The 71,812-nt window shown below is 45.2% G+C and overlaps 3 protein-coding genes across 5 annotated transcripts; all 3 read right to left on the bottom strand.

The window, feature by feature from the left end:
* Positions 1 to 21,139: 21,139 nt before the first annotated feature.
* Positions 21,140 to 23,217, bottom strand: LOC136504359 (protein WEAK CHLOROPLAST MOVEMENT UNDER BLUE LIGHT-like 1). Of its 2 annotated transcripts, none has more exons than XM_066499272.1 (2): positions 23,100 to 23,217; positions 21,140 to 22,993 (listed from the first exon to the last, which is right to left on the bottom strand). In XM_066499272.1, exons 1-2 carry the CDS (start codon positions 23,196 to 23,198, stop codon positions 21,170 to 21,172), a joined length of 1,923 nt encoding a protein of 640 aa, XP_066355369.1. In that variant the 5' UTR covers positions 23,199 to 23,217; the 3' UTR covers positions 21,140 to 21,169. The 2 variants fall into 2 exon arrangements, with proteins under 2 accessions (XP_066355369.1, XP_066355377.1); XM_066499280.1 differs by having other exon boundaries at positions 23,086 to 23,170.
* Positions 23,218 to 24,490: 1,273 nt separating this feature from the next.
* LOC136550352 (pre-mRNA-processing factor 39-1-like) lies at positions 24,491 to 32,985 on the bottom strand. Of its 2 annotated transcripts, none has more exons than XM_066541904.1 (14): positions 32,824 to 32,985; positions 32,403 to 32,729; positions 32,217 to 32,308; positions 31,543 to 31,772; positions 30,749 to 30,916; positions 30,141 to 30,501; positions 29,490 to 29,633; positions 28,567 to 28,719; positions 28,368 to 28,484; positions 27,974 to 28,054; positions 27,737 to 27,886; positions 26,811 to 27,071; positions 26,282 to 26,386; positions 24,491 to 25,021 (listed from the first exon to the last, which is right to left on the bottom strand). In XM_066541904.1, the coding sequence occupies exons 2-14, from the start codon at positions 32,683 to 32,685 to the stop codon at positions 24,875 to 24,877; spliced, it is 2,292 nt and encodes a 763-aa protein (XP_066398001.1). In that variant the 5' UTR covers positions 32,686 to 32,729; positions 32,824 to 32,985; the 3' UTR covers positions 24,491 to 24,874. The 2 variants fall into 2 exon arrangements, with proteins under 2 accessions (XP_066398001.1, XP_066397996.1); XM_066541899.1 differs by having other exon boundaries at positions 32,217 to 32,323; positions 32,824 to 32,979.
* A 2,222-nt stretch (positions 32,986 to 35,207) lies between these two features.
* Positions 35,208 to 38,210, bottom strand: LOC136504355 (pentatricopeptide repeat-containing protein At1g10270-like). The gene has a single exon (XM_066499262.1). The coding sequence runs from the start codon at positions 38,055 to 38,057 to the stop codon at positions 35,514 to 35,516; it is 2,544 nt and encodes an 847-aa protein (XP_066355359.1). The 5' UTR covers positions 38,058 to 38,210; the 3' UTR covers positions 35,208 to 35,513.
* Between the last annotated feature and the right edge of the window lie 33,602 nt (positions 38,211 to 71,812).

Raw genomic sequence — 71,812 nt, 5'->3', positions numbered from 1 at the left:
GTTCTTATACTGATTCTGTTGATTGTGATGTGGTACCTATGCAAGCTTGTTCACTCTTATTGGGTCATCCTTGGGAACATGATAATGATGCTATACACCATGGTAGAAGTAATAAATACACTTTTGTGCATAAAGGAAAGAAAATTACTTTGGTACCTTTGACCCCTGCTCAAATTGTACAAGCTGATAGAGAATGTGCTGCTAGTTTCAATGATGTTCAATCTAAAAATCAGCAAGTTGCTAATTCCATTTTCGCACCTAAAAAGGATAAGTCTACATCTATTTCTAAGGCTGAGGGGATTAAATTGAAGGGTGGTGTTATGCTTGCAACAAAATGTGACTTTGCTGAAATTTCTGATGATGATATTTGCTATGCTTTGGTATGCAAATGAGCTATGTTTTCGCTTGATGATATTGTTAGCTCGGTACCTCCTGCTGTCACTAACCTTTTGCAGGAGTATGAGGACATTTTTCCAGCTGAGATACCCCTAGGGCTGCCACCTATGAGAGGGATAGAGCATCAAATCGATTTGATTCCAGGAGCGACCTTGCCCAACCGAGCTACCTATCGAACCAATCCTGAGGAGACTAAGGAAATTTAGCGGCAAGTCCAAGATCTTTTGGACCGTGGGTATGTACGTGAAAGCCTTAGTCCTTGTGCCATTCCTGTACTTTTGGTTCCTAAGAAAGATGGAACTTGGCGTATGTGTGTTGATTGTAGAGCCATCAATAATATTACTATTCGGTATCGTCATCCTATTCCTAGGCTAGACGACATGCTAGATGAGTTGTGTGGTTCTATAATTTTCACTAAGATTGACTTGCGAAGTGGCTACCACCAAATTAGAATGAAACTTGGAGATGAATGGAAAACTGCGTTTAAAACCAAATTCGGGTTGTATGAGTGGTTAGTAATGCCTTTTGGTTTGACAAATGCACCTAGCACTTTTATGCGCTTAATGAATGAGGTTTTAAGAGCTTTTATTGGACATTTTGTGGTAGTTTACTTTGATGATATATTGATTTATAGCAAGTCTTTTGATGAACATATGGATCACTTACGTGCTGTTTTTAATGCTTTACGTGATGCACGTCTATTTGGTAACCTTGAGAAGTGCATCTTTTGCACGAATCGAGTTTCTTTTCTTGGCTATGTTGTAACTCCTACAGGGAATTGAGGTGGACGAGATGAAAATTGAAGCCATAAAGAGCTAGCCTGGTTCCCCAAACCATCACACAGGTGAGGAGTTTTCTTGGTCTTGTAAGATTCTACCGCCATGTCGTTAAAGATTTTAGCACCATTGCTGCCCCATTGCATGAGTTGATGAAGAAAGGAGTGGTGTTTCATTGGGGAGAGGCACAAGAGGAGTCCTTTGACACTTTGAAGGATAAGCTTACACATGCACCATTGCTGCAACTTCTAAATTTTAGGTAAGACTTTTGAGCTAGAATGTGATGCTAGTGAAGTTGGCATTAGGTGATATTTTGATGCAAGATGGTAAACCAGTTGCTTACTTTAGTGAAAAATTGCATGGTCCTGTTCTTAATTATTCCACGTATGATAAAGAATTATAGCACTTGTTCGTTCTTTAGAGACGTGGCATCATTATTTGTGGCCTAAAGAATTTATTATTCATTCTGATCATGAATTGCTTAAGTATCTTCGCTCTCAAAATAATCTGAATCGTAGGCATGCTAAATGGGTTGAATTTATTGAATCTTTTCCTTATATTATCAAACACAAGAAAGGGAAGGATAATGTGATTGCTGATGCTTTGTCTAGAAGATATACATTGCTGTCCCAACTTGATTGTCGAATTTTTGGTCTTCAATCCATTAAAGAACAATATGCGCTTGATCCTGATTTTAAGGATGTGTTGCTTAATTGTAGAGAGGGACGCACAATGGAATAAGTTTATGATCAGCGATGGGTTTTTGTTTAGAGCTAACCGCCTATGCATTCCAGTTGGTTCTGTTCGTCTTTTGTTGTTGCAGGAGGCACATGGAGGCGGATTGATGGGACATTTTGGTGCCAAGAAGACGGAGGAGGTGCTGTCCACACACTTCTTTTGGCCAAGGATAAGGCGAGATGTAGAGCCGTACGTGGCTCGGTGTGCCACATGTCAAAAGCTAAGTCCGCGGTTGAACCCACATGGTTTGTATATGCCTCTTCCTATTCCTTCTACTCCTTGGGTAGATATATCTATGGATTTTGTGTTGGGATTACCAAGGACTAAGAGGGGGAGGGATAGTATTTTTGTGGTGGTTGATCGTTTTTCTAAGATGGCACATTTTATTCCTTATCATAAGAGCGACGATGCTGTTCATATTGCTGACCTTTTCTTTCAAGAAATCCGTTCGCTTGCATGGTATGCCTTCTACTATTATTTCAGATCGCGATGCAAAATTCTTGAGTCATTTTTTGCGCACTGTTGTGGAATAAATTGGGGACCAAGCTGCTATTTTCTACAACATGTCATCCCCAAACTGATGGGCAAACTGAGGTTGTGAATCGAACATTGTCCACCATGTTGAGAGCCATTTTGAAGCGCAATTTGAAGATGTGGGAAGAGTGTTTGCCGCATGTAGAGTTTGCATATAACAGGGCGGAACATTCCACCACCAAGGTAAGTCCTTTTCAGGTAGTGTATGGTTTTAACCCCCGTGCTCCTATTGATCTTTTGCCTTTACCTACTACTAAGAGAATACATAGTGATGCTAGAGAGCGTGCTGATTTTATTTGTAAGTTGCACGAAACAACTAAAGCAAATATTGAAAGAATGAATGAAAAGTATAGAATTGCTGGTAGTAAAGGTAGAAAAGAGATTAAACTTGAATCGGGTGATTTGGTTTGGTTACATTTGAGAAAAGATAGATTTCCTAAGCTGCATAAGTCTAAATTAATGCCAAGAGCAGCTGGTCCTTATAAGATCATTGAGAAAATAAATAATAATGCATACAAACTTGAATTGCCACCCGAGTTCGGGGTTAGTCCCACCTTTAACATTGCAGATTTGAAACCTTATTTGCGAGAAGATGATGAGCTTGAGTCAAGGATGACTCCAATTCAAGAGGGGGATGATGATGAGGACATCACTTCTTTAGAGGTACCCGCTGATTCTCCAACCATCATGCAAGGTCCAATGACCCGGGCTCGAAAGCGACAACTCAATTTAGAGGTGAGCTCGTTCTTAAGCGATACTTTTCATACTTTTGAGAATAGACTACTACCTAATGATGTTATCTTGCTTAGGAACATTGGAGAGGGCCATGAAGGACTTAGAGGGAGTGGCAGAGGTGATGATGACCAGCAAGGACGTCCAACACAAGCCAGAGGCCTAGTCAAACAAGAATTCGAGTCTGCCTCGGCCTTCAAGACTAGTCTACCTTAAACTGGTCACCCAAGACGCATCCGGACTCCGTTTTCAATGATCCACATATGGATGGGAAGATAATTTGATAAGGAAGCCAATCCAAGTGGTTTCACATCAAAATCTATTCGGAATCAACGGGAATCGTAGAAACAAGTCAGCATCCAAAATCTGCCAGGGTGCTATGACACCGTCTTTTGGTCCGTTGGACCATGTATCGAGTTTGGGCCCATTAGGGGCGCGTCTAGGGGTCTTGCACGACCCTAGAGTCTTCATAAACAGCCACCGCCCGTCCATTAGGGTTCAGGTTTTGCTTAGATTATTCTGTCAAGAACAGTTTTGCCGTTCATCGGTTTGTGAGACCCCAACTCGTGAGATTAATCATTCATCTGCAATTTGGTTGTGTTTTTTCTTGTTCTTGCTTGTGTTCTTCATTGCGTGGGTAGGGATTAGCCTTTTTGGCGAGGTCAACCTAGTCCGAGACTCGGTTGATAACCAGAGGAGCTGTGGTGCTAAGATTGTAGGGTTTGATCTTTTGATCTGAAGTCATATCGGTGTGTCATTCTCCGCCACAACGATAGTTACCATCACCTGATGGAAGATCGGGATCCCCATCTCCATTAAAGACCCACTTGGTTCCAATCACATTATGATCCTTAGGCCTCCCAACTAATTCCCATACTTGGTTTCTTGTAAAGTTGTTTAGCTCTTCATGCATAGCATTGACCCAATCAACATCCTTCAAAGCTTCATCTATCTTCTTAGGTTCAATGGATGACACAAATGAGAAATGCTCATAAAATGAAGCCAATCTTGATCTAGTTTGCACACCTCTTGAAATATCACCAATGATAGTGTCTAAGGGATGATCTCTTGCAACATTAGTTGGTTGAAGCACTTGCACTTGATTGCTTATATTTGAAAGATCACTTGGTTGAGATGATGAACTATCCACTTGTTGTTGATCTTGCACTTTGTCATCACTAGTTCTTGCTTGAACTTGATCATGAGAACCACTAGCTTGCACATTTGAGTTAGAGAGCACTTGATTCTTATCATCTTCAACATCAATCACCTCTCTAGGCCTTATACCACCAATGTCCATGTTCTTCATTGCATTGACCAATTGAGGGCCTCTTACATCATCTAGATTCTCATCTTCCTCTTGGAAACCATTTGTTTCATCAAACTCCACATCATAAACCTCCTCAAGAGTACCACTAGCCAAATTCCAAACTCTATAAGCCTTGCTAGTAGTGGAGTAACTAAGCAAGAAACCTTCATTACATTTCCTTTCAAACTTGCTCAATCTAGTGCCTTTCTTCAATATGTAGCATTTACAACCAAAAACCTAAAAGTATACTATGTTGGGCTTTCTTCTATTCAAAAGCTCATAAGGTGTCTTCTCCATCATGGGGTGACAATAGAGTCGGTTGCTATAATAGCAAGCCATGTTGATTGCTTTGGCCCAAAATGAATGACTCATATTGTACTCACTCAACATTGATCTTGCCATGTCAATCAAAGTTCTATTCTTTCTTTCAACTAGGTCATTTGATTGTGGAGTGTACTTGGCTGAGAATTGATGTCTAATTCCAAATTCATCACACAACTCATCAATTCTAGTGTTCTTGAATTCACTACCATTGTCACTTCTAACTTTCTTGATGGTTGTTTTAAACTCATTGTGAATGCCCTTGACAAATGATTTGAATGTTGCAAACACATCACTCTTGTCAACAAGAAAGAATACCCATATGTATCTAGTGAAATTATCCACAATCACAAATCCATATTTATTTTCACCAATGCTTGTGTATGTGGTTGGTCCAAATAAGTTCATGTGCATCAACTCAAATGCCTTAGATGTGCTCATCATACTCTTCTTAGGATGTGTGTTACCAACTTGTTTTCTAGCTTGACATGCACTACATAGCTTATCCTTCTCAAATGTGACATCTTTCAAGCCTCTAACTAAGTCATGCTTCATCAACTTGTTCAATTGTTTCATTCCAACATGACCAAGCCTTCTATGCCATAACCAACCCATGCTAGACTTAGTGATCAAACATGTTGTCAATTGAGCTTCTCTAGCATTGAAATCAACCAAGTATAGATTTTCATATCTAAATCCTTTGAATATCAAGTTAGAGCCATCTACACTTATAATCTCTACATCATCCACACCAAATATACACTTGAAACCAAGATCACACAATTGAGCTACCGACAAAAGGTTGAAGTTCAAGCTCTCTACTAGTAGCACATTGGAAATGTTCAAGTCATTGGATATTGCAATCTTACCAAGCCCTTTGACCTTTCCTTTGCCATTGTCACCAAATATGATACTATCAATCCCATTGCTCTTGTTTTCATTAATTGAATTAAACATTTTTGGATCACCGGTCATGTGTTGTGTGCACCCACTATCAAGCACCACATGTCTTCCTCTGGCTTTATAATTGACCTACAAAAGAAGATCAATTATTTTTAGGTACCCAAACTTGCTTGGGTCCTTGAAGGTTAGTTACCAAAGTCTTTGGTACCCAAATAGCCTTCTTCTTTGGTCCCACAATTGGTGTACCAATGAATTTAGCCTTCACACCATTGGCACCCTTAACAAGCATGTAACAAGAATCAAATTTAATTGAGGATACATTAGGTAGCTTGTTCTTGTTAGTCTTGCAATATTGCTCTATATGCCTAACTTGCTTGCATCTATTACAAAACCGACCATTGCCCTTCACAAAGTTAACTTTGGGAGTGACAAAGGCTGCCTTGCCTTTCTTGGGGGTATAGCCTAATCCCTCTTTATTGAGAGAAAACCTTTGGCTACCCAAGCACTTTAGCAAGTGGGCATCTTCACCATAGGCATTGCCTAGGGCACGAGTGAGCTCATTCACCTCCTTCTTGAGGGTCTCATTTTCCACCATTAATGAGGCATCACAAGTGAGACCATCACTCAAAGGTGAAGTAGAAGTAGTAGTGCTACAAGAAGTGTTAGTGGGAGCAACTATAATGGGCTTATAAAAAAATTTATTAATAAGATCACATGTTAGTCCCACATCACATGATACAATCACTTGCTCCTTCTTGGCTTCCTCTTTGACTTGCTTGATGAGAGAGGAGTGAGGTTTCTCAAGCTTAGAGTGAGCTTTGCCAAGCTTCTCATTGGCTTCCATTAGCCTCTGATGAGTGGCATTGAGCTCATCAAGGAATTGCTCAAGAAATTTGACTTTCTTGTTTAATTCCTTGCACTCCTTTCTCTTTATCTAAAAGCAAGCATGCACTTGCTCACACATGTCCATGAGCTCCTCCTTGGAGTACTCCTCATTGTCATCATCACTCCTACAAGCATCACTTTCACATTCATCATCATCACTCACATCATATTTTACCTTGGTAGGTTTTGCCATAAGGCATGTCGAAGGAGTGTCGAAGATGGAGGTCTTGTTGTTGATGGCGATGCTTGCTAGTGCTTTCTTGATAGATTTCTTACCATCATCACTAAAGTCATCACTATCTGATGAGCCATCACTATCCCAAGTGACCACATAGCCTCCACCCTTCTTCTTCTTTTGGAAGGTCATTCTCTTCTCCTTCTTCTCCTTCTTTTCTTTCTTATCCTTCTTGTGCTTCTTCTCATCCTCATCATTGTCACTATTGTAGGGACAATTTGCTACAACATGATCGAGACTCTTGCAATTATAGCATCTTCTTACATATTCTTTGCTTTTGGTGTGATCTCTTCTCTTTCTTGCACCATAGCCCTTCTTCTTCATGAATTTTCCCATCTTACGTTCAAAGAGGGCCATAGTTTCATCATCAATATCAATAAGATCATCATCATCACTTGATTCTTTCTTGGACTTGCCCTTGTTCTTAGATGATGAGCTAACCTTGAACGCTATACTCTTCTTCTTCTTTTCTTCTTCTTCCTTCTTGTCATCCTTGTCATCCCCCTCCCTTTCCACATGGTATGTCTCTTGGGTCATGACATCACCTAGTACTTGGTTAGAGGTAATCTCCTTCAATCCTCCTCTTATGATAAGCAATCTCAACATCTCAAATCTTGAAGGTAAGCACATCAAGAACTAATGAGAGACATCATCATCCTTGATCTTCTCTCCCAAGGCCTTCAAGTCATTTACAATCACTTGCAACCGATGGAACATTTCCAGAATGCTCTCATCTTCCTTCATCTTGAAGCTTGTCAACTTATCCTTGAGAATGTACAACTTAGCACTCTTCACCGTCGGTGTGCCCTCATATGTTTCCTCCAATCTCCTCCACACCTCATTTGCTCTTTCACAATCCTTAATTTGCTCAAACACCTTGGAATCAATGGCATTGTATATGGTGGTGAGAGCCATTGTATTGCATTGCTTGTTGGTCTTGTCTTGGTTGGTGGGGTCATCGGGATCAATGATAGCATAGTCATTCTAGGTCACCTCCTATACTTGATCATTAATTGAACCAAGATACATCCTCATCTTTCTCTTCCAATAATCATAGCATATGCCATCAAAGAATGGTGGTTTGCCCCCCACATGGTTGAACATAACTTGAGCCATAATTTGACACCGAGGTTGTTAAGCTTTCAATCAAACGGTGACCATGGCTTCGATACCACTTGAAAGGTCCTAATATGGCTAGAGGGGGGTGAATAGCCTATTTAAAATCTACAAATCAACTAAAGCAATTTGATTAGTATGACAAATAGCGAAATACAAACTTGCTCTAGCTCTACAAGGGTTGCAAGCCACCTATTCAACAATTCTAGTTGCAATGATTACTACGCACTAACTTGCAATATTACTACTCACTAAGAGCTCTCAATCTTGCTACTCTAAAGAGCTCCACTAGATGAACTTAAAATAACAAAGCAAGCTCTCAATTCTAATTACACTAAAGAGCTTGTCACAACTAGTTTGCAAGAATATAAATGAGTGAGTAGGGTGATTATACCGCTGTGTAGAGGAGTGAACCAATCACAAGATGAATACTAAATCAATCACCGGGAGAATACCAAAGGGCAAGAGACAACCAATTTTTCTTCCGAGGTTCAGTGCTTGCTGGCGCGCTAGTCCCCATTGTGTCGACCAACACTTGGTGGTTCGATGGCTAAGAGGTGTTGCATGATCCTTGTCCACACAATTGGACACCACAAGAACCTACATCAAGTGAGGTAACTCAATGACATGAGCAATCCACTAGAGTTACCTTTTGGCTCTCTGCCGGGGAAGGCACAAGACCCCTCACAATCACCACGATCAGAGCCAGAGACAACCACCAACCTCCGCTCAACGATCCTCGCTACTCCAAGCCATCTAGATGGCGGCAACTACCAAGAGTAACAAGTGAATCCTATAGCGAAACACGAATGCCAAGTGCCACTAGATGCAATCACTCAAGCAATGCACTTGGATTCTCTCCCAATCTCACAATAATGATGAAATAATGATGGAGATGAGTGGGAGGGCTTTCGCTAAGCTCACAAGGTTGCTATGTCAATGCAAATGGCCAAGAGGGTGAGCTTGAACTGGCCATGGGGCTTAAATAGAAGCCCCCACGAAATAGAGCCGTTGTACCCCTTCACTAGGCACAACTCGGGGTGACCGGATGCTCCGGTCAGTTCGACTAGACGTAGGACCCCAGCATCCGGTCGCCTGATGCTTGCCATGTGTCATCGACTTCAAACGCCAATCATCCGATCTCAATGGTCAAGTGATGACTGGATGCGTTAGTTGGAAAGTGACCGGACGTAGGACCCTAGCATCCGATCGTTTCCAGTAAGGCTCCAAACATGAAATTTCATGACCGAATGCATCCAATCATGCTCGACCGGACTCACCTGATGTCTGGTCACTCAATGTTTCCTCTGTGTACCTCACATCAGCGTATGTCTCCTCAATGTCTTGATCACCGAAACAAAATGACTCCTACTATTTATACCTTTGCCTTGAGCCTTTTGTCTTTCTCTTTCTTTTTTTTAAGTTCAAGCATTTGATCATCACCATGCCATCACCATCATCATCATCTTTGCCATTGCTTCATCACTTGGAGTAGTGCTACCTATCTCATAACCACTTTGATAAACTAGGTTAGCACTTAGGGTTTCATCAATTAACCAAAACCGAACTAGAGCTTTCACACGTGCTACGGGCTCCGCGCTCTACGTTATGGGTGGTCGGCTATGGTTCCTTGGTCACGCTTGTTCCTCCTACATGTGCATGGGCTCCGCGCTTGATGTTATGGAATATGGGCTAGCCAAGGCCATGGGCCTAGTAAATAACCAACTGCTCGAACGCTACTTATACCACATATAATTGCGTTAGGGTTAACACTACAACAATTTTTCATCGAAATACTGGCAAACTGCATAAACATGCCCATGTCACTTTACAACATTTATACATATACATAAATGATTGTCTGCACCATCGCGCATTTTAACTATGCTCTCCAGCTGTTACAGATCACTCTTTGAGCTGGTCATTATGTTTGGCTCCCTCTGTCCACCTCACCAAACAGGTTGACGTCTCTGGCCAGCCTCTTTACCATGTCCTCCACCTCATCTTCTAGCTCCTACTACTTTGTTGCGCCAGTGCCTCTAGCAAATTCGGCCCCTATCGCTCATAGATCAATGGTAGGGTAATGAGACTGAACTACTGCTAGAGCATGGGTCACAGCAGAGACAGTGGCATTGGGGTTGAAGCTTTTGAAGTTCTCCCATGCCACCTTGCACTTGTCGATGATGGTGTCTGGACAAGGCGTCCTATCATTAGGCTGAGGAGCTGCCTCCATGTTGATGCAGTCAAGTACCAGCCTAACTCTGGCCACCACAGCGTCGAGCTTTTGCCTTTAGGTCTGTGATAACGACATGAGCTCCACACATACGACCATGCTTAGAGATAGAGGCTGAGCAGATCAGCGAGGTTGTCCTAACTGAGAAGGAGGCCCAAAGCTCATCTGGTTCGAGTCACCAAGGTGGTGGCCCAAATCAAGTTCGAGCCCATCTTGGGTTCTAGGATCAGTCTATCATAAAACTAGTCACACGGGCACATACAGGCTCTGTTTTCGATGATCTACATATGGATGGAAAGCTAATTAGATAAAGAAGCCAATGCAAGTGGTCTCACATCAAAAGCCCTTTGGAATCAATAGGAATCGTCGAAACAAGTTAGCATCTAGAATCTGCTAGGGTGCCGCGACACCATCTTTTGGTCCATTGGACCGTGTATCGTGTTTGGGCCCACTAGGGGCACGTCCAGGGGAGTGATGCCCAAGACTCTATAATTAGCAGCCATCACTCTTCTTAGGGTTTGGGTTTTGTTTAGTTCTTGATTTCCTCGTGAAACAGACGTCATTTTGCTACAACTGTGCCGCCAAGGCTGCTTGCTGTGATGATCTACATATTTTGCTGAAACAGACATCAGTGGGTGCATGCGAGCGCACCCGCGGTTGTAACCCCCAAGCCCCCAGGTGATTCGAGTAGAATCATCTGGGTGGTGTTTGTCAGCGTGCATGTGTGCCTGTTTTTTAGTTGAGATGGAGTTGTCAACCAAGGCGTTGTTGCGCAGCTGAGGCATTTAGTTTTTTAGGGATCGAGTGAGATGGAGCTCACGGATCCTAGCGTCGATGTGTGCCATGGGATTGGGTGAGGTAGTTAGTTGTGGGATTGAATGAGATGGAGCTCACGGGTCCTAGCATCGGTGCACGCCATGGGATCGAGCGAGTTAGTTAGTCATGGATCCTGGCCTTGGTGCTACCTGTGCAGCCGAGGCAGTTAGTTAGTTTAGCTTAGGGATCGGCTGAGACAAAGCTCGCTAATCCTAGCATCGGTGCGCACCGTGGGATCGGGCAAGTCAGAGTCGTGGGTCCTGATGGGGCGAGTTTAGGGTAGCAGACCTAGGTGTTTTTGGCATGCAGTCGAAGCGTAGGCGGATGGGGCGAGTTTAGGGTCATAGACCTAGGTAGCTTTGGAGTGTAGTGGAAGCGTTGCTAGATGGGGCGAGTTTGGGGTCACAGACCTAGGTAGTTTTGGAGTGCAGTCGAAGCATAGCCGGATGGGGCGAGTTTGGGGTCACAGACCTAGGCGTTTTGTGTCTTGAGCCCCTGAGCCCCGTTGGGCTTTAGTAGGGGTTGGTGTGAGTTGTGTGCGTTACCCCATTCTTGGTTCCTCACAATCGGAGGGGCTGAGTTTTGTCGCTTGTCTCGATCACTTGGGCTCGAGTGACGCGCTCGGTGAGTTCGTTAACGGGTATGATCAAGCAAAATCTGAGTCCGTCGTTCATGACGGGGTCAGCATAGCCCTCTTGTGACATTCCACTGCTCCATTACCTGCAACCCAGCAGATGCCTAGGTCATTCCGAAGACCGACCCAGATGGCCTAATGGCCTCCCCTCGATGGAGATTCTATGGGCTTGGCAGAGGTTTAGGATTGAACAAGATGGTTGAGATGACCCTGTCTGCCAGACTAGGCGAGGGCCGCACAGGGATCATCTGCGTTTTCTCCCATGGCTCTATCATTGCTCATGTCGAATGAGGCAACTACCGCTTCGTGACGCAACACGGAGCGTTGTGATGCATTTCGCTGCATGTGCGATGCTTAGTTCCTGAGCCCCTGGGCGGTTCAGAGCCCGAATCATCTGAGGGCACGGGCATATGGAATGAATGCGCATATGGATGTATGAAATGATTTATAAAGAAATAAAGGGGGTTGGTAGAGTTACCTTGATGACTCGAGTGACAGGGTTTGAAGAGCTCCAGTCAGAAATGTTTGACCGTGACCCATGCTCGTCGTTCGTGACGGAGTCAGCATGGCCTACTTGGGGCATCCCTTCGCTCCCTACCTGTCTCTCGGTGTGTTTTTCTGAGCTATTTGATCGACTTAGGAAGCCCGATGGTCTCTCCTAGTGCAGATCCCATTTTGGGTTTTTTCAAGTCCCACCTGGGGATATGGAGAGCTGCCTGCATGTGGTGATGCTTCGGTTTTCATGCCTGGTCGTGCGATAGTGGTGGGCCCAACCCAGGCCATGTTTTGTTTTACTAGGTGATGTTCCATCTAACTAGGTGTCATTTCGTCGTTCAGTGTGTGTCCCATCGGTCAGGGTGTGTCCCATCGTTTCCCATCCGCATTGAATGGGGGAAGGGAGAGAGTTTTTTGCTCTGATCTTTTGCCCCTCTTCGGCTATCGTGTTTCTTCATTAAATAAGGGAGGGAGAGGGCTCTCCGTCGCAGTCCTTTGCCTATTCTCCATCTATTATCTATCTTCCTTCTTCCTCCTCACCAAGAGTGCCTGTATGCCACGGCGGTTCCTAAGTGAGAGAGGGGATGAGCGAGGGGGAGGACTTACAGATCCTTTCATGAGTCTAGAGTGTGATGTCGAGCTAGAGGCTGCCCAGGGCGGTGCTAGATTTATCTATGAGGCCTTCTTCAAGATGGAGCCATGTGTGGACTTTCTCTGGTGGATCTTGATCGGGCGAGCCTTGTCGAATGGGAAGTCTCTTAGGATCGTGCCGGTGGAGGGTTCTGTGCCTATAGCTGCTCAGGTTGGCCAGTTAATAAAGTTTGATGAGATCTCTTCCAGCCATGGTGGCCATACCCCGGTGGTCGCGTCCCTATCTCGAAGCTGCCTCAACTGCATGAGAAGGTCAGGAGCTCCATGCTCTTCTGCTGAGCATCTATGGGTGTGACACCCTTGAGGTACCCGCTGCGCTCGCCAAAGTCAAGGGAGCAGAACCGGGCAGGTCCCTTGAGGTACTGTTGCGCTCATCGATGTCGAGGGAGCAGAACTAGGTGGGGCCCCAGCAGCGGCGATTATGTCCGGTGGCATGTGCCGTGGTTTCTCTTTTGGTGTTCAGGTGATGTCGTCGAGCGACCATAGTAGTATTTAGAGTAGTAGTTGAAAATGTAATAGTTGAGTTCATGGGTGAGTCCCCGTGTGAACAGTTTTTTGTATCGATGAATACATTAGTACTGCTCTTGCAATAGAATCACTATTCGTTCCTTGTTTTTGTCCTAGCATAGCTATTGTTTTTGTCCATTCTTTTTTGCACCTACCCGTTAGTTCCATAGGCTGTAGCTTTTTTGAGAGCCTAAGCATGGCCCATGGGGCTCAGCTGCTCATAACCATAGGTCATGGCAGGGTGCGTTCGGTTAGGAGTAAGAACAAATTTACGTAGGACAATCAAAGGAAAAGGAAAGCGCTTCTGTTCAGGGACGAAGTTGTTTACCATGTGACTGTAAAAAAAGAGAATAAAAAAGAGAGGTAGTATTTAGTATTGTACCCTTATGGAGCCCCCAAGCGACCCAGGCTAAAAGTGTTCGGGCTGGGGTGCTTTATAGGGGCAAGTGTTTGACTAAAAAAGCGTTAAGACCAAATTTAGGGGAAAACAACATAGCTGTTCAATGTTCCAAGTGTTGGTGAGAACGTTGTTGTTGTTGTCCTCTAGTTGGTAGGTTCCCGGTCGGATTACTTCGGTTACCGTATAGGGCCCTTCCCATGGTGGAGAGAGTTTGCGTTTTCCTTTGTTAATTGGGTCCTCTGGAGTACGAGATCACCAACTCCGAGTATCCTTCCCTTGATCTTCCTTTCATGGTACCTGCGTAGGGTTTGTTGGTAGCGAGCGGAACGGATGATGGTCATCTCGCGGATCTCTTTGAGTAGGTCGACAGCGTCTTGTTGAGCCTTCGTGGCTCAGTCACGGTCAAAAGCATTCACTCTTGGGGCGCCGTGGTCGAGGTCAGAGGACAGCACTGCCTCAGGTCCGTAGGCCAAAAAGAAGGGTGTGAACCCTGTGGATTAGTTTGGGGTTGTTCTCAGGCTCTAGAGGATCACTGGGACCTCTACAACCCATCGCCCAATGTATTTGTTGACTCGGTCGAAGATGCGCGACTTAAGTCCTTAGAGGACCATGCCATTGGCATGCTCGACCTGATAGTTAGTTCGTGGATGTATGACTGAGGCCTAGTCAATCCTGATGCCATATCCATCACTGAAGTCTAGGAACTTCTTTCTAGTGAAGTTAGTCCCTTGGTCGATGATGATACAGTTAGGAATGCTGAACTGGTAGATGATGTCGGGGAAGAATTTGACTGCCTCTTCTGAACGAATGTTGGTGATGGGCTTGGCCTTTATCCACTTGGTGAACTTGTCGACTGCTATGAGTAGGTGAGTGAAGCCACCTAGGCCCTTTTTGAGGGGTCCCACCTTGTTGAGGCCCTAGACCATGAATGGCCAAGTGAAGGGGATGGTTTGGAGCTCCTATGCCAGCAAATGGGTTTGCTGAGCGTAGAACTAGCATCCTTCACACCTGCGGATGACCTCCTCCACATCTCATAGTGTGGTGGGCCAGTAAAAACCTTGGCAAAAGGCTTTTCCTACCAGCAACCTTGGGGTCGTGTGATGTTCACAAATCCCAACATGGACCTTGAGGAGGAGCTGCTTCCCCTAGTTGGTGGGGATGCACTTCATGAGCACCTCTGATGGACTCTGCTTGTAGAGCTTGTCACCAAGCACGATGAAGGTCTTGGGGCATCGAGCGATTTGTCGAGCTTCAGTCCTTTTGGGTAGGAGAACCTCCTCAAGGAGGTAGGTGAGTAGCAGCACTCACTAGTTAGTTTGATCAAGTGCTAATATGACGATGTTTGTGGGTGGCGTCGTCATGGAGGTACTAGGATCGAAGCCCCCGAGCATCGGCTTGGCATTGGGGTCAGAGCCCCGAGCGTCAGCTAGGTGTCGAGGTATGTCTGGATTGGACCTTCCAAGATGTGGGCAGATGGCTCATGGACGTCGTTGATGAAGACCCCGCTTGGGGATGGATCCCGCCTAGTGACCAATTTCATAAGAAAATCGGCGGCATCATTATCCCTTCGAGGGATGTGATGTAGCTCGATCCCTTGGAATTTATCCTTGAGCTTGTGCACCTCTTAGCAGTATGCTGCCATTTGGGGGCTTTTGTAGGAGGACTCCTTCATGACCTGATCAATGACTAGCTCTAAGTCACCATGAACATAGAGTCGCGTAGCACCGAGCTCGATGGCGATGCGTAGTCCGTTGATGTGGGCCTCATACTCCTTGGTGTTGTTTGAGGCTAAAAAGTGGAGGTGGATGGCATAGTGGAGCCTACTCCCATCTAGGGAGATCAGAACCACTACAACCCCTTAGCTGGGCGCCATTATGGACCCATTGAAGTACATTGTCTAGTACTCGTGGGTGATGTCCGGGGTCAGTAGCTGCACCTCTGTCCAATGATAAAATCTATGAGAGCCTAAGATTTAATGGTGGTATAGGAGATGTACCTCATGTCGTGGCCCATGATTTTGAGTGCCCACTTAGAGATTCGTCCCATGGCATCACGATTGCGGATGATGTCCCCAAGCGGGTATGAAGTGACGACCGCGACTTCGTGGTCGGTGAAGTAGTGTAGGAGCTTTTGAGTCGCCATTAGCATGGCGTATAGGAGTTTTTGCACCTAGGGGGTACTAGACCTTAGGGTCGGTGAGTACTTCCCTGACGAAGTATATGGGCCACTAGACTTTAAGTTGGTGTCTTGGCTCCTCCCTTTCGACGACCAGCGTGGTGCTTACCACATGGTTGCTGGCGGTGATATAGAGGAGAAGGGGTCCTCCCTGTTTGGGAGCGACGAGGATCGGGGCTGACATTAGGGATGTTTTGAGGCTCTCTAGGGCCTGCTGAGCTTCCTCAATCTAGACGAAAGTGTCTATCTTTTTTAGGAGCTTGTAAAGTGGCATCCCCTATTCGTCGATCCAGGAGATGAATCGACTTAGTGTAGCTAGGTAGCTAGTGAGCCTTTGTACGCCCTTGACGTTGTGTATGGGGCCCATGTTGGAGATGGCCATGATTTTTTCAGGGTTGGCCTCGATGCCACGCTCGGACACAATGTATCCTAGTAGCTTCCTCTTCAGAACCCCAAAAACACAATTTTTGGGATTCAGCCTGATGTTGAATCTTCTTAGGTTCATGAACGTTGTGGCCAAGTTTGCGATCAGGTCGTAGGCTTGAGTTGTTTCAACCACTATGTCATCAACATATACAACAATCATTAGTCTTGGTCGCTCAGCTTGATCAGGTTGATCGAGCAGGTCGATTTGGTCGGTGAAGCACTACTGCATGCACCTTTGGTAGGTGGCGCCAGCGTTCTTCAAGCCAAACAGCATGGTTACATAGCAGTACAAACTGTACGGGGGTGATGAACGAGGTTGTGAGCTGATCGGACTCTTTCATTATGATCTAGTGATAGCCCGAGTAGGCATCTAGAAAGGAGAGGATCTCACAACCCGAGGTGGAGTCGACTATCTGATCTATGCACGACAAAGGGAAGTGATCCTTTGGGCACACTTTGTTGAGGCCAGTATAATCAATGCACATTCTCCATTTCCCAGTCTTCTTTTTAATAAGAACAAGATTGGTAAGCCAGTCGAAGTGGAATACCTCTCTGATAAATCCGGCTGCCAGGAGTTTGGTGATCTCTTCGCCTATGACCCTGCGCCTTTCATTGTTGAAATGGTGTAGGCGTTGCTTGGCGGGCTTTGAGACTGGGATGAGGTGCAGTGCATGCTCGACAACCTCCCACAGTATGCCTAGCATGTCAAAGGGCTGCCATGTGAAGACATTGCAATTAGCACAGAGGAAATCGATGAGCTCGCATTCCTATTTGGCTGGGAGCTAGGTCCCGATCCGCACCGTCTTGGCTAGGTTAGTGGGGTTGTCCCCCACCGCCTTGGTTTCCTCAAGCGGATGGAAGGCCATCGAGGAGGTTGGTTCATTGTAGTCTGGCACTATTGGGATTGATGATTCCCCGAGCCGTGGGAGCTTGGTTGAGTTGACGACCATAGTTCCAAGCTCATAGTATTCACGGTCGCATGCGAGAAGGCACTGCTCACGGTGATGACGCCATTTGGTCCTGGCATCTTTAGCTTGAAGTAGGTGTAGTTGGGGATTGCCATGAATTTGGCATAGCATGACCACCCCAAGATGGTGTGGTAGGACCCTAGAAAGTCCACTACTTCGAAGGTGAGGACCTCTGAGCGGAAGTTGGCTCGATTGCCGAATGTGATGGGCAGGTCGATCTGCCTGAGCGGGTATGCCTGCGCTCCTAGGATCACCCCGTGGAAGGGAGAGCTTCCCAGGTGGAGCTTTGATTGGGGGATGCACATGGCATCGAGGGTGTTGATGTAGAGGATGTTGAGGCCATTGCCTCCGTCCATTAGCACCTTAGTGAGGCACTTTTTTTGAACGATGGGATCAATGACGAGCGGGTAACATTCCGGTCTCATGACGTGGGAGGGATGGTCCCTCTCATCGAAGGTGATCAGAGATTCTGACCCGCTGAGGAAGGAGGGGACAGCCGTCTCAGCGGTGCATGCCTCCCTATATCGTACCTTGTGCTAGTGCTTGGACCAGATGACATTGGATCTACCGAAGATCATGATGCATTCATCAGCGTCGGGGAAACCGTCTCTGTCCTTGCCCGCTGTGCCTCCTTTCTTGGCTGCTGCCCCTTTGATATCCCCCTTCTTTCGGCCCACTAGCCTATCATAGGAAACATTTAAGGAGCTCATAGTCCTTGTAGAGGTGCTTGATGGGGTAGGCATGGTTGGTGCATGGGCTATCCATGAGTTTGTTGAAGTGGTTAGGCTGGCCCTATTGGGGCTACTTGCCCATGCGGTCAGTTGCGGCGACCAATGCGGTGTTGTTCAGTCGGTGCTGATCCTTTTTGTTCTTTTTGCCCCTCTATGTGGAGGGGCCCACATCTTGGTCTGTGCACTTGGCCTTGCCTTTGTCCCAGCCCCCGTTGAAGACCGCTTCGACCGCTTCCTCACCGAAGGCATGGTGGGTGGCGACATCGAGCAGGTCACGGGTGGTATGGGGCTTTAGGCATCCAAGCATGTGGATCAGGGGACTCATAGGTCATCCTAGAGAGGAATGCGCTGATGACATCCACGTCGATGACATCAGGGAGGGAGTTGCATCATTGGGAGAACCTACGGATGTAGTCCCTCAGGGACTCGCTGGGCTCCTACTGGCAACTCTTGATGTCCTAGGAGTTTCCAGGGCGGACATACATCCCCTAGAAATTCTCGACGAAGACCCTTTTGAGGTCCGCCTAGTCACAGATGCTCTTATGTGGGAGGAATTCAAGCCATGCTCGAACATGTTCCCCCACACAGATGGGGAGATACTGAAAGATGAAAAAGTCATCATCCACCCTTTTGGCTCGGTAGGCGAGCTAGAAATCTTCAAGCCAAATACCGGGGTTTGTCTCCTTGGTGTACTTGGTGATGTTGGTGGGTGGTCAGAAGTGTTGTGGGAACAGTACTCTCTAGATGCGTCGGTCAAAGACCCGTGGTCCCGAGCCCTCAGGGCTGGGACTCCGGTCGTCCGACCGATGACCATGTCTAGGGCGCGTTTCACCGCTCCCCTTGATGGCTAGGCAGGATCTGTGTTGCCTACTCTCACCACCGCTCGGTGGGCATCATCATTGTGCCAGGCACGATGCCGATTGGTGATGATGCTATGAGCGTCCTGTTGCGGGACTAGACCACTCATGTACTGGCGGTCGGTGTGGAGCAGGCGCCAGGTTAGACTGAGGCATGGCTGCTGCCTCCTGAGTCGCATCTAGCGACTATAGCGGTGAGCAGATGGAGCGATCCATCTGGCATGTCCCTGTTCCCCTAGTGGGGAGAGAGGACGCATGTTGAAGTCGTGATGTGGAGCTTTCCACCTTTTGAACAGCACCGGCTTCTACTAGAACTCGGAGGTTTCGGTAGATTACCCGCTCCTAGGGGTCAACGGGCTCAGGAATGCTGCGCAGGAAGCAGTGCTACAACAACGATGTTCTGGCTAGCCCAAGTGAACTATGGGAGATCATTCCCTCATTCATGATGTCATGTTGGACCTGGCGGAGGCTACCCCAGGCGCCACCCGCCGGGCCATGCGTATGGGGTGCAACATGCTGTACCTAGCCGAGCGCGCTGGCACATATGGTGGCTGGTTCTACTACCACTGTTGTTGTAATTCCTCAGCGTGCGCTTGCACAGACACGAGGGCCCCATACACGGGTCTAGAGGGGTGTGGAGTTCTGTGTAGGATTCCACAACAGGCCGATGTTCTCATCCTAGGATGCGTCCTCCGCCATAGCTCACTCCTAGGGAATGGGACGGGTGGTGAGGATGCCACATCAACTGATGCTAGAGAGCCGTCGCTCTTACCCTCGTCATCTGTGGAGTTCAGTGGAAAGTGGCAGGAGCATGGCTCACCATTTCGCATGAATTTGGATGTGAGGCAGGTATGGGCGCCAGCATCCGTTTGGAGCCCCCAAGCGTATGCATCCACAGTGGGACATGAGGGCCATAGGGGAACCAATCAATACGGTGGTTCATGGCATGGGCAATAGGGTCCCTCTAGATGATCAGGAGGAGATAGTAAGTAAAGAGTAAATAACAGTAATGCTAATCTTACTGAACAGCGGGTTTAAAGTGAGGAGTTTGCTTGGGAATGAAGCACAGATGCATCGTCGAAGTCATCATGTGTCCCAGAGCCGATGGAGGGTGCCCCTCTGAGCGCTGGAATGAGAGCCTCCTCGTGGAGGTGTAGTACGCCGAACCGGTCGGTAAAGAAGTCTAGGCTTCTAAAGCTGAAGGCCTAGGATGGCTTGAAGATAGGTGGAATCCATGTCCCAACCGGTGGGAGTGTAGGAAACTCCAGTGAGCCAAAGTGAATCATATCAACAGAGCCCGCATGGCGAAGGTGGCAGAAAAGTGGGCCATCTGATGACCAAAAAGTGTTGAATGTACAACATCTTCCCCACGGACGGCGCCAACTGTCAGTGCAGAAAGTGTCCAACAAGTAAATATTTATAGTTTTACCGTACGTTATGACCGAAGGTGGCCTAGCACTCAATGACACAGGGTTTATACTGGTTCAGGCAAGGTGCCCTACATCTAGTTTTAGTCGATCGGTGACTTTATTCTAGAGCCTAGGTGCTCGAAGTTTGCGGTGGGGTTATAAATAAGAAGGAGAAAGATGGGGTGTACAAGAGGTCTAATCGGCTCCGATCGGAAGGGCCGAGAGTGACAGGAGCTTCGCTATGAGCTAAGTGTTCAAGCATATGCTTGAGGTCCGAACCTGGTAGTTCTGTGGTTGTGAGCTAGCGAACTTGATCGATCTAATGAATCTAGAATCACTTGAACCCCCCCTTGTTGGGAGAGAGTGCATCCCCTTTTATAGATGAAGGGGATGGCCTTACAAGTGAGAGGGAAGGAGTATGTTTGCTTCTAAGCCTTGTTGCCCATGCTGGTGGATACAAGATGATGGTAGGCGCCCACAACACTGTTGGATGTCAGATGCATGTGGGAGGTTATGTCGTCTTGTTTGGGTAGGGTAGATGTCGGTACATGTATATACTGTTGATGCCTAGAGGCATGTGAAGAGTTTCACCATGTTCACTCGGTATGGTAAATCCTGGCGCCCTCAACACTGTCGATGCCTAGAGGCATGTGGGGGGGGCTTACCATATGGGAGTTAATGGCGCCCACAATACTGTAGGTAAAATGTCGGCACCTATAGCACTGTTCATGTTAGGGCGGTTGTAGAGTACTATTCCTATAGGTGTATAGGGTATGGTCCCTAGTATCGTGGTTTGACTTGTGTGCCTTGCCTTGCTTTTCTCCGTTCGTTCCCTGGTCCTTTTTGGTGGGCGTCCCTAGTCGGTCAATCCTTCAATACACGAGTCCAGGCTTTCTGCAGCGGCAACACTGAAACGGAACATTCACTTGTACTTCATGTTCAGCACCTTTCCCAGCGTCAAGCAGCGCGGCGGCGGCATGTCCTCTCCTCCCGGCCGGGCACTCCTCAGTGCCCTGGACGGCGTCCCTGACGTACTAGACGACGTCGGCCGCGGCCGCGCGGGCGTAGTCGGACGAGCCCCCTCGCGCGCCGCCGCCGGGCGCCAGCCGTCCTCCGAGTCCGACGTCGCGCGCCGACGCGACGGGGTGTGCTTCCTCCTGATCTCCTCCCGCAGCTCCCGCTCCAGCGCCGCCTTGGCCTCCTCGGCCAGCTCCGCCCGCCGTACGGCCTCCTCCAGGCTGAACCGCAGGTCGCTGATCTCCGTGCGCGCCTCGTCCAGCTGCTTGTCCTTGACCGCGACGTCGGCGCCAGCGCCGGCGTCGCCGCCCGTCGACACGAGCACGTACCCGTCCAGCTGCCTGGTCCCCTGCCCAGGCTCGGGCTCCAGCTCCTTCGTGTAGAACTCGTCCTCGTCTTTGGAGACGATCTCCGTGGCGAAGGCGCAGGTATCTGAGCTGCCTTCTCGCGGCGTGGAGGTCGGAGCTGCGGCCGGCTCTGCTCGTGGTTCTTGGTTCGCTGCGCTCGCGACGTCGTCAGCCTCGGCGATGCTGATGACGTCCTTGGCATCAGAGTGCACGCTCTGGAAATCGTCCCTGGAACTCTCGAGGACAAAGCTGGCGTCAGCCTTCGTATCCACGTGATCTTGCACAATGACATCATTCGCTTGGCACGTCGTAAAGTCTGGAAGTGCGCCATCCGGCTCAGCTGGTTCCTGATTGCTGTCAGCTTCGGTACATTTGAATTTGACACGTGGTTGATTGGCATAGTTATCTTCTCCAGAGATTTTAGCAACAAGGCATCTTGTTTCTTGAGCATCGGAGTTCCCTTCAGCCACTGTCGTGTCCCCAACCATCACTGCTGCTCCTTGTTTATTCTGATTCTCAGCTAAATCCTCGGATATACCAAATTCCATCTGGCTGCCACCAGATGGAACGGCATGAGAATCCTGTCTGAAGATCTCATCAGAGACAAAGGATAATCCTGGTGAGTGCTGAAACGTGAATTCCAGCTCCGCTTCAGTATCTTCCACTGCTGTTTGTTCACGTCCCTGAACCTGATCATGACCATCCAAGTTGCTGCAACCGGCAGCACTGAGCACCGTCGTTGCATCAGAATCTCGTGGTGGCGACACGTAAATCTCCTTGGCCTGCTTCAGCTCCGCCCGCAGGTACTCGACTTCCACCGTCTTCGCCAGCAGCTCCATCTCCATGCGCTCCATCATCTCAATCTGCCTCCTGATCACCTCCAGATTCCTGTCAGAGTCAAGCAACTGGAGCGTGGACTCCTGAAAGAAGACGGACCTCTCCTCCTCCGCCCTGATCGCCGCGACGGCGGACGACAGGACCGTCTCGTTGAGCTGCAGTATCCGCGCCAGGGCGTCCTTGGTGCCCTCCCTCTCCAGGATGGCCCTCGTCTCCATGGCCTCCACCTCTCGCAGCACGAAGGCGACCGACTCCCTGGCGGCGTCGAGGTCGGCCCTCACGGCGGCCAGCTCGCCCCTCAGGGCCTCGCACTCGCCGTCCGTCTCCGACTGCCGGCTCATGATGCTGATGTTCTCTGCCTCCAGCTGGGCGATGCGGAGGTGCGCGTCCATGCAGTCTTTCTTGTACTGCTCCGAGAGCCCCTGCACGGCCTTCTGGAGAGCCTCGACCTGCATCGTGGCTTGCTTGTGCTGGTTCTCTCTCAATTCCAGCTGCAGCTTGCAGGTCGCGAGCTCCTTGGTTAAGATGGCAATCTGATCTTCCTCCTGCATAGGCGTTTTAGTACCAACAAGCATGTGTGTGATTGATTTATGTCAGCGTTAGAACGAAGCGAAATGGAAATAGCGAGTGCAATTACAGCTAGTGACGCACATTCCCGTGTGGACTAAGCCTGCTCTGTTCGCTTCCCCGGTCGAAGAGATCCACTGCTGCCTTCACGGATTCTACTGGCGTAGTGTCGATCTCGGCCATCGGTTATCGTGCGGTTTCCTGTCGATATCTATGTTTACACAGTGACAACTCAGAGATCTAACGCGCGAGATGGGTGACTGAATGAAGAAATTTTTTGCAGGGCTCCGTTTCTCCCAAGATATCGACAGGAAAGCTTACGTGCCTAGTGCAAGAGCTGAGCTGAGCAGGTCATTCACAGCACAGGTGCATCGATAGATCTGGACTGGACAGAGAGACAGCCCAAGTGTGCGTGCTAGACGATGGGCCGCCGACCGTGCGACGAGGATATCGGGGGCTAGAGGGGTAGATATATAGGCAAATCCGCAGGGACACGCGGAGCCGGCAAAGACGAGGCGCCGTGGCAAACGAGACGAGATGGCGCACGCCACGCATGCGGCCGCTGCCCGTTGCAATCCAAGGAAACTGTCCACAAGGCCACGAGGCGACGGCGCGCTTTGGGCGTGGAGACCGCGGCGGCGATGCAAACGACGACGCGATTTCGGCTTGTGGGCTTGTGGCGCTGTCGCATCGCATGTTTCGGTGCGTTCGACCGAGCGCGGCTTATCCGCCTGCGTTGGGCACATATTCGGTCTCGTGTCCACCGTGGTGGCTGCGTCGAAGTCCGGGCACCTGCCTGAATATCCTCACATCGCTGCGTCAAACGCCGAACGCTTGCCTGAATATTCTCGTATCGCGATCGCTAAGACTCCTACGTGTAGCAAACCCGCGGGGCACGAGAGTGCGTATGCACTGCCATACAGGCATAGCGGCCAGTTTATGAATTATGACAGTACACTATCTGTGCTATAATAAATCAATTTCTAGACTCATCCTAAGTCAAATTATTTTAAATTTGATAAAATCTATTTAAAAAATGCACCAATATTTATGACATCATACTAGTATCAATAGGTACGCCATAAAATACATTTTCAGAATATGCTTATTTGGTGTTATATATATTGTTACTCTTCCTTATAAAGCTACTGAATCTCCCTTCCAAATTAGTCAAAGTCACATTTTCAGAATATACTTATTTGGTGTTATATACTTATATTATAACTCTTCAATATAAAGTTACTAAACCTCAGTTTCAAAAAAAAAAGTTACTAAATCTCCCTTCCAAATTAGTGAAACTCAAGATAGTTTGACTTAGAGTGACTCTTTGGAGTTCTTTTGAGACATTTGACTTAGAGTGACTCTTGGAGTTCTTTTGAGAGAGTATAAATCAGTAAACTGTGTAGTTGGAGATCTCGAGACATTAGCTGACAATTTGTTCGGAGGGCTTCACCAGTAAGCATGCTTGACAGGAATTCCGCTATCACCAGTGGTGGAAACAAAATTTCGCACTCCGAAAGCGGGCATGAACAGTGAATAATATCGATTATATGTTCATATGCATGGTTAACACTGCTATCCCGTCTACATTAAAAATTACGCTATTGCAAGAAAACAATGGCAATTCCTAGCGACAGATGCTAGCAACAAAAATGCTGACTACACAAATCTCAAATTTGTTCTCAAGTGATCATCTCGTCGATAGCATCCGTCTAAAGGGGAGCTAAACAATGGCAGTACAGAGGGTCTTGCGATGCCTTTGACCTCTCGTATTGACAAGCCTGCTGATTAGACTGCAGAACCACACATGCCAAAAGGCAGATTAACAGGCTCGCCGGATTGCCATCCAAGATTACTGATCAGTAGTAGGTTGTGCCATAATAAGGTTGAGGAGCTGCCGCAGGCTGCTGAGGGTAAGCTGATGCCGGTGTAGCTGCTGGTACCACTGCTGGCACTGGAGCTGCTGGAATTGCTGTAGGTTGTGCGTAGCTTTGTTGTGTATAGGTCTACAGTATGCACAACAGTTTGCATCAGACAGAATCCTTCAACAATTTCAAAGCTACTATGGTGACCAAAGGGCGTACCCAGTGCAAAGAGCTCCCGCTCTGTGCTAGGTCTGGGGAAGGGTGTCAGTGGCAAGCCTTACTCTCGCCTGTGCAATGCGAGGAGACCGCGACTCGAACCCGGGACCTTCCAGTCACAGGCGGTAAGACTCTACCGCTTGCACCAGGCCCGCCCTTCTATGGTGACCAAGATAGAAAAAAGATTACTGGACAATTAGGTATATCAAGTAGCTCCAGTAAAACCTGACCACTAAATGCTATTAGCGAGCATGATACTCAACAAGACCAATGCGCATGCAACACAGTTGGTTCATATCTGCCAGTGGTTACACCGACTGTATACTAGTATAAAAAAAAATATGATGTGGTTAAATAGGCAACGCTAATACCATGCTGACTGAAAACTAGTTTCCAGTCATCATATATCAAACATCTGATGCCAAACCACTAAACCAATGGCCCATCCATTTGTGACGGTGTTTCCCTCATGCGTTGTTTTCAGCTGCTCGGCCCACCCCCACCCAATATCCATATCTACAGCGGCTCTCCTGGCGCCCTCCAGCGGTTCCATTTTTTTCTCCCCCACCCTGAAATCCATCACCTATCCCAATTCCGGTGTCGTCCTAGTGCACACCCCTGCCGGAACTGCTCCCTGTGCACAAGCTTGATCAACGGAGGTCAAAGAACCTTGGCAAGCCCACTGCCCCTCTAACCCTATACCAAACACATGTTCACACAGTCAACTGAGTGGATTCTCGTTCAGTCACCTGAACAATAGGAGTCGTGCTAGAAAAAACAGTTGTTGTCAATAGACTTAATGTTATCACCTGCTTAGTTAAACAGATCACATGCAACTATCTAACAGTGCCATGTTTGGGTAAAGATTGCTTCAGAACTAGTCCACACCAGAATAGAGCAAGCTATGAACTTAAGGAAATTCTTGAAACAGAGAACTAAAGACCAAACAGTTACAACCCAAAACACAAATGTTGGTAGCTTAACTCTGTCGTGACCCAACCCTTTTAAACTCAAATTGATACCCTAATGTTATTTTCCTAATTTCAAAACTGAATACAAGTGGATAATCTGGATGGGGGGAAGAGTGCATGACAGCATTCATTTGCAACAAAATTTAGGAAGATACCTTAATGTGCTATAATTGAGAAGCATTCTGTAAATTTAGGCAGAAAACAAACACAATACCTGAGCAGAGTATGATGGAGGATAAGCACCATAGGCAGCTGCTTGAGGAGCAGGCTGAGGCATTTGATGGCTGTAGTCATAAGTTCCATATGCAGGATACGTAGCCTACAATGCAAAAAGTTGAAGTCATACACAAAAATATACAGTCAAAGCACTATAGCACAAATTTATAGCCAAACAAATAATAAGAGTGACTATTTCTAAAAATCAAAAGCTCTGTGGATATAATGATTCAATCCTAAGTTTTGAAAGAATCATAGGAATAAAAAAACAACTCGCAAAAAGGGTTCCAGAATCAACATGTTTCAACATTGCAATAGCTTAGTGAACGTGCGCGATAGCTACAAGTTCACGAAGAATGACAAGAGGCATTGAGAAAAATAACCACCAAACTTCTGTCCACTGTTGGGGAGGAATTAGAAATACAATCAGCAATGTCACTTTTCTTTTCCAAAATGTATCTTATCTTGATCAGTGCAGCAAAGAAAATCATAGAACTAAAACATGCAGATTTAAATGAATATGTGACCTGCTGTGCATAAGAAGCTCCCCATTGTTGCCCAGATGCTTCAGAAGTTGCAGGCCAAACAGGAGGATTGGAAGCATTTGGATCAGTTCCCGTGGCTGACTGTGTAGCCCCAGTTTTAGCAAATTTGTCCCTGTCTGACACAACAGCATCATCTCCTTTCCGTTTCTTTGATGGCAGAATGCTTCTCTTACATGAAAAAAGAGTTGTATGCCGAGTTAAAGCCTTCTTGATTGACTTTGCATCCCCAAAGAGATCCAAAAACTACAGACAAATCAGAAATGAATCAATAATCTATCAAGCTGGTGAGGCCAAAAATAAAATAGCAAAAACTTTGACTTTAGGTCAGAAACCCCAAACAGAAGTCTATCTTACATAGAACTAACATTAGAAGATTACTATATTTAATAACTGTGCATACAGAGATCATCGGGATTAATTGTATTTGACTTTAAGGAGAGTTCCACATCTATATACAACTTCTATTGCATTACCTAAACAAAATAAAAAATGCAGAACTTGGTTCGAAATTGAAATTTCCTAACAGTATTACAATCTCCTTCATGTTCCCAAAGCCCAGCAATTAAATCATACTTAACAGTTACTCCCTCCATTCCAAATTATAAGACATTTTGACTTTTCTAGATACGTTGTATTTGCTATGCACATAGATAAACACTATGTCTAGATACATGATAAAAGCAATGTATCTAGAAAAGCCAAAACGTCTTATAATTTGGGACGGATTTAGTATATATGATGGTCCAAGATTAAAGGCAGATGCATATTTCATGTTCCAAAATGATCACTTAATAGTTAATACTTCAAGTTCCCAAATGATTACAATTAACATTTATCCTTAATAGCAATCAAATCATCAAATGGTATTACAATCTACTTTATGTTCCCAAAACCAACCCATATTTTACCTCTAAAAATATGGAAGATATTTCTTCTTTGTCAACTAGACTTGCCACCTCTCCCTGAGATGATTCAGGTGTAACAAACTTCTCCACAAGTGAGCCTAAAAATTCAATACGCTTTTCGCATGGAAAAATCGACTCTAGATGGATGACAGCCTGTAAAATAAATGTAACATTAGTTAAATTAAGGGCAACAAAGAAAAGAAATTGAAATAATTTTGTATATGTCGTAAAAGTTTTAACCTCAAGCACTGGCTTTGTTACATTTAACTGCTCATGCAGCACATTTAATATCTCCCTTGCCTTCTCCAAGTCTCGGACGGCCTACACATTTCAAAGAACACATTAAATTCACTAATATGGGTGTTGTTTAACTCAATCAACTATTGGTCAAACAAAAAAAAGAAAAAATAAAGGACATCTCCTAGATGGCTAGATTCAAACAAAACTGGAGTGCTTCAGAAAGCTATCGTAAGATGTACAGTAGATAAAATCATCTTATCATAAGTTTTGATCGTCTGAAAAACTTACAGAAAGGCGTATTTTTGTATAATAATTTAGACAAGCATGTGAATGATGGGGTTTTCATTAATAATATTAATAATACTAATAAGATATATTGTGATAAAAAAATTACCAAAAATAAGAAACGGGAGTACTGAATAAGCAACGTTGGCAAGAGCTGGCTCTGTTCCTTTCCCTTCTCAGCAGCGATGGCCTTTTCATAAACTGTGCAGGATAATTCTTTCTCTCCCTACAAACATAGACAGCTTAAACAAACTCTTGCACATTAAAAATGAAAAAGAAACATGATAGTTGTTAGTACAAAGTCATACCAGGCGGTGTTCCATATTAGAATGCTTCACAATGGCCTCTAGAAAGCCAGGACATAAATCTGAGTAAAGATGCTGATATTCTGCACGTGCTCCAGAAATATCCCCATTAAGCTCCTTAAACCTCGCACTAAACAGATGGATCTCCGGCTGCTTCTGTGAAACCGGTGTGTAGATATTAGCAATATATTCTCATTTAGCTCATGGAATTTCAGGAAGCTTTATTTCAGATCTCATAAACCAAAATTGACCATGACAGTACAGTTTCAAGTTTTAATGCTTTTCAAAGTATCAGTGTCCAATCTAAAGTTTTGGAAATCCAATCCCAAATCAGAACACCAACAGAAAAATTCCATAGAGTATATATACATTAGAAATCCTACAAACTACGTAAATTTAATGTATTGCGTTTCCATTTTGTTCTTTTTGCTGGCGTTCCTTAATGGCAATATGGAATCTGGAATAGAAGAAACACTCATCTAAGATGACATGCCACAGCGAAAAATACAACCATGAATATGAGAGACAGAATTTTGGTTAGATCCGCATTGAAACCTAGCTGATAGTACATATGCATACAGGAGTATATGGAACATGCAAGATAAGAGGAAATGGAATGCTACAAGTACAAGGTAAAAACATAAAGTGTCATCATGTATTCCCTAAATTTCTTTTCCCAAGGTGTAACAGGATTTGAGGAAGTCCTTCAAGGTATTCTTTGATCATTAATTTCTCTTACATAATCGATTACTAAAAAAATAATTTATTACTAAAAGACATGTGAACTAAATCTATTGTGTGCACTAAACATACATATGTTTTTACTAATTGATGACCGAAATTTACAGTGTTGCTTTTCTGAATCCTAATACACCCTACACTTTTAGTGGGAGAAGCACATTGTCATACTAGTTATGAAATAATACCTTCACAAACACATGAGTAGCACGAGCCAGGGCATTGTTTGCTAGATCTAGACTCCCTTTATCCTCCATACATTGCACATAGCGGATCCAGAATTCTGAATAATTAGCACATGCAATTACACACCTTTCATACAATTTGATAACCTGAAAACAGTTTAGCATAACATCAGAAGTCTTGTGTATGAGAGGAAGTAAAGGGGGTAAATAATGATAGTAAGGATATGGTATTGACAAAAAAAAAAGAGAAGTTCACACAGATTACTCCATTAGCTGATTACGGAGGCCCCTCCATAAGAAAGGAGGGACCATCCTGCTCGATAGATAGATGGTTAAGAAGGTGAGCATTAAGCAAATACCTGCATATATGAGATTAAAAATTCAAAACTGGTATTTTGTACCATATATCATGAACCCAGAACGACCACTGCCAAATGAAAGTTTGGAGTACTTAGCCTCATCGAAACCAAACATTATGTCCACGCTCTATCCTCAGTTCAATATCCCATTACAAAGGAAGCTTCGTCCAAATACTAGCCGTTAAAGGATATAGTGGAGCCAATAAGACTGGATTGTAAGTTATAAGATTCCAAGCGTTCCATAAAATCTACTAAATAAAAAGGACAAAGGGTTTCTAGAATTGTAAAAGCATACCTTATTAATGTCTTCTTCCTTCTCGATAAAGTCAAGGTAGTTATGCCAATTTTCAAGCTCTGGATTGTCAAGAGGCTTGACGTGAAAATATGGCCTTCTAATAGCTAGCTCAAAACCAATAATCTTAGATTCATACTCTTTAGCCTTCTTGTACATCTCTTCCCTCATGGAGACATACTTTGCAAGGTTCTCTGCGTCTGTTGAAGATGAAATTTCTGGTTGACCAGGCTTATCGACATCATCGGGATGTGCCTCACCATCAGGCGCTTGAGCACTGGTCTCAGACGTGACAACATACACCGAGGCTTCTTCTGCAGTAAGTATTTCTGAAAAACTGTGCTTCGAAGCCAATTCCTTGAGGCTGCGTAAAAATAATGATTAGTACCACAAAAGCCAAAATGGTATAGTGATGCACATGCATTACTTCAGTTCACACATGGCAGACATAACTGTCGTCAATGATATGTTTATTAATCAACTCATCAGACAACAAAGCTATCAATTAGCGCAGATAACAAAAGATAGATAACATTCATATTAACACACAAAAGAAAGCTAAAGTTCGAAAATTTGAATATAAACACACAGAAATATGTGAAAAAACTTACCAGTTAAAATACCGATCAAGCTGCTGGATGGGATGCTCCAATACTCTTGTATATATAACAGCTAGATGACTCCAAGCCTCCAGTGACTCTTCATACTTAATATACTCATCCCACAAAATATTGGAACGATAATCTGTTCCAACGTATGCCAAGCCACGTTCAAACAGTCTGTAAGAAACCACGAGGCAGAGAAAGTTACTCCAAAGGTTGAGCAGAGTTACTGATTCACAACAAAACAAGAGACAAAATAACAGAACATGCAATGGATGATGCCTGGCAGATGCAAAGGCAGTAGCTATTTACATCCAAGGAGGACGACATTATTCATGATAGGCATATTTCTACTTTACTTATATGGCCACATATATGTAGAGTTTAAAGCATCTTTGATCAAATAAGCATGTTAATATGTCATATAAAAGCTAATGTATGAAGTATGAACTGACATAGGCTCAAAAGAAATGACTACATCAAGACTGAGTTCACAAAAGGCCAAATAAATACATTATGCTTAGCCCCTAAAGGTAGGTATGGTATTAACCATTGGCCTGTTGAAATTCAGAGGCATACAATCACTCTAATAACATAGAAAAAATTTTACATATCCATTTTCAGATAGACTATGCTCCCACACAAAGTGCAGAAGTGAGCTATGACAATTCTTAAGAACTTAGTCAAGAATTTATGTATGATAATATAGAATTCAAATGCCCAGTCATTTCAAGTAATCAGAAGACAGAAACCCTAGGTACAGAAGCTTCATTGGAACAGGCATATTGTGTATGGATAGCTACCTTCGGATGATATCTGGGTCATCATATGTTGAAATTGCGAACTGACAATAGTTATACCAAATGTCCACTGAATAAGTAACTGCAAGAACTGCTCGTTCATACACCTCTATAACTTTACTAACGCCATCAAGTCTCGCTTCATGATCAGCATATTTCTTCCAATACCCAAAGCACAGAGGGAATTCCGCAAGAAACGAATCATACACTTTCCGTATCTTCAAAATATTGTTCTGGACGAGAAAATACAAAAGCATGCATTAGGACTTAGCACAAAGATTGTCATCAAATCAAATAGGTCTGATTTTTATGACTGGTTAATCAGATTGAATTCGAATTAAGTATACTTTATTCGAAACACAAAATAGCGAAGGTCACTCAAGACTACAGCAGGGGAAACTAAAGCATTAGATGCATAAAAACTTCAATTTGACAATAGGCAACACAAGGATCCATAGTCTGCTAGCAGGATAGAGACCGAGAGAAAAACAAGGAAGCAACTGATCGTACAACAGAATAAATGCATCATTACAATATGCCCCAAATCAAAGCCATGGGCAAATAATTGCAGATTGACAAATAGCTTATAGTTATAAGCTGCTGCCGAAATCGGCTCATTTACACACAAAGAATGTTACAACAATGGTTGTATCGGTAAGCAGCTAACCAAACATTACCTCAGCATCTTTCTCCGTTTCATCAATAAGCGCGGTCCAGGCATTAAAATCTAAGGAATTCGCAGTAACAACACTCCATAATCTAGCCTCTTCTGCTGAAAGCACAGCTGCATAAGAAAGCGGCACGTTACGAGCAAACAGAAGGTAGGATGCCAGATTAGGCGAGCCTGCAAGTGCAATATTTACCTTCCTCGTAGTATGGCTCAGGAACCGGCTCGCCCATCTCGTTGGTGACGGCTTCGCCGTTCTCTGCAGCTCCTGTTTGGTAATTAGCCATATCGCCAGCCGTCCCATTCAACGCCGTGTGCTCGGCCTGGTAGGCAGAGGCATCAGCTGCCTGAGCACCACTGTCGGGGGCCACGGCGCTTCCGCCGGTCACAGCCGAGCTAGGTGGATTGCCAGTCGCAAAATCAAAAGCCGCGGCACCAGAGTCCGCGCTGCCGACCGCTGCGCTGTGATCTTGCTCCATTGCGCGCGAATCGCAGGAGCCGCACCCCGGACCAGCGTGAAGCCCTAAGGCGAAGAGACAGAGAGCGGATGGTTAAATTAACGCGCAAGAAGTGGTAGAAGGCGTGTAAAGATGAGAAGAAGGGCGAGGGGCACGCACCGGAGAGCCGCCGATGAGAGGCACTAGCCGGGGAGTGGAGGCGGGGTAGACGCGCCGGCGAGGAGGCGGAGGGGGTTAGGGTTGGATCGGGGGGCGTAGCGGCGTGGATGGAAAAGAGAGGATTGGAGCCTTGGAGGAGGCGCGGAGAGATGGACTGGAGATGGGTACAGGGAGCTCGAGGGCTTGCGGCTAGCAGGCCGACGTCGCACGCGAAGGGTTACCTAGCCCACACGTGCTGTGTGCGTTGGACCAAGTTAGGCCTTGGTCCCAGGTCTGTTTTGCTACCTCCGAACTTCCGTACCCTGAATAAGGCCCAATTTAGTAGGATTTCTAAAGAAATGGTTTTCACATAAAAATGCTAGCGAAGCTATGCTTAGAGCACTCGTAATACATAATTTACCATAGTTTCTATGTGTATTATTACCCTGTCATCTAAACATTTTGCTAATGTGGCAAGCGATTTAATAAGGAAAGAGAAGGAAATGGTTTCTTAACAAAAAATCATATCTCCACGGGAACCAAGATATAAAGACATAGATAGATAAGGGAGTAAGGAGACATGTAATTGGACAAAACGTTATTCTATAAAAATTATCCATTGCAAACATAGTTTCTATATATAATGTCTACATAAATTAATAGACATAGAAACTATGTGCGGTTTATAGCATTAGGACCGTCCTTAGTGGCTTTTATCCTTACATGTAAAAAACAGTTTCTCTTAACTTCTCTCGCAAAGCCACTTTACAAGTCAGCATTTAGTAAGGCTTTCACCCAAGAAGCAAAAGAAGACAAAGCTAAAGCCTCTCTAGAAACCCTATGTAACTTCTCACGCGGAGTCGTTTTATGAGCCAGCATTTAGTAGGGCTTCACCCAAAAAGGAAGAAGTCAAAGCTAAAGTCTCTAAACCCTGCTAAAAAGAGCCTAAAAACGGACGTCGGTTCCAACCAGGACCCAACATCGCTCGCATGGAACGGTGAGTCCCACACAGTTCATAATGGCGCACACCCACCGTCCTTCCCCCGTGCGGCCAACACCCACACTCTCGTCGTGGCGCGCTGCCTAGATATTACTGAGTCCGAGAGCAACAATGAGAGCGAGGGAGAGAGATACACCGACACCGACACCTTACAACAATTTTTTTGAGCAAAGAGAGCGCTTTATTAACTAGACACAAACGTTTATACAATCGGCATTGAGAAGGTCTCAAGTACACGCAAGTGTTTGTTCCGACCACATCGCAGAATGTTTACTACGTCTAACTAAACCAGCTAAAGCACTTGCAATATTACAATCTCTCTTTACTTGGGAAATCTTCCACTCGGTGAGCAGACGGGCGAGTCCCTTTGCTTCTTCTGTGACGGAGCGAATCTCTGATCTGTCCCTTGCTAGATTCCTGGCCATTGAGACGAGCTGCGTGCAGTCTGATTCAATCATGATCTTAGACCCATTGGATGGCACACTGAAGACCCTCCACACAAGGCTTCCGCTTCTGCCGCGCTGCTGTACCGTTCATAGAATTTCCATGCCGAGAAGACCACTGTACCAATTGTCATTTGCGAATTGCGATAGCTCCAGCTTCCCAGCATCGTTGGGGTGACGTCGACGACCGCCATGGCTCTCCTGACATCCTGCTCGCCGATATTGGTTGCTTCGCCTTGCTGTCCCCCAGGCCAGCCTCTCTGCAGATTGTTAACCTTTCTCGTTAACTTAGCAAGAAGCCCACCGATTCGGTTACCAACGTAGGGCCTGTGCTATGTGTGATGTTGTGTACATACTCCTACCACGCTCTCCAGGGAAGAAGCAGACTGAAAATTCTTTGGTCGTCCGAGCAACCATCTAAGAGCAAAAGGAGCCAATCCTGACCTATGTACTGAAACTGTTCATCGAACGGCAAGTCGGCAATATCCAATGCTGTCGAATGGCAAGCCGTAGCGCTCGCGCTCTCGGAAACTGGACTACTGCGAGGTGGCTGGATTCACTTTCGTCCCTGCCTAGGTCACAGTGTTGCGTCACTTCTAGGGGTCGTTCGTTATCCTGGAATGGGGCAAGAAACCGTTCCAGCTGATCAATTGTTGTACAAATTAGTATCATTCCAGCTGGGAATCTTTGCAGGGGTTGGTTCCTAGACAACTGAACAAGCCCCTAATCTTCTTCTGAACTTATTCCTCTTGGTCGTAGTATGTCCTTGCTCAACTTCCATAGGAATATCTTGACTTTGGGGGAGCCTGGCAATTCGAGATCGGCAACCCGGCACCTTACAACATTGAAACACAATTGTTGCAACTTATGGAAACATCTTATGAAACATCCTCGATAAAAACATATCAATTCTGCGGTGCACAAAGAAGGATGATTCTTTGTAAGAACCGATAGATTGTCAATATATTTAAACAAAAACTAGAATCCTAGATAGATCAATAACTGTAAATAAAAATTAGATTGTCAATATCAAATAACAACGTACATATACTTCCAAAAACACCAAGCATGCTGACTAAAAGTTCCAACTTAAACAAACAGTAAAGAGCGTTCCTTAATCCTGAGAAACATCAGATGAATTCAGTTAAACGGTACAGCAGCGAGGACCATGGGAACAATATGGGAGTCTGATTCACATCTATCCAAGACTAATCCATTTTATGACTGAAAATCCTTTTTGACTTGAAGCCAAAATATATATGCAGTCTTCATGCTTTCAGAAATGCTACTTGTTGCCGATCTTCAGGAGTGGTAGTCTCTTGATGGTCTTTAGATGAAGCAGTTTCAGAATCACCATGGGGAGCATCAAATCCCTGCAGACCATTAGACGGCCTGTATCCAGGGGTGTATCTATAGAAGTCATTGTTATGTTGGACATGTGGCATGCCAAAACTTGTCTGGTGATGTGGTAACTGAGATTCATGTGACTGCGCTTGAGGGCCACCGTATCCCAGTTGCCCTTGGGTTGATCCATAACCACTTGAGCTCCAGCGGGAACCATATGAGGGTTGGCTTGAAGCCACATATGCAGGCAGCGCTCCTCGATTTCCAAATCCGGCCTGTTCTTGTTGGGGCTCAAAGCGATACCCTGACTGAAGCAATTGGGCACCATACCCAACTTGTGGTGGATGGTTGCTAAATTTTGGTTCTCCATGTGGAGAGCCAAACTGACCATGCTGATTTTCCATGTTACTGTATCCTGGTACACCCTGAGAAGCACCAAACTGTGGCTGTTGTGGCTGATTTCCTATGTTACTATATCCTGGTACACCCTGAGAAGCACCAAACTGTGGCAGCTGTGGCTGAGACGAACCAACTACAGCATGTACAGGCTGAGGTGCACCATATCCAGGCTGCGCTCGAGGAGCACCAAAACCAGGATTCCATGAATGAGATGAGCCAAACTCAGGCTGCCTATTCTGATTGTTACTAAATGTTGACTGTTGTGGCTGAGAGTAAACAAATCCAGGCTCCACCGCTGGAGCAGAGCTAAAGCCAGGTTGTTTTACTTGAGCAGCACCAACTGCATTGCGAGAGCGATACTCAGTCCTCAACTGATACTCTGTCCTTGGCTGAGGTGTTGGCATAGGTTTTTCTTCAAAAGCTTTCTCAATTTCTTCCTGTCGATCAGCCTTCTTGAAAAAGTCAACAACAGACTCACAGAACTCCGGATGAGGCACAATGCCACCCCTTGCCATGTCCATCACTAGGCACCTTGCCTGATCCAAGTCCCCTTCTTTGCATAAGGCTTTGACAAGGATTTCAAAAGTGGTCGTGTTTGGTTTGATCTCCTTATCAGGCATCCTCCCGTACACCTTCAAGGCATCATCAATCCGGCCAGCTTCTGTAAGTCCTTCAAACATGCGGTTGAAGAAACCAATATTGAACTTTGGCCCATGCTCCCTCCCATCTGCCATTTTGTAGAAATACTGCATTGTATCTTCCACACGACCTTCCTTGAAGCACGAGTCAACAAGGTAAGTGTAGGTGTACACATCTGGAAGGACAGACTTCGTCTCCATTTCCTCAAAGAGCTTTTCTGCCTCAGCTAGCATCCCATTCTCACAGAGTTTGCCAATGATGTTGTTGAAGCAACCAACATCCATTTGGACGTTCTTCCTGGGCTGGCGGTGGAAGACCTCAATTGCCTCCTTGAACTTGCCCTCCCTGAAGCACTGGTTAACCATGACATTGTAGGACTCGGCGTTGATGCCGATGAAGCTTGGCGGGCTGTGGTTGTCAATCATGGTTTCCCATAGGTCGTTGGCCTCCTTATGCTTGCCGTGCTTGAAGAGTGTCTCAAGCAGGACGTTGCAGGTGGCTGGCGTCATCTTAAAGCCCCGTTCCAGAAGGGACTGGTAGTTCTCCATGGCCTCCTTGTCCTTGCCCTGTTTCCAGTACCCCTCCATGAAGGTGGTGTGGACGACACCGTCGTAGACAAGGCACCTCTCTGCGAGCTCGTTGAAGAGCTCGAAGGCCCTGTCCCAGTCGCCGAGATCGATGTAGCCAGCGATGAGGTTGTTGTAGACGAGGGAGTCGGCGCCAGCGTTGCGGGAGAGCATCTCTCGGAGGAGGTCGAGCGCGTCACGGAGGCGGCCGGCAGCGACGAGACCCTTGGTGAGGTGGCGGTAGGTGACGGCAGAGGGGGAGAAGGGCGCAGACGCGAGCATGTCGTGGTACACCTGCATCGCGGTGTCGACGCGGTTGGCCTCGCAGTGTGCGAGAATGAGGGTGTTGTAGGAGACGATGTTGGGGACGATGTTGGAGCGGCGGAAGAAGAATTCGAAGAGGGCGACGGCGTCATCGTGGCGGGCGGTGCGGACCATGGCCGCGGCCACAGCGTTGCAGGTGAAGACGGTGGGCCGGACGCGGGAGGAGACGGCAGCGCGGGCGGCGACGGAGGCGCCGTCGAGATCACCCGAGCGGATGAGGGACTGGACGCGGTTGTGGAGGCTGAGGCGCGGGCCGACGAGCGCGGAGGTGGTGTCCGGGAGGCGGGGCGCGTTGGGGTCCCGCGGGGGAGGCGGGGAACGGCGGAGCGCGTTGATCGGAGGCTCGATGCGGAGGCGGCGCTTGCGGCGGCGGCGCTCGGCAGCGGCTTCCTCGGCGGACGAGAAGGCGAAGTGGCGGCGCCCCGTGGGGGTGAGGAGCCCCGCGACGGTGGGTGGGGGTGAGGAGCAGATGGCGGGGGCGGGCGAGGGGTGGAGGTGGGAGAGGCGGCGGAGGAGCAGGATACGACGGTAGAGCGCCATCTCCACTCGGAGGGACCAGGGACGTGTGTTGCCTCGGTGTGCGGCGGCGGTGGACGGTGGCAGCGGAAGGGTGGAAGAACCGAAGAAGCGCCCTGCGGCTGCAACTAGCAAGGCAAGCAGCGAGGGAGAGCCGCTAAACCCGCTGGGCTGACCCGCGCCGCAAGCTCACATAGGACGGTGGATGGGCGAGGACGCGAGGTGGTCCGCGGGCCAACCAGCGGAGGGAGGTGGCGTCCAGAAGTGGGCTGTCTGGGTAGACGAAGAGAGCTCGCGGGCTTGCCGCATCTCGCATGCAGGCCGAATCGTCGGCAGAACCCGATGTGCGTCGACCTAACTAGCATGGGCCACGCTCGTGGGTCGGCCCAAGCTACCTTAAACCCAGACGCCCGAGATTCTCAAGGTGCGACGTGCGTCGTGCACTCGTGCGACGCTGGCGCCACGCGGCCTGTTTCACGAGTCACAATCTACAAACGAGGAGATAATGCTGAGTAGCAGTGTACGTAGCACCGAGGAGTGGAGGACATCCGTGAGCCGTGCATGACTCCGGACGAGACGAGAATGTCTGGCTCGAAACCGATTGTGCTGAAAAAGTAAGCTGGACCGATAAAAAAAAAAAGAGTAAGCTGGAGCCTCTGGCTTGGTGCCTAACTGCCTATCTACTTCGCTCAGCCACCAACCAGCCACAAACTGACTGGATAACGTGTCGGTCCCCGACTCCGTGGAACAACGGAAGGTCCCGGCCATACGAAAGTACGAAATCGCCGCTCCAGCTTGGTGGATCGCGCGGCGCGGGCGGGCGGCTGGCGGCGGGCGGCGGGCCGTTGGACGCTCCGTTCCCGCGGCCGCTTCAAACCAAGGAACGCGTTCGGCTCAGCGTCGCGCGGTCCCGCTCGTCAATTCGTCATCCCGTGACCAGAAGTGCAGAACCCACACTGCCTGAGCCTGACGGTCACGCAGGCGTGCGCGCCGGCACCAACTGTCCCGCTCCGCTCCTGCCGCTCGAAGACGGTCTAAAATCAAAATAGTTGTTAAGAGATTTAAAATCAACCTCTAAGGCTATCTTCAACAACATTACCTAAAATATAATATCTATTTTACGTTTGGGTAGCGCTACATGTAAAAGGTTATGTACATATTTTTGTCTCCTCCAACAGGACCTAAAAGAAAACCCTTTCTGCAGATGAATCTACATGAGAGAGGATACTCGTATTTGGATTGTACCTTTGCTATAACTCAAAATGGATCTCGCATATAGGTACACTGTTGGAGGCTGATACAGTACCATTCGAGACTCATTTTGGGTATGGGTGTCCATATGGGACAACCATTAGAGACAGTCTAACAGAGTATTTGTACGGGAGACCTATTTTGAGTTGTCTGAGTAAACATGGGCATCATCTCTCCTAGAAACCCATTTGCAGAAAGAATTCTTTTTTTTTAGTCTTTTTGTTGAAGAAGATGTCGAATAGGTATTGAACCATTTGTCTGTAGCGTTATCCAAATGACAAATAAGTCTTGTATTTTAGTTGTTGAAGATAGCCTAATGCCACCAACATCCACTCGCCCGCTCTCCCGGTGAAAATACTTGTCCACGCATCCACCACGCCAATACTTATATTTTGTTAAATTCTGACTTTTGAAAAACGAACGCTGTCGAATTTTAGTTGTGGATTATCCCTTCGCATAGACGGGAAATACTTGCTCGAATTGAGTCTGTCTACACAACAACCATGTGTTTCAACAAAAGGTAGCACATGGTTGTTTGCTGGCTGCAAAACACATTATTTGTAATGGAGGAAAAATCATGTGTTTTAGCACAAGCTAGCACACGGTTGTTGGTTGTCTACATAACACATGATTTACAACAGAAAAGAAATTGTATGTTTTAAAACAAGTTAGCACACGTTTGTTGGATGCCTCTAAAATAATGAATTTTTAAAGAAGGCCCACGTAGAGAAAATCTGTAGTAATTTCTATGCAACTGAAGAGTCCATTAACTAAAATGATAAATGGTCCATTAAACAGCAGCAGCCCATAAGAGAAGCCCAAAACCATAAATACATAGGAATATAGCAGATAGACTTGAGAGAGAAGCAAAGCAAAAATAGATCTACTACATGGGGAAAGACTCTACTCTGCTCACGCACAGCAGGGGAAAGGGGCAGACAACAGATTGCAAAGAAGAATATGAAATTTCGAGAAGAAGCACTACAAGACTGATCCATACCTTATCAGTAAAGGTTAGTATCCCAATCTTTTGAATCTACTTTCTGAAAAAGCAACAAAAAACAATGGCAACTCAGATCAAAGACTGAAAGAATGTAGATTCATGGAAAAGACATTCAGGATGGCAAAGATGGCGTCCTACTTGTGCTTGCTACAACAGCAGGGCGTGGCCCTGGTTGCTCACTGTGCACAAGAAGCAAATCCAGCACTTGGGGGTTATGATGTGGTCTAAAAAGCTAAAAACACAGAGAGCATAGTGCAAAAAATAGAGAGCATGAGATCACACACACATGTAGCTAGTAGAAATCACACATACACACACAAATCAAATTTTCTGGCCCAATTTTCTAAAAGTAATTCTGCAGCCACACCACTCAGCAATCCTCAACTAATCATCAACTAAAATTACAAATATATCTGTTATGTATTTGCTATATTCCTATTGTAAATAAATTACATAACAAAAATAAGGAAATTGCACATTTGACATAATACAACTTGTACTTGCTGCTAATGCAATTATACTGTATATGTATACAATTTAAAGATCTGGCTTATGCAACTTGTACACGCAAAGCAGGGCAAAGGGCAGAGATTAGATCGAAGAGGAACCACAAATCTCAACAGCCAAGGTTAGTACATCGATCACTTGAATCCAATCTCCTTGTGTGTGTTAGATGCATAGAATATGTAATGATGAGAAACCTTCTAACTGTCAAAACATGAAATATGGATGTTATAACAAAACATGACTAGAAAGAAGAACAAGGCAGTAGGAAATGTCAGAGGCACAATATCAGATTCAGAATTATGAGGAAATGATTCGTTAAGAAAAAAGCAACAATTATGTAAAATTACTCCTAATTAAAAACAGTTGACACAAATAATAAATAAATGAGAACTAATGGTTTCTTCATTTTCTTGCAGGTTTCAATTGCTTCCCTTATGCAACTAATACAAGCACCAGTCGAGTTTGATCAACTACTTGAGGTAAGAAACACAATTCAATGATGCAATAAAAAAAGAATCTGATAAAAAGCTATATAAGTACTCAGCTGCTTGCTTTTTTATAAAGCAGAATAATATGTATGTCACAACAGATAGATATGATGATTATCCAACATCAATGAACTCATAAGAAGCAATTAAAGAAGTGTAGTCAGCTACTTACCAAATATTTGTAGACACAAATTGTTCCAGTGACCTTTCAAATACCTACAGAATTAAAAAGGTGAGCAAAATTATTGCTTAGAATCAAAAAATATCAACATAAGAAGGTTGTTTTTCGACTAAAATATATTTCAATGCAGGGAGGCTACACTAAACTTATGATGGAATAGATCAGGAACTCTCAGGAAGATAATCAGACAGACTGGAATACGCAGGTAAAATTTATAATACTAGTATACAAAAATTACAATTCAGACATATGCAAATTACACACATATGTGCAATGTAATTTCAGCATAACAGTACTTTAATTTCAATGCTTCATTATAAACTATGCAGCAACATGAAAAGATGCAATGATCATTAACAAAAATGATACTTGGAAATGATAGGAATGAGGTCAAACTATATTATATATGCTTGTCAAACTAGTTGTGTTATATTATAAATGGTAAACATTCTCATTCTCAAACAAATAAAACAGAATATGAGACTCAAAGATCTAGATAGAATCTTTGGACCCCAAATTGACTGGTCAATATCAGAGTCAATGTTGTCATATGAGGTAGATACAGACAGCTGAGCCAATTTGATTACATTTATAAGCAATACAAATATGTACTGGCATTAAAGTAAAACTTATCTTTGCAAAAATATGATGGAGAAATGGCAATCGTCGCTGATTGTGGGGGGTACGACCCCGGATACCCACGACAAACCACATGGGCTACGCCCCCAGGGGCGACCCAGCCCACAAGACGAAGCCTTGCGGGGCATGGCACTGCTCGGTGCGTCCCGCAAGACACCGAAAAGATATTATGAAGATACTACAAGATCTGTTAGGATACGTATGATCCCATGATTTCTGTAATCTGTTATTACTTTCTGGTTATCTCTTAAATCTAACTGACTTGTAACCCTGCCCCCAAACTATATAAGGCGGGCAAGGACCCCCTTCAAACACACGCAATATCATACGATAGCCAATACAATCCAACATACCATATGAGTAGGGTATTACATCACGTCGATGGCCCGAACCTGTCTAACTCTTGTGTCTCTGTTGCCTTCTTGTTCTCGATTACACGCATCTCTGCTGATCAATCTACCTTCGTGGGATACCCCTCGGAGGACTGTCGATGATATTTTATCGATAGTTGGCACGCTAGGTAGAGGTGTGCGTGTTGTTTCTATGTTGAACAAGATGGTACATTTTGTAGGCTCTTCGTCTCTCCCATAGCCTGGTCAGATCTTCACGGACGGATCGATCTTGTGGATTATCAACGCTGACGGAGTCAGAGAGCTCATTGAGCCGGTGTAGATCAATACTACGCCGATCACCCCAACACCTATGACTACATATCCGATCTCAAAACTACCTCCGAGGTCACTTTCGTTGACAATTCACTGCTGATCGCATCCATCGATCAAGTTGGCCAGAAGCTCATCAATTGCCTCTCCATCATAGAATCAGCTCTGACCACTCTAGTCCAGTGCCGACCACCCTCCGATCTAGATCTATCGAAGGCTGATCGGCAAACTCTAGGGGTTACAGCCCTACCCTTCGGGCTCACCAGCATCACCGCCACCTATCAAGATGTCCTAAGGGACAAATTCGCCGACCAGGTTGGAGATATCCATCCTCTCACCGACCAGCTCCCGCGACTATCAACATGCTACATGTCGCCCGATGCCCTGAAGCATCCTTCTAAACCATCCTGGAGGAAAATCCAGACTCTGAGTCCTAGGGCTCTACAGAGACTGTCGTCAAAACCACCATCGTACAACCTCCTTTCCCCCCCTTCCGTGGAGGCAAAATTTTCAACATCAGCGTCGACAGCCCCCATGGGAATGGGAAACCAAGGAGAACCACGCCACCTGCATCAACTGGAACGTCAACCATGCATAGCGCCGAGCAAACAAAGCTGCCCTTGTGCTAGCCGAGGCTACTCACAATGATCGGTTCAACTCACAAGGAAGGCCACGCCAACTCCAATGCAACCTCGACAACGAATTTGTCCATGTTGACGACCACGACGTCTACAAGACCCTGAGCACCAACTTGGTCATGGCCGCCAATGAGCTCGCTCGGCCCCCGCAGACATCGGAGGTCGCCAAGGTTACTGCCATGCCTAAAGCGGTGCACTACCAGGTCAACGAGATCCGCCAGGATCAAAGACCTTCCTACTCAACAATCTCAATTCGCCGATCAGCCACGCTAAGATCTAATTGCCGACCCAGCCGAAGTCGTTTTGCCGACCAGCACCGCGATGATGGACAACCTCTCCAGGGGGAGCTAGGGGCAACCGCGTCAACCACCCTCACCAGCACAACTAGGAAGTCGACTAGGATGTCCGAGCGTACCTCAACAATCTCTGAGATGAGCGATGACATATCGACGAGCGCCATTTCTCTCACCATAAAGAAGAAGTATGCCACTGTCAAGAATACGAGCAAGAGTTCGGTAATTTAGACTTAGCCCTCCAGCCACTCAACGTCGGCAACGCCGTAGATCACGACGGTGATGATCCCAAAGGCCCCGAGTATTCACGAGGGCACTCTGAACACTCCAGTGGTCCCGTGGTTTCAAAATCACTAGGGTCAAGCCCTATAAGAGACGAATGAACCCCATATAGTGGCTACAAGCTTATGCACTGCTGTGCGCATCACCGGGGGAGATACTAGGGTCATGGCGAACTATCTTCCTGTCATGCTCACACCAACTACGATGAACTGGTTCACAAGCCTTGCCCCAGACTCCATTGGATCCTAGGAAGAGCTGAAGAAGGTCTTCACCAACAACTACATGGATACGTGTACTCAGCCAGGCACCAAGCACGATCTGAACCGCATCTAGCAGAAGCCATCCTAGCTCCTTCATAGCTACATCAGATGCTTTTTCGAGATGAGGAATTATATTCCCAACATCACGGAAGCAGAGGTCATCACCGCCTTCGTCCGAGGACTCCATCACCATGACCTCCGCTCTAAGTTCAATTGCAAGTCACCTAAGGGGATCAGCGAGATGATTACAACCGTCGATCAGTACGCCAACGCTGAAGAGGCCTAAGTATGCTTCAATGAGGATGTAGGCACTCATCGCCTAACTCACCATAGCGACGAGTGACCTAGCGACCGGTGCCACAATGATCACCGCTACGACGACCGCAGTCACCATCAGGACAGTGGTCATGATCGGCTAGAAGGATCCAAATCTGGTCAATATCATCGCCGTCGACCAGACCACATCATCACCGCCCATTAATGAACTTCACACCAAGCGCAACTATGATGAACAGTATAGAAGATCCTTGAAGGCATGTGCCCTCTCCGTAAAAACAGCAAGCATAAGATGAAGGACTGCCTCGACTTGGCTAAGGAGTTCCAGGCTAAAAAGCCAGACGACGACAACAACGATGGAGCTAGAGGCCGCCGATCACCTAGGAGCAACAACAACACCTTCTAGGATCATGACAAAGTGGTCACCACCATCTTTGGGGGCCTCGCCGCCGCTGAGAGCAGAAGAGATCAGAAGCTCACCGCCCGCTGGGTGCTCGCCGTCAACGTGGAAGATGTCGTCGCCAACCCCAGCTATCGCCCCTGGTCCAAGGTCCCTATCACCTTCAGCAGGACTGACCAGTGGGTGAACATCCCTTACATAGGGCGTTTCACCCTCGTTCTTGATGCAACCATTGGGAAAGTGCTTTTTAGGAAAGTACTCGTCGATGGCGGAAGCACCCTGAACCTCCTCTTCACCGGAGCCCTAAAGGAGCTGGGCCTCGGGGTAGGAGACCTCACACCCTCTAACTCCTCCTTCTAGGGTGTGGTACTTGGTAGGGCATCCAAACCACTTGGAGAGATCACCCTCCTAGTATAGTTCAGCATGGCTAGCAACTATCGTGTTGAGCACATCAACTTCTATGTCACCGACTTCAACACTATCTACCATGCCATACTTGGTCAGCCAGCTCTAGCCAAGTTCATGGTCGTACCAAACTATGCCTATCTAGTGTTGAAGATGCCTTCACCTGCTGGAGTCCTGGCCCTACAGGCCAACCTCTCCATCGCCTATGCCTACGAGATAGAGAGTCTCGTTCTCGCTGAAGCCACCGACCTCTCCATCTAGATGGCCAGCGTGGTCACCGATGCCAAGATGGTGCCCACCGATGACCTAGAGATCCTAGCACTAGAGCCTTAGTGTGCCTCCACCAAGTCTAAGGAAACCAAGAAGGTCAGCCTTGACGACCCTCCAAGACCATCAAGATTGAGGCTCACCTCGACCCCAAATAGGAAAGCACGCTCGTCTCCTTCCTACGCGCCAATGCCGACATGTTTGCTTGAAAACCTACAGACATGCCAGGGATACCACGGGAGAAGATCGAACACTCCTCAAATGTCTCGCCGACTGCCAAACCGATCAAGCAGAAACTCCGACGATTCACGCTAGACAAGAAGGAGACTATTAGGGTAGAAATAAAATGGCTCCTAGCTGCCGGATTTATTAAAGAAGTGTATCATCCTGAGTGGTTAGCAAACCCTGTTCTTGTTCAAAAAAAAGAATAAAGAATGGAGAATGTACGTTGATTATACTAAGCTCAACAAACACTGCCCTAAAGACCCCTTTGGTCTACCTTAGATAGACATGGTTGTAGAATCTACCACCGGCTACGAATTGCTCTCCTTTCTTGACTATTACTCTGGCTATCACCAGATATCCCTAAAAGAGGATGACCAGATCAAAACATCGTTCATCATGTCTTTTGGTGCGTATTGCTATACCACCATGTCCTTTGAACTCAAGAATGCTAGGGCGACCTACCAAAGGGCCATCCAGATGTGCCTCGATCAACAGATAAGCCACAACATTAAAGCTTACATCAACAATGTGGTCATCAAGTCCAAGGCCACCGATAACCTCATCGTCGACCTCAAAGAAATGTTCGCCAACCTAAAACGATATAGATGGAAGTTGAACCCTTCAAAGTGCATCTTTGAAGTTCCATCCGACATACTCCTAGGCTACATCATCAGCATCCGTGGCATCGAGCCCAACCCTGACAAGGTCTCCGCCATCACCAACATGAAACATCCAACCTGCGTAAAAGACATATAGAAGCTTACAGGCTGCATGGCTGCTCTCAGTCGCTTTATATCGCACCTCGGCAAAAAGGGACTACCATTCTTCAAACTCCTTAAGGCCTTCGAGCGCTTCTCCTGGTTGAAGGAGCCAGATATAGCTTTTGATCAGCTCAAGTTGTTTCTAATGAAGCCTCCGATCATGATGGCGCCTTGACCATACAAAACCCTACTGATCTACATCACCGCCACTTCTCATGTCGTTAGCACAACTATTGTCATCGAACGCGAGGAAGCCAGACATGCCTACAAGGTATAGCACCTGGTCTACTTCATCAGCGAGGTCCATAATGAGCCCAAAACTCATTATCCTCAAGTTTAGAAACTGCTATACGCTATTCTGATCATGTCATGCAAGCTTTGCCATTACTTCAAGTATTACAAGATCACCATGGTCACCAAGTTCCCTCTGGGGGACATCCTCCTCAACAAAGAGGCCAATGGCTGCATCATTAAGTGGGCTGTCACTCTCGACACTTACTCCATTGAATTCAGAAGTAGGCCTACCATCAAGTCATAGGCGCTCGCTGACTTCGTCACTGAGTGGACCGAGATCCAAGAGCCCATCACCGCTACTTGCCCTAAGCACTAGGTGATGTACTTTGATGGTGCCCTCAACATCAATGGTGCTAGTGTCGGCATTCTATTCATTACACCGACCAAAGACAAGCTCTGATATGTTCTCTAAATACATTTTCTAGCCTTCAACAACATCGTCGAATATGAATCTTGTCTACACAAACTCTATATAGCCATCGAGCTCGGCGTCAAATGCCTCATGGTATACAGAGACTTTGCACTGGTTATCAACCAGCTCAACAAGGACTGGTCCTGCTCTAGTGAGAAGATGGATGCATATTGCACCAAAATCAGGAAACTCAAAGGGAAGTTCTATGGTATCGAGTACCACCACGTGGTACGAGATCAAAATCAACTCACCGACCACCTATCTAAGATAGGATCATCTCACGCTACGATTCTATCTGGGGTCTTCGTTCAAGATCTCTTTGCGCCATCCATTAAGGAATAGATGGAAGTTTAAGAAATCCCCCCTACCGAGCAACTGGTACTTACAGTACCTTCGCCGACCACCGATTGGAGGGAATAGTTCATTAAGTACCTCACCAGCATCGATGTACCCGCCGACAAGACTAAAACTAAAGGCCTAATCTATTGAAGCAAGCATTACATGCTAGTAGACGGGAACTTGATGAGAAAAAGTACTAAGGAATGGATACTACAAAAATACATCACCCAAGAAGAGGGAGTAAAACTACTTCTCAAAATTCACTCTGGTTCTTGTGGTAATCACGTGGCCTCGAGAAACCTAGTCGGCAAAGCTTTTTGAACTAGTTTTTACTAGCCCACAGCCATCACCGACGCAGAAGACCTTGTTCGATGTTGTGAAGGATGTCAATTTTTCACCAAGCAAATACACATGCCGACATAAGAACTATAGACCATCCTAGCTTTCTAGCCTTTTGCATGCTGGGGACTAGACATGATCAGGCCTTTCAAGCCAGCGCTAGGTGGTTTCCGATACATGTAGGTCACCATTGACAAGTTCTCCAGGTCACCATTGACAAGTTCTCCAAGTGGATCGAATACAAACCGCTTGTTTTGGCTACTGCTAAGAAGGCAGTCGAGCTCTTTGAAGATATCTTCCACAGATTCAGTCTTTCGAACAGCATTATCACTGACCTCAGAACTACATTCACTGGTCGTCATTTTTGGGACTTCTATGAAGACCAATGTATCTCTGTCAAATATGTCTCCGTTGCCCATCCTAGAGCCAACGGCCAGGTCAAACGGGCGAATGACATGATCCTCGATGCCCTAAAAAAGATGCTATATTAGAAAGAGGAAAAGCATCCAGACAGATGGCTCAAAGAGCTCCCAGCTGTGGTCTGGGGACTGCATAGTCAAGCTAGTCGTAGCATCGGTGTATCTCCATACTTTTTGGTCTATGGCTCTGAGGCCATACTACCAGCAGACATTGCCTTCTGAGCACCTAGGGTGGAATATTATAATGAAGAGCAAGCCATAGCTATTCGGATAGAGGACATCGATAGGGCCGAAGAAGAACGCCTGATCACCTGCATCTGCACAGCCAAATACCTAGAAGTCTTATGAAGATACTATAACCGCAACATCAAAGGTCATTCATTTGCTGTCGGTGACCTTGTTCTCCACAGAAAACAGAAAACTGAAGGGATGCACAAGCTCTCCTCCCCCTAGGAAGGGCCTCATGTGGTCAAAGAGGTTACCCAACTAGGGTCTTATCATCTATGTGACTTGGACAGAATCGATATCCCTAATTCATGGCACATTGAGTACCTTATACATGTCTATCCTTGAAATGCTCCAGATATGTATTCTTTACTCCATAATGAATGAAGTTTTGGTCACCATAATTTGTCTCCATTATTTCTCCATTATGGTTTAATCTCCATTTGCGGTCGCCAGCTCTAAGCTACTCCTTAACAAACTCCAATACGTGATATCCATAAATGCTCTGCCATGTTTCTCCATATCTCTAAGATACTTCACCAACCACCGAGCAGCACACGTTCTGCTCTGTGCTCTTTGGAGAAGACCCAGTCTTCAATCTCTCCCAACACATTGAAAGGTCCTAATATGGCTAGAGGGGGTGAATAGCCTATTTAAAATCTACAAATCAAATAGAGCAATTTGATTAGTATGACAAATAGCAAAATGCAAACTTGCTCTAGCTCTACAAGGGTTGCAAGCCACCTATCCAACAATTCTAGTTGCAATGATTACTAGGCACACAACTTGCAATGTTACTACTCACTAAGAGCTCTCAATCTTGCTACTCTAAAGAGCTCCACTAGATGAACTTAAAATAACAAAGCAAGCTCTCAATTCTAATTACACTAAAGAGCTTGCCACAACTAGTTTGCAATAATATAAATGAGTGAGTAGGGTGATTATACCGCCGTGTAGGGGAGTGAACCAATCACAAGATGAATACTAAATCAATCACTAGGAGAATACCAAAGGACAAGAGACAACCAATTTTTCTTCTGAGGTTCACGTGCTTGCCGGCATGCTAGTCCCTGTTGTGTCGACCAACACTTGGTGGTTTGGCGGCTAAGAGGTGTTGCATGATCCTCGTCCACACAATTGGACACCACAAGAACCTACCCTTAAGTGAGGTAACTCAATGACACAAGCAATCCACTAGAGTTACCTTTTAGCTCTCCACCGGGGAAGGCACAAGACCCCTCACAATCACCACGATCAGAGCCGGAGACAACCACCAACCTCCGCTCAATGATCCTTGCTGCTCCAAGCCATCTAGGTCGCGGCAATCACCAAGAGTAACAAGTGAATCCCGTAGCGAAACACGAATGCCAAGTGCCACTAGATGCAATTACTCAAACAATGCACTTGGATTCTCTCCTAATCTCACAATGATGATGAAACAATGATGGAGATGAGTGGGAGGGCTTTGGCTAAGCTCACAAGGTTGCTATGTCAATGGAAATGGCCAAGAGGATGAGCTTGAACCGGCCATGGGGCTTAAATAGAAGCCCCCATGAAATAGAGCCATTGTACCCCTTCACTGGGCACAACTCGAGGTGGCCAGACGCTTCGGTCAGTTCGACCGGACGCAGGACCCCAGCGTCCGGTCGCCCGATGCTTGCCATGTGTCATTGGCTTCAAACGCCGATCACCCGATCTCAACGGTCAAGTGATGACCGGACGCGTCAGTTAGAAAGTGACCGAACGTAGGACCCCAGCGTTCGGTCATTTCCAGTAAGGTTCCAAACACGAAATTTCACGACCGGACGCATCCGGTCATGCTCGACCGGACTCACCCGGCGTCCGGTCACTCAACATTTCCTCTATGCGCCTCATGTCAGCGTACGTCAGCACTGACCGGACACACTATGCCAGCGTCTGGTCAGTTTACACGCCAGTGCCCGGTCACAAGACCGAGACCGTGTGCTTACTGCTGTCACTGACCGGACTCTAAACCCAGTGTCCGGTCACTCTATGAACCATTGTCTTTTCTGTATAGGGCGCCGGTGGCACCATCGGACTGTCCGCACTCTATGGGCTGACACTCCACCGGTGAAGTTTCTAACCCTTGCTCAAATATGCCAACCACCAAGTGTATCACCTTGTGCACATGTGTTAGCATATTTTCACAAATGCTTTCAAGGGTGTTAGCACTCCACTAGATCCTAGATGCATATGCAATGAGTTAGAGCATCTAGTGGCACTTTGATAACCGCATTTCAATACGAGTTTCACCCCTCTTAATAGTATGGCTATCTAACCTAAATGTGATCACACTCGCTAAGTGTCTTGATCACCAAAACAATAATGACTCCTACTATTTATACCTTTGCCTTGAGCCTTTTGTTTTTCTCTTTCTTCTTTTCAAGTTCAAGCATTTGATCATCACCATGCCATCACCATCGTCATGATCTTTGCCATTGCTTCATCACTTGGAGTAGTGCTACCTATCTCATAACCACTTTAATAAACTAGGTTAGCACTTAGGGTTTCATCAATTAACCAAAACCAAACTAGAGCTTTCAATCTCCCCCTTTTTGGTAATTGATGACAACCCTTACACAAAGATATGAGATTTAATTGAATCCACATTGCTTGCCCAAGCATATTTACCATGTGTAAAAGAATATGGACAAGTTTTATGAACTCCAAATGGTAGCAATTGCTCCCCCTATATATGTGCTAAGAGTTTGGATTGTAGCTTGCACATATGCTTAGATAGGAAATATATGAGACAATTTCTACTGTATGATGCTAAGGTATAAGAGATGGACCTTTGAAGCATGATACCAATTGGAGTGCACTAATATACCATCCTTAGCACCATTAGTAACTATACATACACAAAAACTAGAATACCCCTATGAGATCAGCATTACAAGCAAGGGTCTAGTTTATATAAAATGAACATAAGTCTAGTTACTTTAGCCTATGCATGCTAGTTTTTCATTTCACCATTCAAGCATATAACTAGCATACACCACACAAGCATGTATATTGAAATTTAGAACTTGTGCCATGCAAGCAAATATATGAAATGCACATTTAAATTCAACATACAAGTTTATGAGCTTGCTCCCCCTACTTGTGTGCATTTTTTATGATCCCCTTACAATGTCAATGTTTCATTTGTTTGCTCCTTCTATCTTACTATCTTTGTGAATTTCTCCCCCTTTGTCAACAATTAGCACAAAAGATGAGCTCAAATTATAGATAGGTTGGGGTGAAACCATGTGAAATGAGAATTATTTTCCCAATTTGGTTCAATCTAGATTACTTGCAAAAGATATTTAACTCGGTTTGATCCAAGGACAAGCTTCTTGACACCTCTAAATAAGGGTTATCTTGTACCATGTTGAGTTAAACACTCATAGCTTATTTTCTAGATCAAATACTAGGTTTACAAGCCCACAAACATGTCATATGTTACCACTAGATCATTTCAAACATATAAGTAATAGTGGTACCATACAAGCATCAAATTTATTTGATTTTAATGAATGAGCCTAGGACATGATAGGAATGACTAGATGCACTAAACAAGTCCTTAGCAATGGATGGATGACATGTCAATCAACTTTACCTTGCTTTGCTCGAAGAAGAGGCATGTCATATAATGGGGGGTGCATCAACACATATTGGAGAAGTTAAGTATGTTCAATTCATTCCTTAGCTTGCAAAACCTCTTTTCGTCAAGTGGCTTGGTGAAGATATTGGCAAGTTGATCTTCGGTGCCCACACTCTCAATGTAAATGTCCCCTTTTTGTTGGTGATCTCTTATGAAATGATGGCGGACATCAATATGCTTGTTCTTGAATGTTGAACCGGGTTGTTGGTGAGTTTTACGACACTCTCATTGTCACTATAGCAATGGCACTTGCTTGAATTTAATTCCAAAGTCACTCAAAGTAGTCTTCATCCAAAGTAATTGAGTATAACAACTACTGGCCAAAATGTACTCCGCTTTGGCGGTTGAAAGTGCTACACTATTTTACTTCTTTGATGACCAAGACATAAGTGATCTTCCCAATAGTTGACATATGCCCGATGTGCTCTTTCTCTCAACTTTGCATCCCGCATAATCGGAGTCCGAATATCCATTCAACTCAAATCTTGCTCCTTTGGAATACCACAATCCAACATTTTGTGTATGCTTCAAGTACCTCAATATTCTCTTTGTTGCTTTTGAATGATTTTCTCTTAGTGAGGCTTGGAATCTAGCACACATGCATATACTAAACATCACATCCGACCTTGATGCGATCACATAGAGTAGGCTTCCAATCATAGACCGATACATCTTTTGATCCACCATGTTGCCACTAGCATCACTATCTAAGCTTCCACTTGTCCCCATTGGTGTACTAATAGCTTTACTATCATCCATTCCAAACTTCTTGAGCATATCCTTGATATACTTGCCTTGACTCACAAATGGGCCATTCTTCATTTGCTTGATTTGAAGACCAAGGAAGTAACTAAGCTCTCTAATCATAGACATCTCAAACTCACTTGCCATCATCTTTGCCAAACTTCCTCACAAAAATCTTGATTTTTTGACCCAAATATGATATCATCAACATAGATTTGCATTACAAACAAGTCATTTCCAAGCTTCTTGGTGAAGAGAGTGGTGTCAACCTTTCCCATTTTGAATCCCTTAGAGAGTAGGAAATCCCTCAATCTCTCATACATGCTCTTGGTGCTTGTTTCAATCCATACAAAGCCTTTCTCAACTTGTAAACATGGTTGGGTTTCTTTTCATCTTCAAAATTGGGAGGTTGCTCAACATACACAAGCTCATTGATGTACCCATTGAGAAATGCACTCTTCACATCCATTTGGTACAACTTAATGTTGTGGGCACAAGCATAGGCTAACAAGATCCTAATTGCTTCCAATCTTGCAACCAGGACATATGTTTCTCCAAAGTCAAGACCTTTAACTTGAGTGTAACCTTAAGCCACTAATCTTGCTTTGTTCCTTATTACTATCCCATCTTGATCTTGCTTGTTCTGAAAGACTGATGAAGACATCACTTCTTTAGAGGTACCCGCTGATCCTCCAACCGTCATGCAAGGTCCAATGACTCGGGCTCGAAAGCGACAACTCAATTTAGAGGTGAGCTCATTCTTAAGCGATACTTTTCATACTTTTGAGAATAAACTACTACCTAATGATGTTATCTTGCTTAGGAACATTGGAGAGGGTCATGAAGGACTTAGATGGAGTGGTGGAGGTGATGATGACCAGCAAGGACATCCAACACAAGCCGGAGGCCCAGTTAAACAAGAATTCGAGTCTGCCTCGGCCTCCAGGACTAGTCTGCCTTAAACTAGTCACCTAGGATGCATCCGGACTCCGTTTTTGATGATCCACATATGGATGGAAATCTAATTTGATAAGGAAGCCAATCCAAGTGGTTTCACATCAAAATCTATTTGGAATCAATGGTAATCATTGAAATAAGTTAGCATCCAGAATCTACCAGGGTGCTGTGACACCATCTTTTGGTCCGTTGGACCATGTATCGAGTTTGGGCCCATTAGGGGCGCGTCCAGGGGTCTTGCATGACCCTAGAGTCTTCATAAATAGCCACCACCCCTCCATTAGGGTTCAGGTTTTGCTTAGATTATTCTATCAAGAACAGTTTCATTGTTCATTGGTTTGTGAGACCCCAACTCGTGAGATTAATCATTCATCTGTAATTTGGTTGCATTTTTTCTTGTTCTTGCTTGTGTTCTTCGTTGTGTAGGCAGGGATTAGCCTTCTTGGCGAGGTCAACCGGGTCCAAGACTCGATTGATAACTAGAGGAGCTATGGTGCTAAGATTGCAGGGTTTGATCTTTCGATCTGAAGTCGGATCGGTGTGTCATTCTCCGCCACAACGATAGTTACCATTACCTGACGGAAGATCAGGATCCCCATCTCCATTAAGTGGTAATTAGAGCTAAGGTATACCATTAGGTTCACTTTTATTCCTTAGTTTTGAGTGTTTCGCATTCGTCCCATAGTCCAATGCCATACTCGTTTTTCCTGTCCTAGAACCTTCCGCATCATAGCCTTTGCATATTTCAGTTTAAGAGTCTATCGTGTTGAGTTTGTGTCCTAATCAAGGTCTTGTTGCTGGTTAGGTCATGTTAGAGTCTAGTTCATGTGTTTCCCCCATTGTTTCCATCAAATCTTTGTTGTTGTGACCAATTTTGCACACATTGTTCCTGTTTTGTCCTCTAATTCAGAGCCAATTCTTAAAACTAGTCTAGTTTTCGCATACGGACTCCGATTTCGACGTTCCATATATCAAAATCGATCAGAAAAAAATTGGATCCGTCCATCCCCTTTGCTGGGGTTCAAAAAATTTAGATTGGTCAAAAAGTGGTCACAAGATCCTCTTTTTGTGGTCACAAGGTTTTTATTGATTTTGGGCAAGTTTTCTGAAAATTCCATAGGCCACGTCTTACACTTGTTTCAGCTCATATTTTCTGTGGTTACTTCTTTTGTGCTCCTAAGTAAAGGAAAAATATAAAAAATAATATAAAAAGTCGAAATTTCCCAAAAAAACAATGACAGCCCAAAAAATAGAAAAAAGAGAGGGGCAAAAGAGGAACAATATTTAGAGGAGCACATAGAGAAGACCAAAGTGAGATGTGTTAGCGTGTGCTGTCTGGTTCCTTATTTGTATTGCTGTTTTCATCCACCATACTTGTTTTTCATACACCTGTCACCTTGCTATCCACCATACTTTTGTCACACACCTGGTACTTGGAACATTTTAGACCAGCAACAGGGAACAAGTACTTTGGACTATAATTTAGCAGTTACTTTATGTTACTGACTTGTATGCCAGATATACATATTACTCTTTGTGTGCCTTCCAAGCTCCACAAACTCTTCAGATCAGTACAGACAAAGGGCCTTACAATCTCAGTACCACTGTCTCACAGGTATCATGAACCAGCTGCCAGTTGTACCATCCATTGTTTGTGTTGGTAAGAATTTTGTAAGAGCTTGGTAAGACGCTTCCACTTGCTGTGAAAAGTGACACCACTGGAACCACGGAGTCATTTGGTAGGGATAACTTTCATCTATTTGTTCCTGTTTTTGTGTTTTCAATGGCAGGAGGTGAACAGACTGGAGATAACAATCCTAAGGGTTTCAACGAGTGTGTCAGTCAAGAGCAACTACAAGTTGTTGTAGAGGATGCCCAAAAAAGGATGAATGAGGCTGTCAGGAAGGCCATCACTGATGCACTCATTGAACTCAACATTGGTAATAGCATAGAGAGATTGGACAAGCGAATTTCCACGCTAACTGATAAGGTTACTGAGTTGGAAACCTTTGTGGCGGGCAACAACGACGTCTCTGGTAGCAACACCGATGGTCAAGACACGGTGTATGATGCCAACGGGAATATAGGTCAAGCAGCTGTCCGACAAGAGAGATTACGACAACGTCTTCGCTGCAACACGACAGGTATGGGTGTTGTCCACCACCACCACCATCAAGGTAATAATCACCGTGTGCCCGATAATCCTTATGCTAAAATTAAGTCTACAATACCATCTTTTTTGGGTCATTATGATGCTAAGGGATATCTTGATTGGAAGATGATGGTAGAACAAAAGTTTAGTTCCCACCTTGTACCTGAGCAGCATAGAGTTAGACAAGCTACTAGTGAGTTTAAGGATTTTGCCATTATTTGGTGGAATGGGCTAGCTGCACAGAATGCTTTACCTGGTATGTGGGAAGAACTTAAGGTAGCTATGCGTGATCATTTTGTTCCTCCTTCTTATCATAGAGACTTGTGTAAGAAATTGATGCATTTAGAACAAGGAGATAAATTTGTATAGGATTACTATAGTGAGCTCCAAAAGGGATTGATGCGCTGTAGTGTTGTGGAGGGAAACGAAGATGCCATTTGTTGTTTTTATTCGGGTTTGAGGTGTGAGATTCAGGACATTGTTGATTATAAAGAATTTAACACTGTCAATCAGTTGTTTTAGTTTGCTATGCTTGCAGAAAAGAAATTGCAGGGGCGTGAACAGCAGGGCAAGAGCAAGGTCAGCACCAGCACATACACGCCACGCTCAGCACCATCTTCAGGGCTGACCAAGCTAACCACTTTTCGGATGCCTCCACCAGCGAGCAAGCGACCAGCAGCCTCTAGAGTTTCCGCTACACCTAAGGCACCTCCCGCACGACCTTTAGATTCAAGTAAAAATTCTTTACAGGTGCCTACCAAGAGTTCCTCATCCGTTGCATCGACGGGACGCACTTCAGGTATTTAGTGCCACCACTTCCATGGCATTAGCCATGTGCAGAAGGACTACCCAAGTCAGTGGTCATATATTACTACAGAAGATGGTTACATCAGCACCTCTGACATTAAGGATGAAGAAGACCAAGATGTAGATGAGGAGGATGGTGAAGTCCTTAGTGACGAGGCCACAGCATCCTATAGGAGCATCATTGTACATCGGGTGCTCAGCTCACAAGTCCAGCAACCTAAGAAGCTACAACGCCATAACTTGTTCCAGATTTTCTTCGTCATCAGCGACCGTCGAGCACGTGTCATTATTGATGGAGGTAGCTGCAACAATTTGGTGAGTTTTGATTTGGTCAAGAAGCTTGACTTGACCACATGCCCACACCCACGTCCATACCATATTCAGTGGCTAAATGATTCTGGTAAAGCAAAGGTAACACAAACTTACAGAGTTTCATTTTCCATTGGTTCTTATGCTGATTCTATTGATTGTGATGTGGTACCTATGCAAGCTTGTTCACTCTTATTGGGTCATCCTTGGGAACATGATAATGATGCTATACACCATGGTAGAAGTAATAAATACACTTTTATGCATAAAGGAAAGAAAATTACTTTGGTACCTTTGACCCCTGCTCAAATTGTACAAGCTAATAGAGAATGTGTTGCTAGTTTCAATGATGTTCAATCTGAAAATCAGCAAGTTGCTAATTCAATTTTCGCACCTAAAAAGGATAAGTCTACATCTATTTCTAAGGCTGAGGGGATTAAATTAAAGGGTGGTGTTATGCTTGCAACAAAATGTGACTTTGCTGAAATTTCTGATGATGATATTTGCTATGCTTTGGTATGCAAACGAGCTATGTTTTCGCTTGATGATATTGTTAGCTCGGTGCCTCTTGCTATCACTAACCTTTTGCAGGAGTATGAGGACATTTTTCCAGCTGAGATACCCCCAGGGCTGCCACCTATGAGAGGGATAGAGCATCAAATCGATTTGATTCCAAGAGCGACCTTGCCCAACCGAGCTGCCTATCGAACCAATCCTGAGGAGACTAAGGAAATTTAGCGGCAAGTCCAAGATCTTTTGGACCGTGGGTATGTACGTGAAAGCCTTAGTCCTTGTGCTGTTCCTGTACTTTTGGTTCCTAAAAAAGATGGAACTTGGTATATGTGTGTTGATTGTAGAGCCATCAATAATATTACTATTCGGTATCGTCATCCTATTCCTAGGCTAGATGACATGCTAGATGAGTTGTGTGGTTCTATAATTTTCACTAAGATTGACTTGCAAAGTGGCTACCACCAAATTAGAATGAAACTTGGAGATGAATGGAAAACTGCGTTTAAAACTAAATTCGGGTTGTATGAGTGGTTAGTAATGCCTTTTGGTTTAATAAATGCACCTAGCACTTTTATGCGCTTAATGAATGAGGTTTTAAGAGCTTTTATTGGACATTTTGTGGTAGTTTACTTTGATGATATATTGATTTATAACAAGTCTTTTGATGAACATATGGATAACTTACGTGCTGTTTTTAATGCTTTACGTGATGCATGTCTATTTGGTAACCTTGAGAAGTGCATCTTTTGCACGAATCGAGTTTCTTTTCTTGGCTATGTTGTAACTCTATAGGGAATTGAGGTGGACGAGATGAAAATTGAAGCCATAAAGAGCTAGCCGGTTCCCCAAACCATCACACAGGTGAGGAGTTTTCTTGGTCTTGTAAGATTCTACCGCCACGTCATTAAAGATTTCAGCACCATTGCTGCCCCATTGCATGAGTTGATGAAGAAAGGAGTGGTGTTTCATTGGGGAGAGGCACAAGAGGAGTCCTTTGACACTTTGAAGGACAAGCTTACACATGCACCATTGCTGCAACTTCTAAATTTTGGTAAGACTTTTGAGCTAGAATGTGATGCTAGTGGAGTTGGCATTGGTGGTATTTTGATGCAAGATAGTAAACCAGTTGCTTACTTTAGTGAAAAATTGTATGGCCCTGTTCTTAATTATTCCACGTATGATAAAGAATTATAAGCACGTGTTCGTTCTTTAGAGACGTGACATCATTATTTGTGGCCTAAAGAATTTATTATTCATTCTGATCATGAATTGCTTAAGTATCTTCGCTCTCAAAATAATCTGAATTGTAGGCATGCTAAATGGGTTGAATTTATTGAATCTTTTCCTTATATTATCAAACACAAGAAAGGGAAGGATAATATGATTGCTGATGCTTTGTCTAGAAGATATACATTGCTGTCCCAACTTGATTGTCAGATTTTTGGTCTTCAATCCATTAAAGAACAATATGCGCTTGATCCTGATTTTAAGGATGTGTTGCTTAATTGTAGAGAGGGACGCACAAGGAATAAGTTTATGATCAGCGATGGGTTTTTGTTTAGAGCTAACCGCCTATGCATTCTAGTTGGTTCTGTTTATCTTTTGTTGTTGCAGGAGGCACATGGAGGCGGATTGATGGGACATTTTGGTGCCAAGAAGACGGAGGAGGTGCTGTCCACACACTTCTTTTGGCCAAGGATAAGGCGAGATGTAGAGCCATATGTGGCTCGGTGTGCCACATGTTAAAAAGCTAAGCCATGGTTGAACCCACATGGTTTGTATATGCCTCTTCCTGTTCCTTCTACTCCTTGGGTAGATATATCTATGGATTTTGTGTTGGGATTACTGAGGACTAAGAGGGGGAGGGATAGTATTTTTGTGGTGGCTGATCATTTTTCTAAGATGGCACATTTTATTCCTTGTCATAAGAGCGACGATGTTGTTCATATTGCTGACATTTTCTTTCAAGAAACCATTCGCTTACATGGTATGCCTTCTACTATTGTTTCAGATCGCGATGCAAAATTCTTGAGTCATTTTTTGCGCATGTTGTGGAATAAATTGGGGACCAAGCTGCTGTTTTCTACAACATGTCATCCCCAAACTGATGGGCAAACTGAGGTTGTGAATCGAACATTGTCCACCATATTGAGAGCCATTTTGAAGCGCAATTTAAAGATGTGGGAAGAGTGTTTGCTGCATGTAGAGTTTGCATATAACAGGGCGGAACATTCCACCACCAAGGTAAGTCCTTTTTAGGTAGTGTATGGTTTTAACCCCCGTGCTCCTATTGATCTTTTGCCTTTACCTACCACTAAGAGAATACATAGTGATGCTAGAGAGCGTGCTGATTTTATTTGTAAGTTGCACGAAACAACTAAAGCAAATATTGAAAGAATGAATAAAAAGTATAGAATTACTGGTAGTAAAGGTAGAAAAGAGATTAAACTTAAATCGGGTGATTTGGTTTGGTTACATTTGAGAAAAGATAGATTTCCTAAGCTGCGTAAGTCTAAATTAATGCCAAGAGCAGCTGGTCCTTATAAGATCATTGAGAAAATAAATAATAATGCCTACAAACTTGAATTGCCACCCGAGTTCGGGGTTAGTCCCACCTTTAACATTGCAGATTTGAAACCTTATTTGGGAGAAGATGATGAGCTTGAGTCAAGGATGACTCCAATTCAAGAGGGGGAATGATGATGAGGACATCACTTCTTTAGAGGTACCCACTGATTCTCCAACCATCATGCAAGGTCCAATGACCCGGGCTCGAAAGCGACAACTCAATTTAGAGGTGAGCTCGTTCTTAAGCGATACTTTTTATACTTTTGAGAATAGACTACTACCTAATGATGTTATCTTGCTTAGGAACATTGGAGAGGGCCATGAAGGACTTAGAGGGAGTGGCAGAGGTGATGATGACCAGCAAGGACATCCAACACAAGCCGGAGGCCTAGTCAAATAAGAATTCGAGTCTGCCTCGGCCTTCAAGACTAGTCTACCTTAAACTAGTCACTCAAGACGCATCCGGACTCTGTTTTCGATGATCCATATATGGATGGAAATCTAATTTGATAAGGAAGCCAATCCAAGTGGTTTCACATCAAAATCTATTCGAAATCAACGGGAATCGTAGAAACAAGTCAGCATCTAGAATCTGCCAGGGTGCTACGACACTGTCTTTTGGTCCGTTGGACCATGTATCGAGTTTGGGCCCATTAGGGGCGCGTCCAGGGGTCTTGCATGACCCTAGAGTCTTCATAAACAGCCATCGCCCCTCCATTAGGGTTCGAGTTTTGCTTAGATTATTCTATCAAGAACAGTTTTGCCATTCATCGATTTGTGAGACCCCAACTCGTGAGATTAATCATTCATCTGCAATTTGGTTGTGTTTTTTCTTGTTCTTACTTGTGTTCTTCGTTGCGTGGGTAGGGATTAGCCTTTTTGGCGAGGTCAACCTAGTCCAAGACTCGGTTGATAACCAGAGGAGCTGTGGTGCTAAGATTGTAGGGTTTGATCTTTTGATCTGAAGTCAGATCGGTGTGTCATTCTCCGCCACAACGATAGTTACCATCACCTGATGGAAGATCAGGATCCCCATCTCCATTAAAGACCCACTTGGTTTCAATCACATTATGATCCTTAGGCCTCCCAACTAATTCCCATACTTGGTTTCTTGTAAAGTTGTTTAGCTCTTCATGCATAGCATTGACCAATCAACATCCTTCAAAGCTTCATCTATCTTCTTAGGTTCAATGGATGACACAAATGAGAAATGCTCATAAAATGAAGCCAATCTTGATCTAGTTTGCACACCTCTTGAAATATCACCAATGATAGTGTCTAAGGGATGATCTCTTGCAACATTAGTTGGTTGAAGCACTTGCACTTGATTGCTTATATTTGAAAGATCACTTGGTTGAGATGATGAACTAGCCACTTGTTGTTGATCTTGCACTTTGTCATCACTAGTTCTTGCTTGAACTTGATCATGAGAACCACTAGCTTGCACATTTGAGTTAGAGAGCACTTGATTCTTATCATCTTCAACATCAATCACCTCTCTAGGCCTTATACCACCAATGTCCATGTTCTTCATTGCATTGACCAATTGAGGGCCTCTTACATCATCTAGATTCTCATCTTCCTCTTGGGAACCATTTGTTTCATCAAACTCCACATCATAAACCTCCTCAAGAGTACCACTAGCCAAATTCCAAACTCTATAAGCCTTGCTAGTAGTGGAGTAACCAAGCAAGAAACCTTCATCACATTTCCTTTCAAACTTGCTCAATCTAGTGCCTTTCTTCAATATGTAGCATTTACAACCAAAAACCTAAAAGTATGCTATGTTGGGCTTTCTTCCATTCAAAAGCTCATAAGGTGTCTTCTCCATCATGGGGTGACAATAGAGTCAGTTGCTATAATAGCAAGCCATGTTGATTGCTTTGGCCCAAAATGAATGACTCATATTGTACTCACTCAACATTGATCTTGCCATGTCAATCAAAGTTCTATTCTTCCTTTCAACTAGGTCATTTGATTGTGAAGTGTACTTGGCTGAGAATTGATGTCTAATTCCAAATTTATCACACAACTCATCAATTCTAGTGTTCTTGAATTCACTACCATTGTCACTTCTAACTTTTTTATGGTTGTTTTAAACTCATTGTGAATGCCCTTGACAAATGATTTGAATGTTGCAAACATATCATTCTTGTCAACAAGAAAGAATACCCATGTGTATCTAGTGAAATTATCCACAATCACAAATCCATATTTATTTTCACCAATGCTTGTGTATGTGGTTGGTCCAAATAAGTCCATGTGCATCAACTCAAATGCCTTAGATGTGCTCATCATACTCTTCTTAGGATGTGTGTTACCAACTTATTTTCCAGCTTGACATGCACTACATAGCTTATCCTTCTCAAATGTGACATCTTTCAAGCCTCTAACTAAGTCATGCTTCATCAACTTGTTCAATTGTTTCATTCCAACATGACCAAGCCTTCTATGCCATAACCAACCCATGCTAGACTTAGTGATCAAACATGTTGTCAATTGAGCTTCTCTAGCATTGAAATCAACCAAGTATAGATTTTTATATCTAAATACTTTGAATATCAAGTTAGAGCCATCTACACTTATAATCTCTACATCATCCACACCAAATATGCACTTGAAACCAAGATCACACAATTGAGCTACCGACAAAAGGTTGAAGTTCAAGCTCTCTACTAGTAGCACATTGGAAATGTTCAAGTCATTGGATATTGCAATCTTACCAAGCCCTTTGACCTTTCCTTTGCCATTGTCACCAAATATGATACTATCAATCCCATTGCTCTTGTTTTCATTGATTGAATTAAACATTTTTGGATCACCGGTCATGTGTTGTGTGTACCCACTATCAAGCACCCCATGTCTTCCTTCAGCTTTATAATTGACCTACAAAAGAAGATCAATTCTTTTTTAGGTACCCAAACTTGCTTGGGTCCTTAAAGGTTAGTTACCAAAGTCTTTGGTACCCAAATAGCCTTCTTCTTTGGTCCCACAATTGGTGTACCAATGAATTTAGCCTTCACACCATTGGCACCCTTAACAAGCATGTAACAAGAATCAAATTTAATTGAGGATACATTAGGTAGCTTGTTCTTGTTAGTCTTGCAATATTGCTCTATATGCCCAACTTGCTTGCATCTATTACAAAACTGACCATTGCCCTTCACAAAGTTAACTTTGGGAGTGACAAAGGCCGCCTTGCCTTTCTTGGGGGTATAGCCTAATCCCTCTTTATTGAGAGAAAACCTTTGGCTACCCAAGCACTTTAGCAAGCGGGCATCTTCACCATAGGCATTGCCTAGGGCACGAGTGAGCTCATTCACCTCCTTCTTGAGGGTCTTATTTTCCACCATTAATGAGGCATCACAAGTGAGACCATGACTCAAAGGTGAAGTAGAAGTAGTAGTGCTACAAGAAGTGTTAGTGGGAGCAACTATAATGGGCTTATAAAAAAATTTATTAATAAGATCACATGTTAGTCCCACATCACATGATACAATCACTTGCTCCTTCTTGGCTTCCTCTTTGACTTGCTTGATGAGAGAGGAGTGAGGTTTCTCAAGCTTAGAGTGAGCTTTGCCAAGCTTCTCATGGGCTTCCATTAGCCTCTGATGAGTGGCATTGAGCTCATCAAGGGATTGCTCAAGAAATTTGACTTTCTTGTTTAATTCCTTGCACTCCTTTCTCTTTATCTCAAAGCAAGTATGCACTTGCTCACACATGTCCGTGAGCTCCTCCTTAGAGTACTCCTCATTATCATCATCACTCCTACAAGCATCACTTTCACATTCATCATCATCACTCACATCATATTTTACCTTGGTAGGTTTTGCCATAAGGCATGTCAAAGGAGTGTCGAAGATGGAGGTCTTGTTGTTGATGGCGATGCTTGCTAGTGCTTTCTTGATAGATTTCTTGCCATCATCACTAAAGTCATCGCTATCTGATGACCCTTCACTATCCCAAGTGACCACATAGCCTCCACCCTTCTTCTTCTTTTGGAAGGTCATTCTCTTCTCCTTCTCCTTCTTTTCTTTCTTATCCTTCTTGTGCTTCTTCTCATCCTCATCATTGTCACTATTGTAGGGACAATTTGCTACAACATGATCGAGACTCTTGCAATTATAGCATCTTCTCACATATTCTTTGCTTTTGGTGTGATCTCTTCTCTTTCTTGCACCATAGCCCTTCTTCTTCATGAATTTTCCCATCTTACGTTCAAAGAGGGCCATAGTTTCATCATCAATATCAATAAGATCATCATCATCACTTGATTCTTTCTTGGACTTGCCCTTGTTCTTGGATGATGATGAGCTAGCCTTGAATGCTATACTCTTCTTCTTCTTTTCTTCTTCTTCCTTCTTGTCATCCTTGTCATCCCCCTCCCTTTCCACATGGTATGTCTCTTGGGTCATGACATCACCTAGTACTTGGTTAGAGGTAATCTCCTTCAATCCTCCTCTTATGATAAGCAATCTCAACATCTCAAATCTTGGAGGTAAGCACATCAAGAACTGATGAGAGACATCATCATCCTTGATCTTCTCTCCCAAGGCCTTCAAGTCATTTACAATCACTTGCAACCGATGGAACATTTCCGGAATGCTCTCATCTTCCTTCATCTTGAAGCTTGTCAACTTATCCTTGAGAATGTACAACTTAGCACTCTTCACCGCCGGTGTGCCCTCATATGTTTCCTCCAATCTCCTCCACACCTCATTTGCTCTTTCACAATCCTTAATTTGCTCAAACACCTTGGAATCAATGGCATTGTATATGGTATTGAGAGCCATTGTATTGCATTGCTTGTTGGTCTTATCTTGGTTGGTGGGGTCATCGGGATCAATGATAGCATAGTCATTCTCGGTCACCTCCTATACTTGATCATTAATTGAACCAAGATACATCCTCATCTTTCTCTTCCAATAATCATAGCATATGCCATCAAAGAATGGTGGTTTGCCCCCCACATGGTTAAACATAACTTGAGCCATAATTTGACACCGAGGTTGTTAAGCTTTCAATCAAACGGTGACCATGGCTCCGATACCACTTGAAAGGTCCTAATATGGCTAGAGGGGGGGGTGAATAGCCTATTTAAAATCTACAAATCAACTAGAGCAATTTGATTAGTATGACAAATAGCGAAATACAAACTTGCTCTAGCTCTACAAGGGTTGCAAGCCACCTATTCAACAATTCTAGTTGCAATGATTACTAGGCACTAACTTGCAATATTACTACTCACTAAGAGCTCTCAATCTTGCTACTCTAAAGAGCTCCACTAGATGAACTTAAAATAACAAAGCAAGCTCTCAATTCTAATTACACTAAAGAGCTTGTCACAACTAGTTTGCAAGAATATAAATGAGTGAGTAGGGTGATTATACCGCTGTGTAGAGGAGTGAACCAATCACAAGATGAATACTAAATCAATCACCGAGAGAATACCAAAGGGCAAGAGACAACCAATTTTTCTTCTGAGGTTCAGTGCTTGCCGGCACGCTAGTCCCCGTTGTGTCGACCAACACTTGGTGGTTCGACGGCTAAGAGGTGTTGCACGATCCTTGTCCACACAATTGGACACCACAAGAACCTACATCAAGTGAGGTAACTCAATGACATGAGCAATCCACTAGAGTTACCTTTCGGCTCTCTGCCGGGCAAGGCACAAGACCCCTCACAATCACCATGATCAGAGCTGGAGACAACCACCAACCTCCGCTCAACGATCCTTGCTACTCCAAGCCATCTAGGTGGCGGCAACCACCAAGAGTAACAAGTGAATCCCGTAGCAAAACATGAATGCCAAGTGCCACTAGATGCAATCACTCAAGCAATGCACTTGGATTCTCTCCCAATCTCACAATAATGATGAAACAATGATGGAGATGAGTGGGAGGGCTTTCGCTAAGCTCACAAGGTTGCTATGTCAATGCAAATGGCCAAGAGGGTGAGCTTGAACTAGCCATGGGGCTTAAATAGAAGCTCCCATGAAATAGAGCTGTTGTACCCCTTCACTAGGCACAACTCGTGGTGACCGGATGCTCCGGTCAGTTCGACTGGACGTAGGACCCCAGCGTCCAGTCGCCTGATGCTTGCCACATGTCATCGACTTCAAACGCCAATCATCCGATCTCAACGGTCAAGTGATGACTGGATGCGTTAGTTAGAAAGTGACCGGACGTAGGACCCTAGCATCCGATTGTTTCTAGTAAGGCTCCAAACATGAAATTTCATGACCGAACACTTCCGATCATGCTCGACTAGACTCACCTGACGTCTGGTCACTCAATGTTTCCTCTATGTACCTCACATCAGCGTATGTCTCCTCAATGTCTTGATCACCGAAACAAAATGACTCCTACTATTTATACCTTTGCCTTGAGCCTTTTGTTTTTCTCTTTCTTCTTTTTAAGTTCAAGCATTTGATCATCACCATGCCATCACCATCGTCATCATCTTCGCCATTGCTTCATCACTTGGAGTAGTGCTACCTATCTCATAACCACTTTGATAAACTAGGTTAGCACTTAGGGTTTCATCAATTAACCAAAACCGAACTAGAGCTTTCACACGTGCTATGGGCTCCGTGCTCTACGTTATGGGTGGTCGGCTACGGTTCCTTGGTCACGCTTATTCCTCCTACACGTACATGGGCTCCGCGCTTGATGTTATGGAATATGGGCTAGCCAAGGACCATGGGCCTAGTAAATAACCAACTGCTCGAACGCTACTTATACCATGTATAATTGCGTTAGGGTTAACACTACAACAATTTTTCATTGAAATACTAGCAAACTGCATAAACATGCCCATGTCACTTTACAACATTTATACATATACATAAATGATTGTCTGCACCATCGCGCATTTTAACTATGCTCTCCAGCTATTACAGATCACTCTTCGAGCTGGTCATTATGTTTGGCTCCCTCTGTCCACCTCACCAAACAGGTTGACGTCTCTAGCCAGCCTCTTTACCATGTCCTCCACCTCATCTTCTAGCTCCTACTACTTTGTCACACCAGTGCCTCTAGCAAATTTGGCCCCTATCGCTCACAGATCAATGGTAGGGTAATGAGACCGAACTACTGCTAGAGCATGGGTCATAGCAGAGATAGTGGCATCAGGGTTGAAGCTTTTGAAGTTCTCCCACGCCGCCTTACACTTGTCGATGACAGTGTCTGGATGAGGCGTCCTGTCGTTAGGCTGAGGAGCTGCCTCCATGTTGATGTAGTCAAGTACCAGCCTAACTCTGGCCACCACAGTGTCGAGCTTTTGCCTTTGGGTCTGTGATAATGACATGAGCTCCACACATACGACCATGCTTAGAGATAGAGGCTGAGGAGATCAGTGAGGTTGTCCTAACTGAGAAGGAGGCCTAAAGCTCATCTGGTTCGAGTCACAAAGGTGGTGGCCCAAATCAAGTTTGAGCCCATCTTGGGTTCTAGGATCAGTCTATCATAAAACTAGTCACACAGGCGCATACAGGCTCTGTTTTCGATGATCTACATATGGATGGAAAGCTAATTAGATAAGTAAGCCAATGCAAGTGGTCTCACATCAAAAGCCCTTTGGAATCAATAGGAATCGTCGAAACAAGCTAGCATCTAGAATCTGCTAGGGTGCCTGCGACACCATCTTTTGGTCCATTAGACCGTGTATCGTGTTTGGGCCCACTAGGGGCACGTCCAGGGGAGTGATGCCCAAGACTCTATAATTAGCAGCCATCACTCTTCTTAGGGTTTGGGTTTTGTTTAGTTCTTGATTTCCTCAGTGAAATAGACGTCATTTTGCTACAACTGTGCCGCCTAAGGCTGCTTGCTGTGATGATCTACATATTTTGCTGAAACAGACATCAGTGGGTGCATGCGAGCGCACCCATGGTTGTAACCCCCGAGCCCCCAGGTGATTCGAGTAGAATCATCTGGGTGGTGTTTGTCAGCGTGCATGTGTGCCTATTTTTTAGTTGAGATGGAGTTGTCAACCAAGGCGTCGTTGCGCAACCAAGGCATTTAGTTTTTTAGGGATCGAGTGAGATGGAGCTCATGGATCCTAGCGTCGATGTGTGCCATGGGATTGGGTGAGGTAGTTAGTTGTGGGATTGAATGAGATGGAGCTCATGGGTCCTAGCATCGGTGCACGCCATGGGATCGAGCGAGTTAGTTAGTCATGGATCCTGGCCTTGGTGCTACCTGTGCAGCCAAGGCGGTTAGTTAGTTTAGCTTAGGGATCGGCAGAGACAAAGCTCGCTGATCCTAGCATCAGTGCGCACCATAGGATCGGGCAAGTCAGAGTCGTGGGTCCTAATGGGGTGAGTTTAGGGTAGCAGACCTAGGTGTTTTTGGCATGCAGTCAAAGCGTAGACGGATGGGGCGAGTTTGGGGTCATAGACCTAGGTAGCTTTGGAGTGTAGTGGAAGCATTGCTGGATGGGGCGAGTTTGGGGTCATAGACCTAGGTAGTTTTGGAGTGCAGTCGAAGCATAGCCGGATGGGGCAAGTTTGGGGTCACAGACCTAGGCGTTTTGTGTCTTGAGCCCCTGAGCCCCGTTGGGCTTTAGTAGGGGTTGGTGTGAGTTGTGTGCGTTACCCCATCCTTGGTTCCTCACAATCGGAGGGGCTGAGTTTTGTCGCTTGTCTCGATCACTTGGGCTCGAGTGACGCGCTCGGTGAGTTCGTTAATGGGTATGATCAAGCAAAATCTGAGTCCATCGTTCATGACGGGGTCAGCATAGCCCTCTTGTGACATTCCACTGCTCCATTACCTGCAACCCAGCAGATGCCTAGGTCATTCCAAAGACCGACCCAGATGGCCTAATGGCCTCCCCTCGATGGAGATTCTATGGGCTTGGTAGAGGTTTAGGATTGAACAAGATGGTTGAGATGACCCTGTCTGCCAGACTAGGGCGAGGGCCACACAGGGATCATCTGCTGTTTTCTCCCTTGGCTCTATCATTGCTCATGTCGAATGAGGCAACTACCGCTTCGTGACGCAACACTGGAGCGTTGTGATGCATTTCGCTGCATGTGCGATGCTTAGTTCCTGAGCCCCTGGGCGGTTCAGAGCCCGAATCATCTGAGGGCATGGGCATATGGAATGAATGCGCATATGGATGTATGAAATGATTTATAAAGAAATAAAGGGGGTTGGTAGAGTTACCTTGATGAACTCGAGTGACAGGGTTTGAAGAGCTCCAGTCAGAAATGTTTGACTAGTGACCCATGCTCGTCGTTCGTGACTGGAGTTAGCATGGCCTACTTGGGGCATCCCTTCGCTCCCTACCTGTCTGTTCGGTGTGTTTTTCTGAGCTATTTGATCGACTTAGGAAGCCCGATGGTCTCTCCTAGTGCAGATCCCATTTTGGGTTTTTTCAAGTCCCAGCCTAGGGATATGGAGAGCTGCCTGCATGTGGTGATGCTTCGGTTTTCATGCCTGGTCGTGCGATAGTGGTGGGCCCAACCCAGGCCACATTTTGTTTTACCAGGTGATGTTCCATCTAACTAGGTGTCGTTTTCGTTGTTCAGCGTGTGTCCCATCGGTCAGGGTGTGTCCCATCGTTTCCCATCCACATTGAATGGGGGAAGGGAGAGAGTTTTTTGCTCTGATCTTTTGCCCCTCTTCGGCTATCATGTTTCTTCATTAAATAAGGGAGGGAGAGGGCTCTCCGTCGTAGTCCTTTGCCTGTTCTCCATCTATTGTCTCTCTTCCTTCTTCCTCCTCACCAAGAGTGCCTGTATGCCACGGCGGTTCCTAAGTGAGAGAGGGGATGAGCGAGGGGGAGGACTTACAGATCCTTTCATGAGTCCAGAGTGTGATGTCGAGCTAGAGGCTGCCTAGGGCGGTGCTAGATTTATCTATGAGGCCTTCTTCAGGATGGAGCCATGTGTGGACTTTCTCTGGTGGATCTTGATCGGGCGAGCCTTGTCGGAATGGGAAGTCTCTTAGGATCGTGCCGGTAGAGGGTTCTGTGCCTATAGCTGCTCGGGTTGGCCAGTTAATAAAGTTTGATGAGATCTCTTCCAGCCATGGTGGCCATACCCTAGTGGTCGTGTCCCTATCTCAAAGCTGCCTCGACTGCATGAGAAGGTCAGGAGCTCCATGCTCTTCTGCTGAGCATCTATGGGTGTGACACCCTTGAGGTACCTGCTGCGCTTGCCAAAGTCAAGGGAGCAGAACCGAGCAGGTCCCTTGAGGTACCTGTTGCGCTCATCGATGTCGAGGGAGCAGAACTAGGTGGGGCCCCAGCAGCGGCGGTTATGTCCGGCTGGCATGTGCCGTGGTTTCTCTTTTGGTGTTTAGGCTGATGTCGTCGAGAGACCATAGTAGTATTTAGAGTAGTAGTTGAAAATGTAATAGTTGAGTTCATGGGTGAGTCCTCATGTGAATAGTTTTTTGTATCGATGAATACATTAGTACTGCTCTTGCAATAGAATCACTATTCGTTCCTTGTTTTTGTCCTAGCATAGCTATTGTTTTTGTCCATTCTTTTTTGCACCTACCCGTTAGTTCCATAGGCTATAGCTTTTTTGAGAGCCTAAGCATGGCCCATGGGGCTCAGCTGCTCATAACCATAGGTCATGGCAGGGTGCATTCGGTTAGGAGTAAGAACAAATTTACGTAGGACAATCAAAGGAAAAGGAAAGCGCTTCCATTCAGGGACGAAGTTGTTTACCATGTGACTAGTAAAAAAAGAGAATAAAAAAGAGAGGTAGTGTTTAGTATTGTACCCTTATGGAGCCCCCAAGTGACCCAGGCTAAAAGTGTTCGGGCTAGGGTGCTTTATAGGGGCAAGTGTTTGACTAAAAAAGCAGTTAAGACCAAATTTAGGGGAAAACAATGTAGCTGTTCAATGTTCCAAGTGTTGGTGAGAACGTTGTTGTTGTTGTCCTCTAGTTGGTAGGTTCCCGGTTGGATTACTTTGGTTACCGTATAGGGCCCTTCCCATGGTGGAGAGAGTTTGTGTTTTCCTTTGTTGATTGGGTCCTCCGGAGTACGAGATCACCGACTCCGAGTATCCTTCCCTTGATCTTCCTTTCATGGTACCTACGTAGGGTTTGTTGGTAGTGAGCGGAACAGATGATGGTCATCTCGCGGATCTCTTTGAGCAGGTCGACAGCGTCTTGTTGAGCCTCCGTGGCTCAGTTGCGGTCAAAAGCATTCACTCTTGGGGCACCATGGTCGAGGTCAGAGGATAGCACTGCCTCAGGTCCGTAGGCCAAAAAGAAGGGTGTGAACCCTGTGGATCAGTTTGGGGTTGTTCTTAGGCTCCAGAGGATCGCTAGGACCTCTACAACCCATCGCCCGATGTATTTGTTGACTCGGTCAAAGATGCGTGACTTAAGTCCTTAAAGGACCATGCCATTGGCATGCTCGACCTGATAGTTAGTTCGTGGATGTCTGACTGAGGCCCAGTCAATCCTGATGCCATATCCATCACTAAAGTCTAGGAACTTCTTTCTAGTGAAGTTAGTCCCTTGGTCGATGATGATAC

This window comes from Miscanthus floridulus, chromosome 1 (genome assembly GCF_019320115.1).
Source record: "Miscanthus floridulus cultivar M001 chromosome 1, ASM1932011v1, whole genome shotgun sequence".
In the NCBI taxonomy this organism is placed as follows: domain Eukaryota; kingdom Viridiplantae; phylum Streptophyta; class Magnoliopsida; order Poales; family Poaceae; genus Miscanthus; species Miscanthus floridulus.
This window is presented reverse-complemented; position numbering and strand designations above follow the sequence as displayed.

Excerpts from the sequence above, each read along its gene's own strand:
- LOC136504355 (XM_066499262.1), bottom strand. The coding sequence starts at position 38,057 with ATGGCGCTCTACCGTCGTATCCTGCTCCTCCGCCGCCTCTCCCACCTC.
- LOC136550352 (XM_066541899.1), bottom strand. The coding sequence starts at position 32,685 with ATGGAGCAAGATCACAGCGCAGCGGTCGGCAGCGCGGACTCTGGTGCC. Across the intron at positions 31,773-32,216 it reads AAACGGAGAAAGATGCTGAG|AACAATATTTTGAAGATACG; the intron begins GTAATGTTTGGT and ends TTTCTCGTCCAG. Across the intron at positions 28,485-28,566 it reads CTAATATGGAACACCGCCTG|GGAGAGAAAGAATTATCCTG; the intron begins GTATGACTTTGT and ends CTATGTTTGTAG.
- LOC136504359 (XM_066499272.1), bottom strand. The coding sequence starts at position 23,198 with ATGGCCGAGATCGACACTACGCCAGTAGAATCCGTGAAGGCAGCAGTG. Across the intron at positions 22,994-23,099 it reads GGCTTAGTCCACACGGGAAT|GAGGAAGATCAGATTGCCAT; the intron begins GTGCGTCACTAG and ends ACGCCTATGCAG.